This window comes from Aythya ferina, assembly GCF_964211825.1.
Source record: "Aythya ferina genome assembly, chromosome: 1".
Lineage (NCBI taxonomy): Eukaryota > Metazoa > Chordata > Aves > Anseriformes > Anatidae > Aythya > Aythya ferina.
Genome location: NC_140296.1, coordinates 30901096 through 30972913, shown reverse-complemented (window position 1 = coordinate 30972913; position 71818 = coordinate 30901096). Strand labels below are relative to the sequence as shown.

Below are 71818 nucleotides of genomic sequence, written 5' to 3'. Positions count from 1 at the left end.
TGTATTTTCCACTGGATATTTCATTTCATTTTCTTAATCTTTTGATGCCAGGAAACTATCATTGACTGGAAACACTTACCAGCTTTTAGCAGACAGTTTTCATAACTTAAAATAAAGATGGAAAAATATATCCTGTTAAATGTTTCAGCATTGCACTTCTTTCCTTTTCTACTGCACACAGTATTAAAATTACATTGGCTGTGCAGCAGGAGATTAGAAAGAGCAACTGCTTTTAACCTTTAATAGTAAATGATGCTGAAGCCACTAAATCTGTCTTTGGAGCACACACTCTGCACATACTACCAATTGGAAACTTGTGGCTAACTGACAAGCAAGCAGACTGATTCCCTATCAAAAATGTTGCAGAGGTTAACTCCGGTAAAGCAAAACTACTTTCTATTTTTTTTCTTTGTCTTCCAAAAAAAAAAAAAAAAAAAAAAAAAAAAAAAAAAAAAAAGCTTGAAATGGCATAAAATATATTACCCTGTTTAATCCTGGTTCTGCAGTCTTTACTCACCTGAGTATCTATTTCTCTGACAAGTCAAACCACACAAACACCCATTGAGGTCAGTGTGACTCCTGGGGAATTAATATTCCCTATCTGACAGAGGTGTTGTGAGGCATGCTTCATTAGTGTTCGGAAGCACTCTGAGAGCCCTAGATAACAGCTGCTATATGTTGTAAGAAAACAGTACTATTCATATTCAACAGAAGAGCTACACCATGTTCGTAATTGACCATTGCCTGAATCTTTTCCGAAGTCATTGGGTTTGGAGACACGCCTCAAAGCAAATCTGTTATTTAACAGAATAGAGAAAGTAAAGAAACATCGTGGTATTTTTAAGAGCAAAGCAGAAGAAAGCTCCCTTGGGCTGTATCCTATTGACCTCTGGTTCCGTTATTGTTTCTAAAATGTTTTTCCATTTAAGGCATTGCCACTGCATCCTTCCCAGGAAGGCCTGGGAAAGGATATAAAGTGAGGTCTCTACTAAGCTTCTAAGTAACATCTCTAAAAATGGGGGGTTGCTTTATCTTTTACTGTCAACCAGGTTTAAGGGGGAAAAACCCTCCAGGCTTTGGTTATGAATCTTCTATAATATAATAAATGGTGCCATCTACTGGTTCTCTTTTGCTTTTGATCAGTGTCAGGGTTTGATTGTACGGTACAGCTACTGCAAGTAACATTAAAACACCAAAGAAATCAAGCCAACATCACTGTAGCTAGCATACTTCCCGACAATGGATCTTGGAATGATTTACAGGGGTTTCCGTAAAGCAAACAAGTCCAAAATGAAATAAGAGCAGTAGGAGAAAGAAAAATGACAAGATGCAAGCAAGGGAGAGAAGGCAGCATTCCAGCAGACGTGAAACTGGATGAAGGGTCGATATTGAAGACAGATTTAGCTGAGAGTGAGCTAAACTGAACCAGACACAGGCATCCCATTGGACAAATCAGTAAGGAGACTCCTCAGAGACAGGAGGAGAGCTTCTCCAATCCCTCCCAATTAATTTTCTTTCAGAAAAAGAACAGCCGATCACGCTGTTTTTTTCCTTCCACCCACTCCAGTTTCTACTATTAAGTGAAGAAGAAAATGTAACCAGCCCTGACAGAAGAAATATACACATAGTCATAGAAGTTATAGGTCAATTTCTTTCTCGGAGCTCAATATTTTTCCCTATTTACACCAGGAATGAGAATTGACTCTCTGACTTACGCCTCAGAGAGATACATGAACACTGTCATACGTTGTCATCTTTTTAACTAAAAAAGGGTAGGTTTAGATTGGATGTAAGGAAGAAATTCTTCACTCAGAGGGTGGTGAGGCCCTGGCCCAGGCTGCCCAGAGAAGCTGTGGATGCCCCATCCCTGGAGGCGTTCAAGGCCAGGCTGGATGGGGCTTTGGGCAACATGGTGGGAGGTGTCCCTGCCCATGGCAGGAGGGTTAGAGTTAGATGATCTTTAAGGTCCCTTCCAACCCAAACCATTCTGTGATTCCATGATTCTACTCTTACTTAAACTAAGTAATTTTGGCACCTCTTACAGGGCTAAACAGGTATCACTGAGTAAGGGAACTGGTACAGAATACTCTTTATTTGTTGTTACTTTTAATTTATCTAGGTAATTTGCTTGAAAAAGCACAATCAGCTGTAGAGCTATTTTAGTCCTATTTCCTAAGAAAAAAGAGACTAGTGCAATCACAGCATCTGGCAAAGGGGAAGCAGTATCAAAAATGCACAATTTTGTCAAGTGCTTCATGAAAAGCATAGTGGCTTTTAGTACTTTAGGGAAAAGCACAAGGGGAAGCTCTTTTCAGGCATCAGACAACCCTGCCAGATGCAAATCCATAGAAAGTATTCTCCTTCAGTTCAGCTCCTCATAAAATACTTGCATGTCATGATAGTCTTCACCTGCTAAGAAACAGATAAGCAGGACTGGAAGGAAGCGTAGATTATCAGGGCTTTCATTGCTGCAAATGTAACCCACATCAGAACAAGTTGCAGCTTTTGGGGCTTCGGTTTTATCTCCTATCAATGGAGACCCTACTTATCTGTGTCTTGTGGAGTGCTTTTAGTCTTTAAAAGTACAAAAGATCATGGACAGTATGTCCTGTAGATTTCTCCATTCCTGAATGAGAAGTGCAAAGAGAGTCAGCAGCTCTCTTAGCCCATCTCCACCCCTAGAACCTAAGTGTTGGAATTGTGCTGGAAAAGACTGGGAGCTCTAGAGTTGCTGTGGAAGGCCCTTTAAATGAGCTGGAAAGTAAAATCATTATGCTTTGAAGGGGGAATAAGTTCCATTTTTATTCTGCCACATGTTTTTCACAAAGATTCTTTCAGAATAGGTCCCATGGGTCCCTGTATTCCCCAGACCTCTGCGATATTTTTCGTTTAGCTGTACAGAACTTCTCTCCAGTGAAATGGCCGTCAGCCCTTTCAAACCTGAGGATCCTTTAGGCTAACAGAGCAGATATTTCCTTTTCTCAGCAACCTTCATAGATCCTTTAGAAGTGATCCATGGGCCCCCAAGAACCTGTGAAAGACAAGATGAAAACTCTGTTGCCACACAAGTAGTCAGAGCTTTCAAAAGAATGTAACAGGGCCACAAATAAGGTTATGTCAATAATAAATGGCATTTACTTTGTGCATGCAGACCCAATCTAACAGGCTGTTTTCATATTGATAGGAGAAGCGTATGTGCACATTTTCTTCTCGTTTCGTTTAGTTTACCCAGTAGTTAGTGGGCTGATAGCGCAAAGATGAAGTTCTATAGATTTAGTAACCCACTGGATAAAGGGTCAGTTTTGTAGCAGACTTTCACCGTTATCCCTTGAGATTCTTCATCAGTCTCAGTTCAAATCTTAATGATTTTAACCTAATGAAGATGATATCATCATCTGGTCCCTCCAACCATGCAGGGCTGTTTCTGACACAGCGTGGGTGTGAAAGAGTAAGAGCTCTCTTTTTGGCACCACCTCTAAAAGATCTTAAATAGACCTCAACTAGTCTGTGGTGGTCTCTTGAACAGTATTAAGTTTTAAGAGAAAAGGACCAGCCTCAATAAGAAAGGCACTGACAAGACTTCCATTCTTCAGCTCTTATAACAAGTTCTCAGGACAATGTGTGACATTGGAGAAATTGACTGCAGCTGCCGTGCATGAAATCCAAGGCTTCCAGTTCAATTCTTGGCTCCAGGAACAGGCAGGAAGCAAGCACGAGTCTAGGCAGCAGATGGGGACATTGCTAATTGGTCTCTTTTGATGCTGGGCCATCCGCTAACAGACACCTCACACTTCTCTCTTAGCCGTGATTTGCCATGTCAAAGAGCTACAGATACGGAAATGATAACAAAGAAAATGAGAACAGCAATCACTTCAGAGCAGACAATCATTTATCCTCCACCGTGCCAAACAAATTAATTGCAGAACTTTGCAAGGCAGCTTGAACTCACAGATGCATGCAAGTGATTCATCCTTCAGTGTCAGGTGGTAAAGTTGTTGTTACACAAGTGTCGTCACTTCTGATGCATTTTTGCTGCTTTCTTTAAAAGCCTGGTGAGCATTACAAAACAAAACTAGAATGGCTTACAGCACATGGGAGAAATACACTGGGGGGAAACTAATACGAGAGCAGCGGTTCTTAAACAAGGGATCAGTATTTGTGCATGTGACAAAAGTTTTATTGAAAAAGTAGGATTCACAACCAGAAGCAGGAACAAAAGTCTGTAGTTGCAACTAGAAGGGAATTCAGGAACACATTGGAACCAGTGAAGAAGTTTGGGAACTATTCCATTAAACTGTTCCAGTTTAAATAGTGGCATCAGATTACAACCTTTGTTATGTAGAAGTGCTACTCTAACACTTCTCCAGAGATTACTGGCTATAAATCTTAGTATTTTTGTGGTAACAGTTGTGGCTTTGTCTTCTGCAATGTCCTTGCCATATTTTACATGCTCTAGGACAGTAAATGACAGCTATTATATTGCTCTGGGGGAGGAAATGTATAACAGATTCTGTGTCCCTCTCACTTTTGAGCATAGTTGCTAAGTTTTCTGTCTTTTAATGATTTTTTTTTTTTTTTTTAATTAAAATGAAAGGAAATTAAACTGCAACACTTTCTACAGACCATCCATTTACAATACAGTAAAATAACCAAAATGATTTTGAATGGAAGGGACATAAAATGTCCTCTTAAGTGACCAGTGTCTAAAAAGCTCTCTATTTGGATCTGTTTAATTACCTCAGATGGAAAAATGTCACCCTCTAGAGGACCAAGTTTCAGTCTGTCATTGTTGGTTGATCCATATATTTCTATGTACAGGAGGTCATGAGGCCAATTCAGTAGAGTACCTCAACACAAAAGGTAATTTAAAATTTAAGAGCAAGTGTTTTGCCCTAGCTTTTCTGAATGTCACCACCTTTATTCCTGACAAACACATTGAAGAACGTCTGCTCTCTGTGGTATTTTTGATAGCAAGTGACCAGACAGATCGGAGTAACCAGACACCTATCTGGTGATTGAAGTGACCAGACGATTCAATACAACAAATAAATAAATAAACATAATAATAAATAAATGCATAATAAAAAAATATATCATATATAATCCATAATAAATAAATAAACATCAAGGACCAGTCTATGGTGTTATTACTAATGTGGTGCTATTGCACATATTCCTTCACTGCCACTGTAATCCTCAAGGATGGCACCATTGTAAGATAATATTTAGAGGGGCAGGTTCACATCTGCCACCTAATATAAATACAGTGACCTTAGATTTGTTCTCAGTATTTTGTACAAGATACAAGCAACAACACAAGGAGATGCAGGTGTAGCTTTTAGAAACTTTCTCATGTGCCACCTGCTCCATGGATTGCTTTCCTGTATGCATTTTCCACCTACTTAAGAAGAATTCTTTGCGGATACACATAGAAAAAGTAAATACTAAAAGCCTAAAAGCAAAAGACCCATCCCCACCCTCTAACATCAGGCTAAGCTTTGAGTAAATACAAGCACCCTGAGGAGACCAAAACAAGAACCTTGTAGCGTCCATAGAACTTTCTTGTTTTACCTTCTCCAGATCACTGGCTAAAGTAGTCTTTCCATGGCCCTCCCTAATAGCTTCACATCTTCCTCAACAGCTCATCCAATTTGCACCATCAATGCAATTTCTAAGCCCTGAACATATTAACATGCTCAACAGAGCTTACCTATTTAATGTTTAGGCCTCCATTACAGAGGGAAAGGGACAACCACCTCCATGCGGCTTTTAGTTACCAAAAACAAGTGGCTAAGATATACTGAGTGAAAATAGTGGTCTTATTTACACCAGACACACAGATATTCCATGGCTAGAAATTAGGAATTTGCATACATGCCCTATGGTAGTTGAAAGAGTCTCATTAGGTTTCATTAGTCCAACTGAAGGTAGATTACTTGGTTCCCTCTACAGTGCATGGAAAAAGAATGAGTCACATCCCCAGAGTGATTCACGCTACCTGGGACCATCATCAGTATCAGTATGCACACGACTAGTATTTTTTCCTCAGTCCAAGAAGCCTAGATGATTAGCTTACATCATCTAATATTTAGATGTTAATTATTAGACAAGACAAATTCCAACAGAGTCAACTGGAGCATCTCTATGGAGACACATCGCTGTGGGACAATTCTGTTTTCCTAGAGCATTTCATCAGAATCTTATTTGAGGAGAGGATATATCATCTTTTTAAGGTACTTTTCCTTTGCACAGAAAATCTGTGCTACTTGTTTAGATGTTTGGTGTGGTTAAGGTTAGGCAAGAAGAGTCACACAGATATTTAGCAAGCTTCTCTGCAAGTGGTCCCCTGCCTTGCTGTGCATTCCTCTACTAAAAGTCTCTTTTCCATTCTGGTGAGGGGAACTGATCAGCTAACACAACATCCAAATGCAGGCTGTGGAGAGAGGTGGTTTGCAGATAAATTACTTGGAACTCCACCACTGAAGAACTGTGTGAGTGTATCTACTAAGGAACATCATTCCCAGTTGGTGTTTATTAGGCACATCTGCAAAAGGAAGAGAATTAACAGCCATGAAACAGACCATTCACTTTCATGACCACTAAAACCCCACTGAAAAAGTGCTCCCACTTGGCTCTTGATTCAGCCTAATTGTTAGGTTAAACAAACATGTCCTGAACTCCATCCTAGAGATGACTGTCATACATGAGGGAGGAAGAGATAAAGGGAGTACGCATTTCATACTAACCATTTGGACTCAATAGCCAAAATTTCACTTTCGTTACCTCTAGCAAGTATGCTTCATTTTCTATTCAGGAGAGAAAAAGAAAAAAATCTCAACAAATGTATTTCCAATCAAACATATCATCAGAATTCTCTGCTTTTGTATTGCACATTTCTAAACTCTAATTTTAGTATACTAGCACATGTTTTCTGTTAACAGATCTTCTCTTTCTCATTTATACTTAACCTTTTATACATCATTAATTAAAGTTGTTAGCATCACAATATGTCTGCTCTTCATGCATTCCATTGCTTCTAAAAACAATGTTGCAATGCTGTTTTTCTTATCTGCTGCTCTTTTATGCTTTTCTGACAGCTTTTGTGTTGTCCATTTCCCAATGTACATTATTTTCCATACTTACGTATTAAAAGCAAATATTATTATACTAAATGGTATCAGAAAATTAAAGCATCTGGGAAATACACTAATGAAAGTTCAAAACTGCCTTTGTACAAGAAAATTAGCACTCTTGATGGTCTAATAAGCATGGTTAAGAATGTCTCTGATGGCAATAACCTGAAAAGTAGTCAAAGTCCCCTGTGCCATCAGCTACTAATATAATATAACACCAAGAAAAAAAAAGAAAAAAAAAAAGTAAGCATTGAGGGGAAAAAAAAGCAAACATTACAAAGCCACTCAAATGGAAAGCAAGCCATTTACAGATGTCTGGGCAAGAGGAAGGCAAAGTGAGTTTGATTCTGTTTTAAAAGTGATGACTAAACTAGCCACAGGTGTAACTGGGAGTGTATGGTTCCTATTTCAACTTCATGCTTATTAAAGTGAGTGGAGTTAGACTAAATAAAATCTGCAGCAAATAAGCAACTGAACTATTAGGTCCTACTTTTCAACATTCTTCCCCTCCCCCTCAAATAAATAAATAAAAGAAGAAAAAAAAGCTTTGAAATAATTAATATGCTTTTGAAAATGCAATAAGTATGTTCTGTAGCTGCTTTTTAGGTATAATTCTTAAGAACAGAAGGAGTCAAACCCACCAAAACATTGTGATTGCTACTATAAAAACTGAGGTGTGTTATGGTGATTGTAATGAGTTACTTTTGATGTCATACTTTGATTCCTCTGTGAATTGTGAGGTGTTCCTTTGTTGTTTTATGAGTGCTAATTGCTGCAGAGCTGTGTTAAATCATTGCTATGCTGTATGGTGGTTTTTTTTAGCAGCAGGATGGATACTTGAATAATTACAAAGGAGTAGTTCATTAAAATGGGTTTGGCTATAGCAATGAGATTTTCCAGCAATTCATTGAGAGTGTGTGTACAGCCATGCAAACAATCTGTTGAAAAAAATTCTCTTCCTACCTAGACCAAATCTTTTGTGCATTCAGCTTCTCTCAGAGGTAGGACAGGAAATGACAACAATTGCACAGGGCTGACTTTCTTCTCCACATACTACTGTAAGAATCCTGATATTATTCAAAAGTCCTGCTACACAATTCCTCTACTATTACAGATAACTCACCAGAACTCAAATTCTGTTCCCTGTCTGTAAAAAAGAGATCTCAAGTGTGTTAGGGGTGTAGGAACTGAAGAACAGCAGGGTCTGAACACCACTGAAGAGCAGAATAAACTTGTAATGTAAATGAGAAACTCTCTTCCATTTTGGACTTTCAAGCAATTTCTTTTTTTGCAGAAGATGGCAAAATGTTGAGTCCCATGATGGCTGAATACACTTATGCCATTAGGTCACACAACGAAGGAGTACCTGCAGCATTGAGCTGCAACAGGATCTAGGTGCTACCTCCATAACTACCATACTCATTACATTAAAAAGTTTAGCAGCTACTGCACGCTGTGAAGAAGCATTACAGGTGCCATGAGGACAAGACAGAAGTTCCATGGGAAACTGAACATGTAAACCAAACAAATCTCACAGCTTGGTTTAAAAAAAAAATAAAATAAAACAATTAAAAAGAAAAAAAAAGAAAAAGAAAAAGAAAAAAAAATAATTAAACAAAAAACTTATCTAGTGAGATTCTACTAATATCCATAGGGTCGGCAACAGGATTGATACTTGAGTTCTTTTGCACAGATCTCTTATCTCTTATCTCATTGCTTCAAGTAATAAGACACTGACAGTGACAGTTGTCTGTAATTCCCCAGTGCCTGGAGCAAGATGAGATTATCTGCAGAAAGCAGAGGTTTATTCAGACAGGAACCTCACGTTCCACTACAAGTTCTGTAGGATGAAATGAACACAGGCCGATGTACTAACTGTTCTCCCTTCCCCAATTTCTTTCACTTCCACTCATTGCAACCTGTGTTTTTTACTTATGTTTCCAATTTCATTCTCATTTTGAGGAACCACTCACCTTATTTCTGATCATTAGGTAGTAATTTTAAAAGTCTAGTTAAAAAAGAACTAGATTTGAAATTCTCTCTGATGCAAGTATTATTGGCAGCTGAGATGGCTCACGTGACTGGGATGCTAAAGAAATTTAGTTAAAATTTCTTTTGGGAAGAGGTGACAGTACTGAATGATGCGGCGATAGCACTACGAAGACACTCCTACCTGGTGTGTATATCCTAATAATTCAGAAACTAATTAATAATGTGCTAAAAAACAAAAGACAAGAAGAGAGTACAGCAGAAGTGAAAAAGGAAGAGTCTTTATAAACCATATCAGAATTACTTCTTATGGCTTGTCTGTGGTAGGAGGCAGAATGCAGGAAGAAATTGTCTTGCCATGGGAGAATTCAATCTCAGAAATGTAGCGTGGAGGTCACACAACTTATTAAAGTTTCTAAAATTATGCCTTGTGATCCTTTAACACAGAAAGTATTACTGCTCTCAATACAGGGTAACTCAATTATGGGTCTCACTGCGATGGATAGAGCTGTATTAATTCCTGGCCTTGAGTCGGTGAGGGATAACTGGAGATGATAGATGGGATTTATGTCATGTAATTTTAATTATCTACCAGGGGTTTAGATCTAGTTGCCCTGGACTCCTTCTGCAGGCAACAGAGGGAAATAGGCAGTGCTAGAAGGCAAGTCATGACACCTATCTTAGAGCCTGAGGCTGTTTCATCTCATCTCATGTTAGTTATCCAGAAGTTAGATCTCTTCCCATCCAAATTCCCTTCACAGTCAATGCAAGGGGCAAGGCACCACCAGAATGTGAGTTATTACACTTCAACAGATGTATAAAAGAGGCAAGGTGAATCCCCTCTACGGTAATTGATGCTGCAAAATGGCTAAATTCCCCTGGCTGATGAAAATTGTGAGAGAAGTTGACTGGGGAAAAGCAGATAGAAAAAGGCAAATGAAAAATGAGAGGTCTATAACACAAACTAAAAAGGCGCTGAAAAAGCAAAGAGCACTCCACCAAGAAGGAGGAAATCTTGAGCTAAAAGCCTACTCTGGTTCACTGGCAAATGGAAATAGATGTTAGAACCAGCCACCCACTGCTCCCCAGCGTAACATATGGAAGAGGTCCATCAAACGCAATAAATAAATGAGAAGCTTAAAGCCTGGGAAATCAATAGAGAAAGCTAGAGTAATACAAAATAAAATATATGGCTAGCAGCAAGACAACAAAGGGCAAAAAGAAGAAAAATTGAGCACTTACTAATAATGCTGTTATTGGCTTAAGGAGCTTGGATACATCTTACCTAACTTTAGACATCAAAAGAATATAGTTATTTATTTACATCTGAACTAGTGACCCTTCATTCCCTTTACACTCAGCTGGAAGAAATAAGAATTTTGGTAGCATGATTCTTGTCATACTAATCCAATCATGTAAAACACTTCAGATGAAACCCCCTCTTAGAAGTGCTTATTTTTTTTTTTTTTTCCCCTCTGTGACTATAAAGGAAGAACCAACAGATACAATTGAGAAAAAACTTGAGATATCCAAGCTCTTCTCCGCTGAAATGATTGCCTGGCTTTCCATGTATATTAATTAACCTAACACAGATGCATTAACAATTAAAGAAGTCTAAACAATGGTATGAACTCATGATTTAATAGAGATTTGATGATACTTTTTGTAGAGATGCACAAAAGGTAGGTAGTGTATTTGCACTTCACCAGAGCATGATGCTCTGATCCTTTACTAGTTGTGACAGATATGACAAAACCTGAGGGTAAAATGTTAATTGTAGATAACTTTTATCCAAGTTGACTGAGGTGGCTACTGGCCTATTGATGTAAATTTTATATTAATGCTACAATGTTAGGATTCAATAGATTAGAATTCTGTGTTAATATTAAAAAAGAGAAAAGTGATTAAAATGGATAACTAGATGCTGGTTAGCCTGAAAGAAACTATCCACCAAAAAGCCTCTGCCAAAGTTCAATCCTTTGCCCCAAAGTGCATAGCCATAAAATAAAAACATTTTAATAGGGGTAAGCAACAGAATGTCTGTGCTGGTTCTGGGCTTATCTCACAAAAGATAGGCATTTAATTGAATCTTTTAAATTAAGGGTAGTTGCACTCCATCCTTTTGTAGTGAATGAAGCCAGACCCTGCCACAGGGCACACAAGAACTGAATCAGCTGTGGGATGCCTTTCTCTTGTCAAGTATATGGGGAGCCTCAAGCGATGACATTCATACCTCATGTTTAAGCTTTCCAGAACACTGACCTTGAGACAGAAATGCAGTTTCAGGCCAAAAGATTCAGCCCAAAAGATTAGGCAGGGTTATTTAAGAAGCCTGGAAACATGGGTTTATAATATGTTGTAAATCCGTAACTACCAGCCATAGGCAGTTTTAGTCAGCTGTAAAATTTTTTTAGGGCACCTAATCTTTTTGAAATGCATTTTTCAAGAAACAGCAGGGAGCCAATGGCCTCAAACAGAACAGTTTTATGAAGAAAGTGACCTAGGGAAAAGTTTTTAGAGGATTGCTTTTAGCATACAAAAAACATATTAATGTTTTTTAAGGAAAAAAAAAAAAAATGAAGTGCATATTTTTCTATTGGATTTTGCATTTTAACTCAGATTAGAATAGAAGGTCATGGGGAAATTTGCCCAATTCTTCTTTTACAACCAGACCAATAATTAAGTATAAATCCAATCCTTTGTCTGTTGTTTTCAGTAGTACAAGTTACAATACTCAGCGTCTCCCTTTCATCCTATATTTTGAGAAATAAAATAGCATTTAGGAGTATTTACAATGCTCTGTAGAAATATTAACTACTTCCACGTTAAATATTTATCTTCAAATCACAAGCACGAAAGGTGCCTTTACTGTGTAAAAATATATTTCTCCACTAGAGGGAACTATTAGACCTGATTGCTGGGGGGAAAGGCTACATTTCAAATTGATGGTGCTGGTTCCACCACAGAAAAGTGTTGCCAACTTCACAGAAAACGCTGTGATTTATTACGTTGCTACACTGTAATGTGCAGATGATTGCAAATCAACAAAGCTTTTGAGTGGCATTTAGTCAATAAGCACTGAATATGTGGTGTATGATACATAAATAAAAAGAGAGATTAAGAAGCTTGCTTCTCTTGGAAAGATTTAGAGATTTTACTGAAATACTTAAAGCCAGACCATGTTAAATGAGAAGATACTACAGAATGTAGAAGCACTCAGGTCATTTCCTAACATGGGTAACCCCTCTGTTCAGCACAGAACAGTCCTCTGCTCATTATTTTGGAAAGCCATTTTCAACTGAAGTGTATTTAGTGACACAATAAAACTGTCTCCTCTGTTATTTCCTTCTTTCCTCCAGATTGTGGAATATGCAGTGGGAGTATCCTTCTTTGGAGGGCTAGAGAGAGTAGAGATTTTGCTTGTTGATCTTGCTTTGTCCTTTGTAGATTGTGGTTTGTGGGTTTTGTTTGTTTGCTTGCTTGTTTTCATTTTGATAGGTTGCTACACGTTGCTTCCTCTAAATGCTAGAAAAAGCAAAGCGAAAGAATTGAGCTTAGTACTTTTAAGTGGGCCGTGAACTGGTTTTGCTACATCCACATTTCCGGGGAAGTGTGTTGCACTGTCTCTGAAAACCTTTCTGCCTCCTGCAAAGTAGACAATTAAAAGACAACTATTTCAGCATTGCTTGGAATTCCTCAAGTCACTGCCTCGACATGACCCAAAGCTACATGCTGCAGCTGCAAATATGATCCTTTTAATGAATGATCAAATAATTACTTTGATAAAGATATATCCGTGAATTTTAGAAAACTGGTTAATTCTGAAAGATTTTTTTCAGCCTTACACTGATGCATGGTGCAGCCACAATTCTTCCCCCGAAGCTTCACGTATGAACCACAGCAGAAGAGCAGGCACTGCATACTGTCACAGCCTCATGCACATGGCTCTCTGAAAATGTGTCCTCTGTTTTGATGACCAAAGTAAATTCTGCACCAGAGGCAAAGCAACATAACATCAGTGACTGTCTCCAGCCCACCTTCCCTTTTCTGTTGTTTACTGAATGTAGCCTTGATGGGAACTTGATGATCTTAGCAGGTACTTTTCATATTTTCTAATACACTTCCTCTGCTTCAGCACCAGAGGTTGTTGCTGGGTCACGTGAAAGGGTTTCATGTGGGGTGTCAGTTTACAACATGGGGAAATCCTTCCCTTTAGCACCCGTCCATACACATTCCTGCATCATGTGACATGATCAAAAAAAAAAAAAAAAGAAGGCTGTATTATTTCCCTGTTGTGTGGAGTTTCGGTGGTATTTTCCTACTCGTTTACATTATATCATTGGAATCGATCACCAGTTTCCTCAAACTTTTGCTAAGTGGCAGGTAGGACTCACCGGTTGGTAAGTTTTCTCACACTCTAATTAACATGCTTGTTGCTGCTTGCTGTTTGTTTTGCTCTTCAGAGTGGGCAGTCACTCCTCTTCCTTCTGCCTGCAGAGTGCCAAAGCCCAAAGTTCCCGTCTTAGCCCCACACCCATCCTCGGAAATGATTGATATGGGTTTGGCGGCGTGCTTCTGCACTGGGAGCTGGGAGAGCCTTATGTAAAGAGCACAAAGTGCATTCACTGAGCTATTCCCCGAAAATCATAAATCATTCTCCTACTGTCTGTGTTTGCTCGTTAAGGGGAAAAAATGCCCTGAGATCAAGCTACTACTGTTCAACGTCACTGTACCAAGAAAAATCCGCCTCAACAGGCTTCCAGGATTTGCTGGAACTAGACACTTTTATAGAAAGCTGCATATATTTCCTTTTTCATATCTTGGATAGAATGCTAATAGTTTAGAGAAGACAGTAACTTTTATTTCCCTGTTTCTGTTGATTTTTTCCCTGATGAGTTTTCTCCTGGTGAAGTAGAATTCACTAGTAAAATGTTTGTGCCTTTCTTATTTTTATTATCTATCTGTTAAATATTACAATTCTAAATTTGGAATGCTGCACATGGGAAAATTTGTAAATGCTGTGCGATACAAAGTTCTGTTTAATCAGAAGTGTGCCAAATGCATTTCATCCTGTAAAAACTTAGCACACTAAACAACCAAATGTACATTCCAGCTGTACTCAGTGACTAAACTTCTACAAATTCGGTGAAGATAGACAACAAAGCCTCAAAGTTGGGAAATGAAATTTGCTTAGGTGTCCAGGTAGTTGAATTAATGCACAAATAGTATGTTTATGTGGGATAAGAGCCCTCAGCTGGCATTTAACTGGGATGGTGATGCAGGATGACATTAGCAGTTGGAGCTTATATCCTCTAACAAGTTATTTCAGAGATGGAGCAGACTTCTTGGAAGACAGTGGCCTTCATTTACAACATTTACAAATACAACATTTGTATTTAAGAGTTCATACTCCATGTGGTTGGAAAAGCATAAGTAAAACGGATTAAGGACTGACTAACACATTCCCACAAACAATTGTCAAAGAAGCTGCAACATATAAGGGGGTATTCACACTAGGACTCTGCAGACATATTTATTAGGGCCAATACTAATATTTTTATTTGATACGGAATATAAGATAAACTTAGTTCCAGTATAATTGCTAATGAGAGAACGGTTGTAAATAGCATAGACATACACAGCAAAATAAAATGGTTGAATTTTTTCTATATTTTGTGGCAAGAAAACTGAGAAACACATTTGATAGCTGAGATACCTTAAAAATATTAAGGACTCCAGTAAACAAGATCATGAGCTTTCTTGGGAAGAACAGAGACAAAAGGAGTATTAGAAAGTTTAGGCTTTGGATGATAGGAAAGTCTATGTAGGAGAAGGAAACCTTTCCTCTGCATAGAGCTAACTGGAGTATTACATACACTTCACGTGTTCACCTTTGTTAAACGATTCTAAACCAGTTAAAAAGATGTGCAAATAAGCATGGAAATTTCAATGAGATACTGAAATTTACTGAGAACAGGTTATAAAAATAATACAACAACAACAAACAGGTAAAATGTAGGCCTAAGTTATTTACTAAGTTATTTATTTTGATATTAATGAAATGTCTTGGAAGTGTGTTGATACAGAGAAATTGCCTATTACCCAGAGAAATAATAATGAAAATTTTTCTTGGACAAAAAGAAAAATAAGGTGTGAAATTTTCATTAAGTTAGAAGGTTTGGATTGTTGTCTAGAGTAGTTTTAAACTGGTAGTAAAGCACAATGTCAAACTGTGACATTATAACCATGTTAATACAATAGTAAGCATCAAAGTAATTTCTGTTAATTTACTTTGTGTAGCTGCTAAGAAATGTATCTTCATGCACTGGTTGTTCTGGTACAGAAATAATTAGAAACTGACTGTGAAAGCAGGACAATGTAATGTCACCTTAATACCAGCAGGACAATGTCACCTTAATACCCTGGGTGAGAATTTTGGATATTGTACCTTTCTGGGGGATATACATTAAGATTAAGCTCTCATTCAGATTTGACAGTCAATAACTTTGACAGGCTTGAACAATTTAATTCAGTAAGCAGACAGTGATTTATTTATTTTTTAATCATTTAGTGGAGAGAAACTACCTGCTATAAAGTACACTTACTTGACTGCATGGCTGAATAAATTCAAATTTGAAATGATACTAAACAAATAAACAAAAAGAACAGTTAATCACTGAAACTAACAAAAACGCAGTAAATTCTCAAATTCTCTAGAGCCCTTTCTGGAAGATATGCATGAATCAAATATTAGCTGTTTAGCTGTGCGTAGGGAAGACAGTTGTTATTGTTTCAGTTATGTGCAGCATAAATGACCAAAGTTCTGTTGGTGCTTTCTGGATGGACTTAGAAGCAATGAATGAATGAGTCACATCAGAACAGAAAGGTAACTAAGATTGGGGTAAATTTTCTGATGTCTCTCTTTGTCTTCGTTTAAAATAAATCAGATTTAAAAGTTCTAACCAATCAAATTATTCCTATCACATTACAGTTACTATAGCATAGGATATTGAGGGTTTTATTTCTACATTATTGTGTTAAGGAAAGTAGCCTGTTCCATAAAATCATAGAATGGCTTGGGTTGGAAGGGACCTTAAACATTACCTAGTTCCTTCCAGCCCCCCAGCCATGGGCAGGGACGACACCCACTAAATCAGGTTGCCCACGGCCTCATCCAGCCTGGTCTTGAACACCTCATCACTGGTCTCCACCTGGACATGTAGCCATTGGCCACCACTCTCTGGGTGCAGACTTCAAGCCAATTCCTTACCCACTGAATGGTCCACCCTTCAAATCCTTCTCTCTCCACTCTGGAGATCAGGATGTCATGTGGGACTGTGTCAAAGGCCTTACAAAAGTCCAAGTAGATGATATTGTTTGGTATTCCCTTGTCAACTGATGCAGTCACTCCACCATAGAAGGCCACCAGATAAGTCAGACATGACTTGTCCTTGGTGAAGCCATGCTGGCTGTCTCATATCCCCTCCTTGTCCTGCATGTGCCTTAACATTGCTTCCGGGAGGAAATGTTCCATGATCTTCCCAGGCACTGAGGTGGGGCTCACAGCTCTGCAGTTCCCTGGGACTTCCTTTTGACCCTGATTTAAAATGGGAGTGATGTTTCCTTTTTTCCAGTCACCAGGAACTTCACCTGACTGCCAGGACTTATCAAATAGGATGCAAAAAGGCCAACTCCATCAGCCCATTCCTTCAAGACCCTGGGATGTATGGCATCAGGCCCCACAAACTTGTGCCTGTTCAGATCCACCAGGTGGTCTCAAAGCAGCTCTTTGTTGCAGTGGGAGGGACTTCGATGCCCCAACCAAAGCTTGCCCAGACGTTCTGTGATTCAAGATGTTGGAAGCCTGAAAGGCAGTGCAGACTGATGCCAAGAGGTTGCTGAGTACCTCAGCTTTCTCCATGTCTGTTGTTACCTGTTGTCCCCTCTCACCCATCAGGGGGGACACGCTCTCCTTGTCCCTTCTTTTCTGGCCAACGTACCAAGAGAATCCTTTCCTGTCATTCTTTGCATCCCTTGCCAAGCTCAGTTCCATCCATTCTTAACCTCTTTAGTCTTAACCTCCAGTCTTAACCCCTTTAATGAGCTCATCTGCACTGGTGAGCACCAGGCCCAGTGACACTTCTCCTCCAGTTGGGTTGTCTCATACCTGGGCCAGGAAGTTATCCTCAACACACTCTGGGAGTCTCCTGGATTGCTCACAGCCTGCTGTGGGGCTTCCCCAGCTCACAGACAGGTGGTTGCAGTCCCCCGTCAGGGTGAGAGCATGCGAGCATGATGCCTCTTGTAGTTGAAGCTAGAAGGCCTCATCAACAGACCACGCAGCCTGCGGTAGACCCCAGCCACAAGGTGTCCTTTATTGTTCCAGTCCTTAACTTTTACCCACAAGTTCTCAACCTATCTGTGGCTGCTTCTCAGAGGCATCTCTCTGCAATCAATCCATTCCCTAACATAGAAGGCTACACCCCTGCCCCTCCTTCCCTGCCAATCTCTTCTGAAAAGCTTATAGCCCTCTATTCCACTGTTCCAGTTGTGTGATTCATCCCACCGTATTTCCGTGATAGCTTTCTAATTGTGTCATCCTGACAATGCCGTGGTTTCCAACTCCTCCTGTTTGTGTCCGATTCTGCGTGCGTTGGTGTGGAGGCACTTCAGCTGGGCTATCAGCTGCATCACCTTTTCAGAGGAACCCTTCCTAATTGCTTTGGGACAGTTCCCAGGTGTTTCCCTGTTGTTTCCTAAAGTGACAATGCTCTCAGGTTCACTTCCGTCACTCAGAAGTACATCCTCTTCCCCCACCACATCTAGTTTGAAGCCCTGCTAATACACTCTGCCACCTTGCTGCCCAGAACACTCTTATCCTACCTGGTTAAGTGTGCCCCATCCAGTGTCAGCAAGCCTGGTCTGTCTGAAGAGTGTCTGAGATCACAGAACCCAAGACTCTGAGCATGGCACCAGCCACGCAGCCAATAGTTCACTTGATCCATTTGTCTCCTTCCTCTTGGGTCCCAGTTTCCAACTGGGAAGACAGAGGTGAACATGAACTTGCACTCACGATCCCTTCAACATCTTTCTGAGGGACATAAAGTCCCTTTTTGGTATTTTGGAGCCTCTTTATTCCAAGACTCATTTGACCCTACATGTAAGAATAGGAATGGGTGCTAGACTTCTGGCCTCACCAAGCCTGGTAGCCTCTTTGTAATATCACAAATGCGGGCCCCAGGTAGGCAGAAAACCTCTCCAGAGAGATTATCAGGATGGAAATAGTAATTTGGCTGATAAAGTCATGAGGGAAAACAACCATGCCAAACTAACCCGAGTCTAACAACTAAAGTTGAGAGAGAGCCTTCATGAGTCAGTATGTTGCTTCAAATCACTTTATATTAAATAAAATACACAGGTAAATATAAGTATCCATGAATATATGAGTATCCAAAGGAAATTAATATTAGCATTTCTTTTTAATGTTTGCTTTCCTACACTGACAACATATAGGCAGTTTAACAGTTTTAATAGTAAACAGTTCGCTAAAATCTCCATTTTCTATTCAGGTGTAAAGATACATTTAAATTATGTAATACAATACCTCAAATAAAAAGCTAACTACATTCACAGAACAGATAAATGTTACAGGTTACAACCAGACAGGACTATTACCGTAAGTGTAAGAACAGACAAAGTACTGTAAATTCCTCAAACGCCAAGCACATAATAAAAACAAGGCAAAGAAAAATATCCACTACTCACTATTTTAACAAGAGCTTTTAATATGTGGTCATTTATGTTGAGAATAATCTCACCTAATATTCAGCACTTGGGTGTTAGATGACTAGTATTAGTTCAGATCCTCTGCTCTGTCAGTTCCTCTAAAATCAATGATCTGCAATGCATTACCGTCTCTAGATGGCAAATTCCATTTTAAAAGCTGTCTGGAGCTTTTAAAAGCTCCTCATGTATTCATTCCTCTTTACTAACTACTTGGGAGACATATGTTTGTCAGTTGAAATCAGCCTGTTTGTACCCCACATCTGAATACACTTGTTGCCAAGCCTTTTATAGCAGGAAAGCCTATGTCCACCTTGTCCCCCACACAAGGACATTCTGGCAGACACAGGGCAAACGGGCTGTGATATCATCTATATGAATTTCCTGCTCAGCAAAATATAGGCCATCAGAGCTTTGATAGCCCAAGAAGGCAAATATATGCTGATACTGTTTTTTCTGTAGGAAAATAAAAGTAGATCTCAATCTTCAGAGATCTAATCAAATAAAAAGGAACTCTTCAAATGTTATTTGTTTGACTTTAAATGAGTTTTAAAATAAAATTTGCACATATTTTGTAAACACCTGACAATATTGATAACATATAATTATTGATAAGATAATATTGATAATATTTATATTCTTCTTCTGGCCTCTGGCCACAGTTACAAAAAAAAAAAAAATGTTATTCCAAATATTCCAAAGCATTACAGATTGAGCTCTGCTTAGTCTGGGCCACACAGTTAAAATGAGAAAAGCTTAAATAAAAAAAAAAAAATAGATAGATAGCTATTGGACTACTTCACTGTTGTAGCATTCCCAAAAGAAAAGAAAACAAACAAAAACCAGCCTAATCTGTCTGGAAAGTATTACCCACATTATTGTACCCCCTTGTAGCTTCATTAGGTTATGGTTATGGTTACTCTATAACTCCACTACTCCAAGACACTTTCTTAGTTCTGCTGCTTTTTTCTCCATCTGCTGAATGTTCCAGTGCCATTGTCTTTTATTTGAATGGAGTTTGTTCAGCTGGCAATGCAAACGTTTTAGAATAGCATCATATCTCTTATTCTGTACCTGATAAAATAGAATAAAATACACATCAAATGTTTTTTCAAGTAAAATTGTATTTACAGAGGTGGGTTCACCTCACCTAACTGTGTAAGTGTGGATTCTGACATTTGACTGTGTCATTTCATGATGACTTTATAGATACCGAAGAAACACAGAAACATCTAAGAAGCCACTCACCTGATTTATTGCAGTTATCTGCTTTAGGATAGTATCAGTCATCTGCTTTAGAGCAATATCAGTCATGTCTCTTTCTCCCAGAAATAAATAAATAAATAGATAGATAGATAGATAGATAGATAGATAGATAGATAGATAAAAAGAAAAGAAAAAAAGGCTGTTTCCCACTAAGAGCTTAGGTGACGAGTTCAGTGTAGAGACCTGGTTTGTAGATGTTTAACAAAATAAATCCCACCCAAAGATTCATAAGCGAGCATCTTAGAGCTGTGGCAAGACTTTGTACGTGGACCACTTCAGGTTCCAGAGTAAGAGGTGAGAAAGGATGAAATTTTCATTCTTTGACAGCTGTGCTTGTGTATAAGTTGGAATACAAATGAGGTAACCTAAACGTAGTAGCACCTTCACTGTTGCAATGCACTCAGAAAGGTATTTTTTGCTTAGTAAGGCAAAACTCTAACAATTCAGTACCATATCAATTTTGCCCTCAATGCTGCATTATTTTGAGAAGTATTGCTCCCACAGGCAACCCTGTAGAGATTTGCATTCTGAAGTGTAAAAATGTGAGATATTTATTGTAATAAAAATGTAAATATTGCCTATTCACTTAAGGAAAATTGGCTTCAATCTAATTTGAATGATATTTGAGTGGTAGTATTTAACTCTTCTTACGTCTGCTTGTTGAAACATTATGGTTTATTAATTCCACACATGACAGCATAGAGCTGCAACGGAATTACATTGCCAGTGACTTCTGTAAGTCTCATTGCTTACATTTCACATATAACTAAGTAACTTCTTCACTTTTGTTTCATTAATTACACTGCCCTGTTTTACTGGTGATGGGCTGCCTGGCTCTCCGCTATAATCCTTCACAACTTTTCTAGGGATGCAGTCAGATTCGGTCATCCAAAGGAGTGCTTGCCAGATCTGAACATTACCAAGGACTACGTCACACAGCTTTGAAACATTTATGACCAATATTATCCACACTTCTTAGAAATGTGTCTCTAGCTTCTTTGCTGGGAATTGTCTGGAACATCCACTAAGACGAGGAGCACTCATATGCTTACTGAAAACCAGAGAAGAGGACTTTGCTCTTTTATTAGGCATCGTGTACGTGTAAGTTAATCATTAGAAAATACATTGTCTGGGCACTTGTGGAATCTCCACCACTGGAGTCCTTTAAGCATAGGATGGACAAACGCCTGTCAAGAATAATAAAGCTGCACGATGATGTGGGGAAAAGAGAGCAGTAGGAAAACAGACATTCGTTAGAGCTTTTCTTTTCTAATTAATTAATATTACAACCTATTTTCTATTATTTGTGGTTGTCTTGTAGTAGTTACTATGACTGAATCGTCATCTCTACAGAAGTAATCACCCTCATCTATTGACCTTTCCCTATCCAAACCTGGGAATTGGCTAGGCTTATTAAGAGAGAGGTATTGGGGCTGTGATTTAGGAAAGAGAATGAGACATGGCCTACAGAATACTTAGACATTCACTGCTACCCCTGTTATAACAGGGATGCTTCCCCTGTTTAGAAACTAAGTGTACAGCATACGAATTAGCCATGTCAGAGCACAGACTTTCCTTGGAAGAAAGGAACCTTAAGGGACAAATTTCCTTGCAGAAAGATGTTTCTTCCATATTTTCTTTTTAATTTCCAAAGTTCACCTTTTAATGATTCAGAACATCTGCTTTAGAAAGGCATTCCAAATCACATTCCTGGACAATATGTTTACCTGGGGAAATTTTTGTGGGAAACCTGAGATAACACTTAGGCAAAGTGGGAATTCAGTCCATGCAGCTTGAGTACTACCTCTCACCATTGCTTCAACAGGAATTCTGTAGGCATTGAAGTATAGGGCTGTATAGGGGCAAACTTTGACGAGTGCTTAAAATCATTGCTGAATCAAGGCTCCAAGAAACTCTACAGCAACAACAAACTTCTTAACCAGACATAATGATTTCCTTTATCTGAAGGCTCAGAAACCTGGAAGCTCACATCTTCTCTGCAAATTTATGAGGGGAGGCCAGTTACTCCTGGCCCAAGCACTGCAAGAAGCTGAAAATCCATGCAAGATGTAAAAGTACTATGACAAACTCTGAAGCCTTGAGGTGGGGTCAGTTTGTAGATTGACACCTGGCTTTTGAGGTGTGACCTACCCTACATGTCTACAATCATGTTTTGATCATTAGAGACCTATAGTATTATACATACTATAGAAGTCCAGAAAGACTAGGTTACGTGGCTCACCTGTAGGTGCCATGAGCACCTACATTTGGCCAACTGATCTCTTGACTTTATTAATTGGACTGACTACACCTCCATTGATTATAATGGGAACTGACTTGTGCAGCCACTTACACTGAGCCAACCACTTTTAGGTGTCCTGAGCCAAATCCCAACCTTGCAGCTCAGTGGATCTTCATCCACATCTCCAATACCTCCCTTTATTCACATGCTTGCACTAAGTATTCTTTCCTGGCTTGTGCTGAGGGCTGCTGGGTATTAATGTTTCTGCTTGTTCATTGTTAGTTTGTACATTAAAAGTTGGACTATTTTCTAGAGAACTCTTAATAGAAAATAATACCCTGAAACATTTGATTTTTAATCCTGCGTCCTTCTGAGGCAGAAAGATCTTATAATCCAAACAACTGAAAAAATACATTAACCTTCACTACTTAATTGGTTCTGATAACAGAACAGAACATTATTTTTAGGCTGCCTAATTTCAGCATGGATTTAGAGAACTTTATTAGGAAGCTGTTGCCTTGGTAATAAATTATTTTTTCAGACGCTGAATAGCAGAGACTAAAGTGGCTGTGCTTTGCTCTTCAGTTTAAAAATTCTCTGCCATTTCCCATAACACAAGTGATAATTCTTTTTTTCTCCGGCATTTTACAATGGCAATAGAGCTAACCCCAGTTCTGTTAATCTTTATATTATCAAGCTTTTATCATTACATTTTGTGGAATTTATTTGAATTAACAAGATAAATGATGTGAAACTTCCAAACTAAAACCCATGCAGACATGCAAAGTATTTTAGTATAGAACAAAACATAAAATAGAGTTCAATTACCTAAAGAGAGAAGCATTTAACTATTTATCAGAATTTTATCTTGTCAGCTACATATTAGCTACTCTGTTATCTTTAATTTAATGTCAACTCAAATTAGAGAGATTCATTGGAAAACCATTTTCTTGGTGCAATTGATTCTCCCATTAATGTGGTATCAGGAACCATGAGACAAGTCATGAACAATCAAGTCAGTAGTGAGATTTAAAATATTTCAAAAGTATTACAGAAATAACAAAACAGACATCTTACTTTACTACCATTCAGTGACACCTTTCATTTCAGAACTTCATTCCAGAAGTTAAAAGCTGAACTCCTTCTTGGGAGACTTTACAAAAAATGTCCGTAGCTTTATTTTATCTCACAATAACAATTAAAATCTGAACGTTAGAAAGACTAGCAATACCAAGAACTTAAGAAAGCACAGTTACTATGTGTACTTGAATAATGTATGGCCAGCAACCCTGTATAAAGTACTCCAAATTTGATCTGCACTATCCACCTTTTATCAGAGAACTGCAATTATATTTTATTGAAATGACTCACCTCGATTTCTTTTCTAAGCTTAGCATGCATTTTTTTTTCTTCTTCCAGCAAATCTGTTTTTTTATTGATGAACTCTTTCACCGATGTGATCTCCTTTTTTAAAAGTGTAATTTCTTCCTGCAGGTTTAAAACAGAGAAATCCCCTTGTTTAAAAGGTTGCGAAATACATCTTATTACAACTGCCACCTTTTAACAGACTCACTTCATTAATAAAGGTGAGATAAATATCTTTATTACACAATTGCACATTAAAATAATCGTTAGGAATTAAATTAATAATTTAAGAATCATAATTAAAATTGATTATTAAAATACTTAATAATATGGTTTTATGTACTTTAAAAGATACTCTCTTGCTCTAAAATATACAAACAACTGTAACAACACAGAAATCTGAATTCATTTGTGTGCTTATATTTTTGTTTTAAATTTAATTTACTGCAAAATCAGTGAATATTTCCTGTAATATTTGAGATAGTTTTCTTTCTCACAGGCAAATACAATGTTTATAGTCTTCATGTATTGAGATTTTAAAAGTTGCCTGTTTTCATCATTATACTTGAATAAAGTAACACCACGTTTTCAATAACACAAGTTGCATCGTGGTGGCAATTTGTGACTTCATTTCAAATTCATATGTGCTTGCTCACAGATTGGCAAAATTTTGTGGTGGGGACTTCCAACATTTTAGCATGTAATAAGTCTTGCAATTAGGCTCTAATAAGAACAGCCATGTTAGACTGAAACACCAAAACAAATGAATGCTTTCTGCCTCCTCCTTCTTATAATCTTCTTATCAAATCTACCTCCTGTAGGCAAACAGCTCAAATGTAGTTCATTATCTGACAACAAAGTTAAACGAGAACTATGCTCTTAGATAAAAAGTATAAAAACATGGCTATATTCCATTGCCGAAAAGTGAACACTGAAAAGTGTACATGTAACTTTATCCAACAACCCACATAATCCCACAAATCACTTGGCAATGATAAACTTTAATTTATAACCCTGTAATTATTTTCTTAGCTGAGTTCATTCAATCTCATAGAATGAAGACTTTAAAATAATATGCAAGTAACTGGGGCTGATGATTTTTTTACTGCAGACTGATGTCTTAATTTCTTCAATTAATTTATCCTTTTAAATGATTCTCTATTCCCCTAGTCAATCCATCGTGGATGTAAACTTATTAGACAAAATAATCATACTAAACTATGCCAAAATTAAATCAATCAAAATGAAATCAGTCAAAGAGGAAATATAGTACCTGCACTTGTTTTATAAGAGAGCCTTCTGGATTCTGGAGATCATGCATTAACTCCTCTTTCTTTGTCTTCAGCTCTGTGACGATGGCTTTCTTATTAGCAAGCTCAATCATAACTGGCATTTTACTTTCCATCTCCCAAAAGAGATTTTTATGAGCCTTTATTTTTTCCCGATATTCAGTATTTCTTGCAAATATCATCTCATACTCTTCCTGTATTGTTTCTGCATCAAACCTCAGCTTCATATTTTCAAAATATAGGGCTCTGACTTGGGCCTCCAGGTTTTCGCAGTGATATTTTGTCACTTCTATGGCATCGTCTTGCAGATGTATTTCCCTTTCTGTTGTTTTTGTTTCTAACAGGATAGAATTCATTTCTTTTTCTAGTTCCTGAAACTTAGCCTGTAAAATATTTCAGCATTCACTTAAGAGCATTTTTATTTGAGAGGATACCAGGTATCAAGTTAAGCATTGTAATTTATATTTCTTTAACAGAAACTTATCCTCACTTTCTTAATGGGGTTTGAATTAAAGATATTATTTCCTAAAATCATCACCTTAGAGGCATAATGGACAAATATCTTGGACTTCTCGCCTTAGACTGAGCCTAAAATATGAAATGAAGTATTCAAATTACTTTGATTTCCCCATATTTACAAGATACATAGTACTTGATGGACCAAACCCAATCTTAAAGTTTGTTTAACAGAATCTCTTTTTAAAAATCAGACTAAAACAACATGGTACCAAACCCACAGTTCCAGGAAGCAGTACTTCATGCCGTCATAAGACGGGAGGGTTGAATTGCTGCCTCAGAAATGTTTGTCTCTGTTGACTACAGAGGTAGCCTAGATGACTAATATGGGTTTAACATCTGATTTGTAGGTGATGCAAGTTTGCTGTGGTGAATCCCACCCTAAGTAACATCCAACTATTGTGTATTAAGTGAGAGAATGTGCACTGTGACTTATGCTGCCTATTATATTTTCTCTAATGGAAGCATTATGTGTGCCATGAAGTATCCTATTCAATGCTTTGAACAGAATAAGGCATTATCAACTGTTAAGAACAAAATGTTTCTGCATAACTTTTAATTTGGAAATCCTGGGTTACAGTTTTAGCAGGATCAGTATCACTGCCACAATTTACTGGAGAAAAGACTTTCAATTTTAGAAATTACGTTTTACATATCTACTGTGACACATACACATGGGAATAGACTGGAAGATGAGCAAGCAGTTCCACATTCAGTTCCCAACTATTTTATTTAGTTGTTCTTCTAACAATAATGTTTGTATAGAATTTCCTAATGTTTGTGTAAGAAAAAGAAAGATGTTGGAGAGGAAGATATGAATACATGAATTATCTAGGACTCTAAAGTTCTGTGGGTTTTTGAAAACTGAAACTCTTGTTTTAGTTGCTTGATCACAAGTTAATTGTTACAACACCATCATATTATGTCACAGTAATATTATTAGGTATATATATTACAGTATATTATTAGAAGAAATCTTCTTGCAAGGTGTGGCCAGTTATTAGACCTTCCTAACCAATAAAAGTCTCCACTGCTCCTTCAGAGAAGTTATCTTTGTGCAAAATTTCAAATACCAGTTATTTCAGTTATCGGTTGTTTCAGTTGTAGAGCTATTTGCAGATGTTATAATAAGATTTCCTTTTGCATTCTCTCATGCTCAAAATCATCTTAACACTATTGTGGTTTTCCTCATACTTAAATATATGTCTCTTGACAGACATTTGGTCTCAGAGTTTAAATGACAATTGAAGGCTTAACAAATTCTGTGAGAGATTGTAACAGAAGTGATTATTTAGTCTTCAGTAATACTACACAAATCTAATGTTTAACAAAATAATTAAAAAATAAAAATAATTAAAATAAAAATGGTATTTAACGACTCTTTAGGACATTCACTAAACATGCAGAGAAAAAATACTCTGCACAAAGAAAAAAAAAAGTAGTCTTTACACTAAGAAAAAATGATAGTTTTGGAAAACCTGACAAAAAGGATGCTTTCTTTTTTTTTTTTTTTTCCATTAATTTCTTAGCTAATCAGCATGAAAAATACAAAAAGCTCTAACTTTATATTGATTATTTAATGTTTTGGCTGTTTCAGATTTTTTTCTCAAAATAATAATAAATAAAAACTTCTGCTAAAACACTCTAATGAAGTCTTAGCTAAGGAGTAACCTTCCAAATAATGATGCACATGCAGTTTCAGCAAGGCTTAAATAACACACAGAGGAATAGAATAGCTGCCTTACGCTTACTTAAATGCAAACAGTCAGAAAAAAAATGTACAATCACCTTATCTTGTTCCCAGGAATACTTCCTGAAATAATTAATAAATTAAATTAATTAAACTCTTCTAAAGAAAGCTTATTACCTGTAATTGGAAAAGAACTGCTTTGTTTTTTTCTATCTCTGATGACTGTAAATGCTGCTGCTCTGCAACGTGTTTTACCACTTCAGTTAGTGACTGATAATTCTGCTTGGCCATTTTACACAAGAGCTGACCTACAAAGACATGAAAGAGAAGCGAATTGTGTTATCAACATTTTATTTAATTGCTAACTGTTAATGTAAGAGTACAATAGTACGAGTACAAATAGTAAGGACATCCTGATACTAAATTTTGTTTAGCTACATATACATAATCCTATACGCTCAGTTTGCTTTTGTTCATTTTTTATTACCAAGAGGTAAAGAGGTTGCCAATGGGTACATGCTCAGAGACAATGACTGAGAATTAGAACTCTCACTTCAGAGTTTTATACCATAAAATACTACAGTGTTCTTCTGGCTTCTGCAACGAACAGATCCTTACTTTTTTAATCACATAAACACGGAATCACAGAATGGGTGAGGTTGGAAGGGACCTCCAGAGATCATCTAGTCCAACCCCCTGCTTGAGTAGGGTCACATAGTGCATGTTAATGTAGTCATCTTAAATGCAATTTAGAGCACTTCTTCATACTTAGCCTGAATATTTATATTATTGCAGTTACCATACTGCAGCTGCGTATTAAATATACCATATTTCAGCTGTGTATTAACTATTAAACTATCCTTAATTTATGACAGAAAGCAAACGGAGAAAGCTGTCGCACTGGAAGCCACAAACCAGTTTCACAAAGAAATCCCCAATGACTAGGTAACATTTAGTACTATCCTGGTATCACTTCAGATAGCATAAATTAATGAAGATAATCTGTATTGTAATAGAAAGTGAAACTAAACTGTGTTGAAACCATGCAAATGTGACTTGACACAAAGTGCACCTTCGGTATGTTAGGTGGCACACAGATGAACTGCAAGTTGGAAGGCTTGGCCAGGAAACCGCCTTTATCATTTCGAATTTAGGGCTGTCGATACTGTCGTGCGGCCATTCCTCATTTATCTCCTCTACCGTGCTCCCCCAGCACCTTCAGCACGGAGAAACCCTTCCTCTTGCAGCACAGAACCCCAAACACCCAAAAATCGCAGAGAGGTGAGCAGAGCCAGGCGGCCACCCCACACGCTCCCGCCCCCTCAGGGCGGCTGTAATGGCCGCCCCCACGCCTTCCCGCCCAAACCGCCGGGCATAGGGCGGTGGGGAAGGAGGCGGTGTGAAGGGGGGCAGCCATTGCCGGGGAGCAAAGAGCGCTGAGGGGACGGGGGGAGGGCGGCTGTGCCTGGCAGGAGACGGAGCTGAAGCTGAGGGAACGACGCAGCCCTGTCAGAAATGGAGTTGAGGCTGCACCGTGGGGCTCAGAGGGGAAGGGTGGGCTGGCTTGCCCTGCGGTTGGGGCACGTTTATGTAGCTCTTCGGCGCTTTTATGTACCCAGAGTTAGCGAGCGGCGTTGTATTAAACTGTGTTTTCTGTCATAATTTGTTAGTATTCAGTGTGCACTGCAGAGGACCTGAGCTTTTCTGAGTGCCGTTGAGTTCCAAGAAAAAAAAAAACTAAAATGTTGGAAAAGACCTCCACGATCATCTGGTCCAACCATCCCCCTACCACCAGTGTCACCCATTAAACCATGTCCCTAAGCACCACGTCCAACCTTTCCCTGAACACCCCCAGGGACGGTGACTCCACCACCTCCCTGGGCAACCCGTCCCAGTGCCTGACTGCTCTTCCTGAGCAGAAATGTCTCCTCATTTCCAACCTGAACCTCTCCTGGCACAACTTGAGGCCATTCCCTCTAGTCCTGATGCGCAGTTGTGGACCCATCTTGCCTACACAGATATTCCTCACAATTCCAGGCTAAATAATTTTAGCATTAAATTACACTATCTTTATAATTTAACAGCTCAACTCTGCATATGGTGCATTTACTTCATCCCTTTTATGAGATGGCAGAAGCTCAGTATAATACACCAGCTGGAGAAGTAATCCCAATTTGTCATTTTCAGTATTGTTTTGTATCCTGACAATTTTCAGACCTTTTCTTTATCCTTCTATAGCACTCTGTACTGAAAATAATCCCTGTAAGTCTTTTTTTTTTTTTTTTTTTTTTTTTTTTTTTCTCTCTTTAGTCTGATTAAAGGAAAGAAAAATGCTTTGTTGGTCTCTCTTTGCCGAGCTCCTGCTGTTAATTTTTAATGCCATGCCCTAGTTCAGCCACATTTGACAGTGGGCTGAAAGCCTCAAAGATAACTGCTTTCTGCAAATCTCATGAAAATTAGAAATGTACTTCATGTAAACTTCCTCTGCTGGGCAGAGGAAGGACAAGATAGCCACATCAGTTCCCTTTGGGACTGAATGAGAGAAGAGTTCAGTTCTCATCCCTTTGCCCAGTGTATGCTGGAAGAAAAAACAAGAAGGGAAATGGCAGGGGACTCCAGAGGTATGTCCTGGGCCTGGCAGAAATGTAGGTGTATTTCAGTTTGAAGGGAAAAGAGGGATTGGAGTCACAGAAAAGCAATTTGTAGGAAATCCAACTTTACAAATTCCTCAGTTCGTAGAAAAATTATTATACTTATCATTTCTATGACAATGATTTTAACACAGCTGAGAAAATGTATTTACTATTATATGATTCTTGGACAAACCCTGATACAAATGCCTTGTTCCCCTACTTGCCTTCTGACTGTTGAATTGCCCTGTCAAAACACTGGCTTTTTTCACCAAGCGCTGCAAAATTTCTCGCTGCTCCAAAGAGAAGTTTCCTTCCCCATTTCAGGCAATGGCAGTGAAGACTGGCATCTCTTAACCCCTATCGGAGCCCTTCTGAATGTGCTTTTTCGTGCCTGACTGCTAAATCCTTCACTGGAACATGCCAGCACGCGTGTCTTGCCTTACAGATCTCTCAGAAAAGGAAACTTCTGGTCTGCACAGGTGTTCCCTTAACTTCTCTGTCTTCTTGTTCTGCTTTGGCGTGCCATACGTCTCTGAATCTGCGATTGTGCAAAATGAATGCACTGGCGCGCGTGATGACAGCAGTAAGCTACATGGCAGGGTTAATGCTGCTTCCGGGTTTAGTCCTTAATCACGGTGATGCCTTCAGTACAGTTTGTTATTTCCTGGGGGTAGTGACAGCAACAAAGCAGGGTCTCATCATGAAGAAGAAATACAGGTTCCCACTCCAATCTTACCTAGAATCGGAATTTCCATCTTGTACAAGTCAGCTGCAAGACTGACTGTGCGAAGTGAGATAGATATATAAAGCTGGCAATGTGTGTTTGTAACAGATGATATCTTGCAAGAAGTTAAAAGGGTTGACTGCCTGTTGTAAGTAATTTCTGTGTTTGAAACTCTTGACTTCTAAAAGCTGTGTGTACTTCAATTTTTTAATTTTAAGTGCTGATTTCTCTTTCTTCCACCTTTCCTAAGTACCCTTAAGTTAAGAGAGGCGGAATGTTTTGTTTTAATCCAAGTTAAGAGGTTTTTAAATTGTTTGTTTGTTTGTTTTGCTTTGTTGTTGAAATTTTATTGCAAGTGTGCTCGTATGCCTGTTGATTTGGACTGCTTTAATGTTTTCTCTGGGCATCTCTCTCTGGCATGATGTTAAATATTTCTTTCCTTTTCTGTTTCCCAGAACAATGTCAGTTCTCTGAGTTTCTGTAAGATAAGAAGATCTATAGGACTCACAGATGCAGGAAATTGCCAGCAATCTCGTCTAGACCAACAGAGAATTTTCAGAACTGGACATCTGGGTTTTCTGAAAGATACTTTTTAGATGTCTTTCTGGGCTGTCTTTTCTCTACCACCTGGTTTGACGTCCTTCATAGTTTCTTTTCTATGTTCACTTTGCATTTCCCCTTTTCACTCTTGATCCCCTCCTTACCTTTCCTTGCTTCTCATCATCTGTCATTTTCTTTGATTTTATTTTCTTGAAGCCTGTGCTAGAGAATCTTAGTACTCTCCAAATTTTTGTGCAGTTTCAGGGAGTGAGTGGAATGGCTGACAGGTGGCCTTGGCTTCAAGTTTGTGCAAGTATTTGTCTTACACTGTGTACTGGAACGCACAACTCCTTTATAAGAGCACTTAATGCTCTCTGATGCAGTTATGTGCAGCATGAATTTCCATTTAACACGGAACCTAGAGCGTGTTGCTTAAAACCTGAATAACCATGCATGCATTTCTAATAAGTCAAAGCATTGCTTTGCTTGGCAAGCCCATATTTTGAGACGGGTTTTGTTTGGGGGACTTAGAAAGCAGTCATGAATTTCTATTACGAGTCTAAGCAAATTTACTTCTGACACCAGTGACCTCAGTTGAACACTGTGATGCAAAACTGGAAGGATACGAGGGTGACTCAGCCCCATTGTTCCCTGTGTGTACATCTCAATAATTGCTTCTGTGGATTTTTTGCAATGCATAGACAGCTTATTAGCAATGCAGGCAGCTACCTCTCCCTCAGCAAACACTTTCCTTCCACCCTTTATTTGGTGGTATTTTCATGGGGAAGTGTGAGGACAACAATGAACTCCACTTACTTTCTTCTGGTGACGTATCTGAAGTGGAGCAATAATCTGTTTTTCCACTACACCCCTCTGTTGTACTACCTTTGCTGAGGCTTTTAGCTATAGTTAGGTTGGGACTTGTCATATTCTTACTGACCTCCCACAGAGTCAGGGTAAGGAAAGAAATCTCTGGATTTCCCAAGTCATGATGTTTGATATGAGTCTGTTTCAACACTGTTTCCCTTGCAAGATGTCTTCTCTAAAATCTGTTATCAGTTGTGTGCAAATAACACCCTGAGCAAAATCGAGAGTCATAAATTCCTTGGCAGATGCTTTTATCTGCTGTCCCATTTTGATGCTTTCTGTTCACCTGTTTTGATAGTGGCTAATTAATCTTTGTAAGTGTTCAAGTCGCAGAAAGGAAAACATCATTTTCAGTCAGGATTGTTTTTCTTCCAGTCTGGAGGAAAGAACAATGAAGAAAATAAAGAATGCATTCTGTAAAACCTCCTCTGAATAAACAGCCCAATAAAACAAGGGTCTATGATCAGATATTAATTTGTGTTCATGCACAATTCATTCCTGTGCAGAGAAATGGCAACATTAAGGAATAATCTAAATAATTATGGAGTCTTCCCACTGATGATAAAGCTGAGTCACATTCGTCCCAGATAAGGCACAGTGCTGAGTCTTGAAATAGCCATCTGCTCAGGTTCCCAAAGAAAAGGGATCCAGTCTTATGAGCCAGACCTCTAGAAGTTTTCACTGGGAACAGTGAAAAATCATCAAACACAGAGAAAATAAAATAAGATGCTTTTAAGGCAATACATAAAATATGCTCTCATAGCAGAAAAAGGAAGAAAGAGATAGGCAGGTTTCCAAAGCAGACAGGAAGGAAGTCCAGAAGAGAAGGGGGGAAAATAACAACACAGAAAAATGAAAGTACACCATGAGGCACAAGATAAGCCATGAAGACAGGATGGTTTTGAATAATCTCAGTGCATCTTGATTTCAGAGCAAAGACTGCAGCTAGCATAGTGAGGAAACTGAAACCAGAGGCTGCGCATGGTGTTTTATTGTTTTCATTTGGTTGTGTGTATTTCTTGCATTACTAGGTAAAGTTTCGTTATCCTGTGCTAAGCTCCTGTGTGTCCTGAGAAGAAGAACTGTGCCTAACACATACCCCTCGATGTAGAAGCCAGAAATGAGCAAATTGATACTTTTGGTTATGCAAAAGGGAGAAGTGTAAAAAATCTTGCAGAGGTCAGCAGGAAAGTTGTGGCTGTGCTTTGAGCCCCACAGCCATACTGCCAGGAAGGGTATCAGAAATGAGCTCCACCTCAGCAGTACGTGTGTGAAACGCCCCCAAAAAAATGTTCTAGAAAATCTTCCAGTCCCAGCAAGGTGATAGCATGAAAACCTCCGTCTGATTAGCCTTACAGGAGGTCCGAGCGCTCAGAGGTCAAGAAGATCATTATGTTAATGTGGGGTAATTGAATCAATAAATCTAGTATTTGGGACGAGCCTTTTCTCATTTCTGATCTGGGATAAAACTGAGGTAAGTGTGCTGGTAGGGAAATTTAAATAAATGTAAAATATTTTGCATTTTCTGTAATTTTCTTTTGCTGCAGTACTTTTTCTGCGTTTTCTTTTAAGGCAGTGGAGGATATCCTAAGACAATAATTATAGCTATGTCACCTTATCTACACAACATCACTAAATACTTTATTAAATGCTTTAATAACATAACTCTATGTGTTTGGAGTAATGGCGTCATCTTGGATTTTTTTTTTTGGCTATTTGTAGGAATCTTTAAATTGCCTGGACTATGGTGGAAGCAATACTGATTGATCTGTTCAGCCTCCCAGCCGTCTTGCAGAACAACATCCAAGGACTGCTATGTAGGACGCTGGAAACTATTGAGAAGTGCTCTTCCATCCCTGCTCCATTTATTTATGTCATGTGCTGCCAGGTGCAGGGCAGTGAAGGGAAGGGTGAGCAAGATTCCTTGCTTCCAGCTCTGAGAGACTTCCAGAGTCTGCAGAAAAGACTTGAGGTGGTACGTGCTCTGACTACAGCCGCTGCGTTGTACACCATCAAACAAAGACTTGATGAAAAGGACATAAGCAGCATTAAAATTATTCTCCCTACCTTAAGGAAAGAATTAATGAAAGTATACATAGACCATCTCTTTACTCCAGTCTACCAGTTTGAATTTGAGGATTTACAGGTGGCATCAGATTGTAATAACCTACAGATAACTGAACCTCAGAGTGAAGAGCAAACACTTTCCACACAGGACGTGGCGCTCATCCAAAGTGAGATTCAGACGTACTTGGAAAGCCTGCCGAGTCTGAAGGGGGAGCTCACCATCCTCAAATCTTCCCTGATCCCAGGTAAAGTGGACAGCAGCTAATAGATTTTATGTAGACTGTTCGCAAGCATATTTCTTCAAGGGAATTTCAAAATGGGAAAGATTTGGAAATGTCTTTAGGCAGCAAATATCTCTATCTGGTCCTGTAATAATGTCTGTAAGAGGGAAGGTGTCAAAGGAGATAGAGCAAAAGTCTGTTCCAGACCTGGGGCATGATCAGTGGAAAGAGAAGCCTAGGTTTAGCATTATTACAGGCAGTAAAATCAGTTCCACTCTGTCTGGGGATTACACACTTTGGGAGTTACCATCATATTCTGGAAAGACAGGATGAGAGCTTGGCCCAGTCTTCAGCCTTATGTGCTCCTAATTAATCAGACTCATGTCTCAGTGTCCCTGCCGTGGCATGACCCAGTTTACTGCAGTATGTCTCTCAATTAGTGTAATTATGGGGTCTTCTGATTCAGAGGGAAGCTGAGGGGTTTCCTACTGCAAAAATTTGGAACTGTTTTTCCCTAAAAACAGGTCTGAAATGACCAGAACCTGAAAGGCACGCTAGTTACTTAAAGCCGGCTGCCTTCATTGTCCTTCAAGTTTTTATCTGTGACTTTTGATCACACTCCATAAAAGACATTCTGAATCTCAACTCTGATTATGTCACGGAGCATGTCAGCTACTAAGATAGCAAAAAGCAGTTCTAAGAGTCTCTTTGTTCAGCTTTGCCATGCAGAACCCTCCTCCTACCAAAAAACAAACAAACAAACAAACCCACAGAGATTCTATTTGGTGCACGGGACCACAATAAAGTCTCTACACTGTAAACACAGAAGATTTTTCAAAAACACTAGTTCTTGATCCTCTCAGTGTACTTCAAACAGATGTTTGAGATTGTGTGAAGTCTTGAGAACTAATATTTAATTTGCCACAAAAGCTTGGGAGATGCCACCTTGGAATGTTGCTTTAGAAATAGATTCTCCTTGTCCTCTGTGAGTTGCCTCTTCTCCAGGATTTGCACTACAACTCTATGAAAAGCCAGGCAATAACTGCCAGAACTCCATCTCACTCATACCCCTCTATCTAGACTGTAGAGGATTGTGATTATGAGCAAGAAGGAAACTTAAAATCCTTCAATTTAAATGTCAGAGTTAAATAGGAGGTAAAGCAGCACTCAACTGGTTTGACCAATTCCAATTATCTTCAGTATAAAGCCACATAATATTTGGACTTTTATTTTGTTAAAAGCAATTGTTTGTTGTCTTTTTGCCTTGTCAGATGATATCTTCCTCCATGGATTCACCACAAGGACAGGTGGGATCTCCTACATACCAGCTCTAAGCTCTTGCAATCTCTTCAGCAGTTCTAAGAGGAGGGACCCACAAGTTGTTGTTAAAGAAAATCTCCGCAGGCTGGCTAATGCTGCAGGATTTAACCCAGAAACTTTTCACAGAGTCAAGGTACCATATCAAACACTAGATTTACATAAACTGATCAAATCTTCCTTCATGCATCACTGGCTAAAACTGTAGGCGTTATTCTTATCTTTCTCAGCAAGAACTTGTGAAAGGCAGGCCAATTAGAACATTTACTCTGGCAGTTTATCTGTGGGAACAGCCATCCCAGCTATCAGCCATTTGGTGCAATATGGAGAAGCAGCACTGTTTCTTCCAAGTATATTCTAACATTTGACTTACCACAGGGTAGAACAGTCAGATAAATGATCAGCGCAGATTCTCTTAAAAGGAAATAAACAACACTTCTTTGGTGTCTTTCTACAGATATATCTGCATGTCATTTAAAAAAGGGAATGCCTGATTTCCGTGCAGAGCAGTTGGTGCAGAATAGAGTGTTTTATGGAAAAAAAATTACATTAGTCAGAATGTTTTTTACTGTCTCATCACTGTGCACATTCTGTTTTTGTTTTGACAGACTGATCACGCTAATGCTGTGTGTGTTATGGGAAAGACAGAGCCTGACAGCTATGATGGAATAGTTACGGATCAGAAAGGTGTTACAATAGCAGCTCCAGGAGCCGATTGCATACCTGTACTGTTTGCTGATCCTGTCAGAAAAGTCTGCGGTGCTGCTCATTCTGGTAGGAATTTTAAGTCACAGAAATAAAAATAACTAGAAGACCCCTGTTAAGGGACAAAGAATTAAAAATTAGCAACTGAAGGTGCAACTAGCCTTGGGAATAATTTGTTTCCCAAGCTATGAAATTGTTTGATTTTATAGCTATAATAATAATAATTTATGTCTTTATACATTTATTTTTCTGAGCTGGTAGCCAAAACCAAATAAATCCTTTCTTTGCCCCATCAAACTTCATATGTAAAAAATGTCCTTAAAACCAGAGCCCTCCCCCCAAATCATTTTGAATCAGAAGAAATATTTGGTTGACCCAAACAATGAAAAAACAACTGAATTAGGGATGGTTAGGTTAGGACAACCTGGGGAAATACTTGACCTCAGATTATGCCCAAGCTGTTAGGCTAGAATGTGTATACCATAGTGAAATTTTAGTTTTGGGGCTGTTTTATTAAAAGAAAAAAGATATATTTATGAGGTCAGAGGGAATGTATGGCTTTGATGCTAGTATACACCTTCATATACACACTTTTATATTTGTGAATTTTCATAAGGGGATAAAAACTTTTAATTTTTCTTCAGTAAAGTTGTTTTCTCTCTAGGTTTCTCTAACCTAGTATACTTAGGTTAGAGAAATTAAACGGAACAAGAATTCTACTATGGCTGTCCGGGAGGGAGGGGAATGTTGTGGTTTTTAATGGGGAGAAGGGATGGAAATAATTCTATCCACTCTTGAAAGTTTTAAGGGTTTGAAGTTTTACACTGTTTTGCATTAAACCTCATAGCTGTCAAATATTTCATTCTGTAGTTGCTCCTTTCCTTGCTGCCTCTTCATTTATCTCATCCTGCCTTCCCTGACTCACCACGCTGTTCCTCCAGCCCACACTGCTGCCTTCTCTAAGCATACCTCCAATCTCCAGTCTGAACTCCCACATTCCATCTCCCAAGTTATGGCCCTCATTCCCACATCACATTCCTTCCAAGGTTCTCAGTTATCTTATAGTTTTTCTTGCCTAAATCCTTTTCTTCCTGGCCAGCCCTGCTTAAATCATGTTTAACTTGAACACGTGTTGCTCTGCATACAAATCCAGACAATTAGGTATAAGGTCAAGTCAGTCTTTGGATGTTGAAAAACATAATAAAAGTTATTAGGATATCCTATCCATCAGAATGAGACACTCCCTGTGCAATGCAAAGACCTCCTAGGACTCAAAATGAGACATAAGAACTCAAAGCTCAACTTTCTTCTACTTGTTCTGAACGGTGACAAAGTGTGAAGTCTAAAGCTAGAGACTTAAGCCTCCTTTTTTTTTGTATAATAACAGTAAAAATATTTTTACGATGTTATAAAAATGTGTTTTTCACTGTAACATATTTCTATTATGATGTATTCTCACTGAAGTGTTCCAGGATCAGATGAGCTGTAATATATGTTCTAGCTGCCAAAAATGGGACACATGAAAGAAGGAATTCAGGAATCCTAATCCAAACTCTCCTCTCTACAACTACAAAATGATGACAGCATAATCATATCACATTATCCTATCATGTCACCATATAAAATCATGACAGTTGTTGATGTGTTATTTTTTAATATAGAGAATTGCTGTATCTATTCATTTATACTCTGAATAATAACATGCTTTTAGTTATTATAAAATTCAAGAGAAAACTTACACATTTTTTTCAACCTCTTACTTCTCACAGGATGGAAAGGCACGTTGTTAGGAGTTTCTATGGCCACAGTAAATGCAATGGTATCTGAATATGGCTGTAACGTGAAAGACATCCTTGTGGTCCTGGGCCCTTCTGTAGGGCCTTGCTGCTATAAACTACCTCACGAATCAGCTAAAGAGTTTCACAGAATTGATCCAAAGTGTGTGAGACACTTTGACTCTGCAACTCCCTACATTGATATTAGAAGAGCCACAAGGTAAGTCTACTGAGCACGTTTCCATGACATACACTGTTTTTGTGTTGCACTAGAGATGACAGCAAAAGAACTTGTAGTGTTAATTCCACATTAATTATCAAAATAGAGTATTACCCAGCAGTACTATGGTGAGGGTCCTCACCATCTTAAAGTGCTCTCTAAGTAATGTGCAGAACTGGGTTTCAGATATTATTTTTATTATTATACTGGCTTCTGAAATATAAAAAAATGCTCAAATTATGTATTTTAATGGTTGCAGAAAAGCAATTTTTAAATCTAATATTGGGGAAAAAAAAAAAGTCCCAACTACAATATTGGCACTTGACCAACCTTCAATTGGTACTTGAGGTGCTGTCTGAACGATAGGAATGTAAAGATGTACAACAATTCCTGTTTTCTGTTTGTCTTTCTTAAAGGATTCTTCTTGAGAGTGGTGGGATTCTTCCTGAGAACATCCAAGATGATTCTGTCACAGACCAGAACCAAAATATCACATTCTGTACTGCATGCCACCCTGATAAATTTTATTCTCACTTTCGTGATGGTACTAACTTTGGCACACAGATTGGCTTCATATCAATCAAAGACTGAGATAGTATCTCTTACCCTGGAGTAGTATTTAGACAACAAGTCTGGTGTGTTGACTGTTATCCTGCTCTCCTGGTAGATTTTTTTCCTTGTTTCTTTCATGGACTTGTGATGGAAAGAGTAAACAGGCCTTAAGATTCTTCTGCTTCTTCCATTCCCTGTCATTTTGAAGCAAGAAGAGATGTCTAAGATATGGATCCAATAATTCTTGTGTGAGCCACGTTCCAAAGGAAAAAAGGACAGCTCCCAACAGTAACAGTAAAACACACACACACACAAAAAGCAAGCAAACAAACAAAAACCAACAACAACAAAACCAAAGCCTTCATTATCTTCTGGATGAGTCTTCTGAATGAAGTTAAGGCTGACACTACTGATAAAGGAAAGGAAACCTGTCTTTTTAAGAGGTTGGGTACGCCCATCAGTGTATGTTTCAGCTGAAGGTTAGCCTTAAAAAATGATGTGCCTCAGATTGTTTTTGTTTAGATTAGCTTGAAAAAGAGCTTCAAAGCACTTACAAAAATAACTTGAAATGAGAAGCAAGCAAGGTCCTTTGGGGCAGACATTGTAAACATTTGAATGTTAACTTAAGCATTTTTTGATTGTAAAAAAAAAAATAAAACTAAGACTCAATATAATTTGGTTTGTATGGTCATGTTTCCCTAGGATTTTTTCTTTGTCATTTGTGCTGTACTAATGTCCATTGAGACAGTTTCCACAGTGCTCAGTTATTTAATAAGTACTTGAAAAGGAGAGTGAATTTATCCTCAGTTAATATTACTGACCAATTGCTGACATGTTTCTATCACTAGTAAATTCAAAGTGTGCACTGTTTTCTTATTGCCACAGATATTTGCCTCTAGATGTTGTGCTAGGTGTTGCAAGGCCAGGGTGGATGGGTCTCTGACTGACCCGATGCAGCGGAAGGTGTCCCTGCCCATGGCAGGGGACTAGATGGTCTTTAACCATGGTCTTTAACCCTTCCAACCCAAACAATTCTGTGATTCTCTGGTTCTGTCATTCTGTATGATAGTTGTTGACACACAGACAGTCAGACCTTCCTAATTGATAAGTCCTTTGTTTTCAAGCCTGATAGCGTGCTGGCTGTAGCTTGCACAGTTCCCAAGCACGAGTCCTGGAAGAACTGACTGCAGACGTTATTTTCTATTTTGATTTAAACGGGCTTTACCGATTCTAGGCTGTTTTTGTCCACTAGAGGTCAGTGCTGGCTCACGGTGCTCATCCACCTCTGGCTGCACTGTGTATCTGGGTTTTCAAACAACGCTGCAAAGCACTGTGCAGCACAGCACTTCTGCCAAGTTAGTCTGCTACCTGTGCTTGAAAAGTAATCGATGTTTCATTCTGTTGGGTTGTTATTCAGAGGCGACCAAACTAAAACTTTCCAAGTCCTCCAGGAGAACAGACTTTTTAAAAACCTTCCTTTTACCTGTGAATGGTATTTGTCAGAGAAGACCCTGGTTCGACTGTTACCCCAGACTGTAACCACCTACCAAAACTATTTCTTCTAACTTTCCTACTTCTTCTTTAGAAATGTTATTCCTCTTCTGCTGTAGTCCCACAGTCCTTCAGAAAAACAATTCTTACACTTTCAGTTACCTTTTTAAAACCTCACCGTTGCTTTCATCACTCTTGGGGTCAGCACTGCGGTGATGTGGTGATTAAACCCATGGCTGGGCTCAGACTGAAGGTTCAATGTCCAACAGGGGAAATGCACTGCAACTTACTGCTGCCAAGCATGTCCCTTCACGGTAGCTTAGGGTGTGTATGTGTAATGTGTCTATATGCATGTGGATTAACAACTTATTCCAAATAGAGGATAATGTAATTATATGGGCACTGAAAGGCTTGCCTTGCTGGCTCAGAGAATAACAACTGACTTTCTCCTCTCAGTTCTGTCCCTTTGCCTGGTTTCTTCATGTGTTCCGCCTTATGGTCACAGATTGACGTAGCTGTGGAGTGACTAAGGCATCTTCCCTTCCTCTGCTGCTGGCGTGGGGGCAGTAGCACCACGCAGCCTTCAGTCCCTGCACCAAAAGCTTTGACACAGCTTGTCGGTGCCCTTCGCTTAACCCTCTTCCCTGGTGGATTAAGAGCATGCCATCAAAAGCAGCTGAGTCGCTTGGCTTTGCAAGGTACTGCTTGACAGCTGAAGCATCACAGGTGCCCACGTGTCTGCTGACAGCCCAGCTCACCTCCGAGGTGGTTTTAGAATAATGCATTTTGCGTTGCAGCGAGTGAAAAGACCTTGCAGCCATGTTGTTTACCACAGTACAAATGCTCAAACTGTATAATAGTAAGTCACAGTAACCTGATACTGATAGTGAGACCTGGCTTGTTCCTACCTGCTCAGGAACGACAGCAGACTTTTTCTGTTTAGAAAAAGACTATTTACAGGTCATGGTAGGAGGAGGCAAGCTGGAGAGTGTGTGGGAATGAGCAGAAACACCACAGGCACTACCTTTTAGAAGACAAATTGCTACCTCAATCATTGTTCATTAGTTCTTTTACACTGAATTACCTAGACTGTAAACCTGTCAAGACAAGAAGCAGGCTTTTGTATATGGGCTACTGAGGTGGAGAACTCCACGACCAATAAGAAAATAATAATATTGAGTTCCCATTTGGTTAGGCTCTATATCACACACAGAATCACAGAATTTCTAGGTTGGAAGAGACCTCAAGATCATCGAGTCCAACCTCTGACCTAACGCTAGCAGTCCCCACTAAACCATATCCCTAAGCTAGAGTTTCACAAGTCATTGCCAGAAAAACATTTTAGTTCTGGTATAAAAAAAATAAAGCTTAGAGGAAGGTCATGATAAAAAGGAGAAAAGGCTGTTTTGCATCTGTTTTGTGGAGATTTTATTTACTCATTTGTTATTGCTGCTGCTCACTAAAGGACCCGAGCAGATCAGCCCTGATTCACCACCTCTGGTGAAGCTCTTAAAATGCTTCATAAATTGTTCAGCTCTGCCTACCTAATGACCAGATCCCATTCATTAACCTCACCGGAGAATTTATTAGCTGCCTCTGTGCCATTATTAAGTTATTTAATAACATTATTAATTATGATTGTGGTTTGCCCTGAGGAGAGCACAAGTACGCGATCACACTGAATATTGGTTTTGATAGATATTATTGTGCAATTAACATTTGTTGCCATTGTCGATTCGGAATATGGGTCTCTTCAGTTGCATTTATATATCAAAATGAGGTGTATAAACTATGTTTGAGACAGGCTTTTAACTCTGTTCCATTACAACAGTGCTGCTCCACCGCAGCTCTGGTTCCAGTGCCTGGGGAAGCAGCGTGCAACTTCAGAGGCTCAGATCTGTGCCTGAGATAATTCGCAAAATGCTTCCCCAAATGGCAGAATTTACTGCCACAGGTGTGGCAAAGGCAAAAAATATCAAGGGAGTTAGATTAAAAATGGATGTAATAAATTTATAGAGGTTAGGTCCATCGGTGACAGCTTGTCTCTTCCTACTGATGCTCCATGGAGATGGGCTAGGAGGAAGGACAGCTGCTTGCTCTGGGTTCTGCATTTGATGGCTTTGCTTGTGAGCAGCAGCCAACTCCAAAGCCACGGGACTGGGCCTTCAGCAGAATATTTGGGCACATCTCAACTCAGAAAAAAATGAATCAAAAAAAGAAGAATATATGCAAAGTGCAAGCATTTAATTACAGGAAGGTTTATCCTTTCCCCAGCAATAACATAGTTTGCAAAGTCATCTTTTTTACCTTCCTCCTTGTTTTCCTCATGCTTACTTCTTGTCTATTGCTTTACACCCAGCACCACTCACAATTGCCCTGTGAGAGCTCTGGGTCTAGCCACAGCGTGCTGGAGGAAGCAGAATCCATGTTGTACAGAGCAGTACAATTGTTGCTTTCTTTCAGATGCATGTGCCTTTTTTTTTTCTTTTAACAGCAGTGTAAAACTTTTTTCCTCTGCACAGCATCTTTCTAACTCATTCCCATTTTCCATCTTTCCTCAAGATCTCCCAATTTCCAGCCTATGTGGTGAGGAAGTCAATATTCCTAGATTCTCTCTTTGCTGTCCTCGTTTCCACTGCATGCTCAATTTGCTGCCGGGCGATGCAAAGAGGGAGATGAGCTGCACTCATTTGTCCCGAGGCTCAGCGTGTGTGTATGCGTGTGTGCAAGCTGATGTCATGCATGCCAGGCTTTTGTTCTCAGAGTACCAAAGTCCTCTCTGAACTCCAACCTCCTGTGTGATAATTTAACAGGACAGTGCAGTGACGGGAGCAGTAAATCCTATATGTGACGGAGGAAATAATGTATTGACCCGCTGAGGGATTTACATAGCTCCGCAGATGGACTGCAAGCTCAGCCTGTGAGCCTGACTTGTTCTACTCTCCGTTTCCAGCAGATACTAGCCAGTGTTTCCAGATGAATGGTTGTTAGAAATGTATGTGAATTTGAGAACTGTCTTATTTGGGTATGCACTTGTGCCCAGGATGCTAGTAATCACCACCTAGTATCTCACCTTTTCATAAAACCAAGGGATTTTGCTGATCTGCTTGCTTTAAATACCCAGTCCTTGTGGCCATGCTGCTAAAAAGCATTATTATGTGTTTCCCAAAGGCACATGGAGAAAGAGGAAGTTAAATTATTTTTTTTTGTCATCCCTCTGATCTTTCATTAGTAAGTGTTTAATTTACAGTAGCATCTCATGTTGCAAATACTTTCCTGCGTCTCTTTGTCTGCGAGCTCTCGGGGGTCAAAGGAGGCCCGTGGAAGAATTTCAGCAGCGCCGTCCCTGGAGGACAGCGGGGCCGAGGTCCCTCTTCTCCCCTTCTGCAAATGTGACATCATGTCTCCAGGGCAACCTGGATTCTGACAGTCATGGGAGCAAGGACACAGCATGGATTTCCATTTGATTCCTGCAACAGCAAAGAGATCTGAGACAAAATCAATGTGCCACTAAACTATGAGAGTTCATTTTCCCAATTAATTTTATCTAAGGGATCATTTCCTCTGTTCTTGCGTAAATGTGTTTCACTACTACTAACTGTATTTGTTTTTCTGGTGTCACCTTTTCACCTAAACATCTGAGATTGGCTGTAACAGAAAAATTTGGGGGGTGCCTACCGTAGAACTGAACAAACATTTTATAAAGGCCGCAAAGAGCAATGTTTGCATTTCAACATGTGTAACTTCACTTTTTCTCATGTGATGTAATGTTTTGGACAGTGATTCATAGTTTTGGTCAGATGTTTCAGTTTAAAGTGATTTTATCAATGGCAGCTAAGGAAAGCCATACCTATCTGATGTAAGTATCTTGGCCTTTCTCTTTGAAGCACTGAGCTCTGTCCTAACGGAATATCCAAGTGCATGTCACTGCTAAAGCAAAACGTATCTGTACTATTTTGGTTTCCTTTGTTTGAAAGCTGTGAGCTTGATTTTCCTGCACAAGAATGAATCACAGAAAAATCAGTTATAAAAATAAAATTGTGACAGATGGCTCAGACCTCTTTAGTATGTCTTAATCAGCCCTTTTAATATGTGCTTCATAAAATTGGTATTTAAATAAGACAGGGTTATGCAGAGAATTTTATTCTGGATCTCTGCTTTCTGTTTTATATCATTGCCTTAAGAAAGCTTTCAGAACATGAAAGGTGAGCAGAGCGCAGAGTGAGTTAGAGAGGCTCCTCTAGGTATGTGGACATTTCCTGCCATATTTGATGCTTAGAGCTTCCTCAGTTCTCTTAATTAGACTTGATTAAGTTCTCCCATCACTGAAACATCCTGGCTCACGTACCCTTGTGCTAGCAACAGCTGGAACACAGACATAGGCTTGATAATGACATTTATGTTGCAGAATTTCTTCAGATTTTCATGATGACACCATAAACAACGTTGTGATTAAAATGTTATGCCACAACTGTGAGATATTCCTGAAAAATCTCCTGAAAAGCCTGACATTTAGTTGAGATTTTAGGGACTATAATCAGTAGCAACTTTTGGTTCTTTGTGAGACTGTGAAAGCTAAGACAGCTTTGCACTCTCCTTATCTAGTACTTGTCTTCATCAGAGCAACATCCTTTGGGTTTTAGTGTCTTGTCCAGTGAACAATTATATTCTAAAAATAGGATTTGGATTTCTATAATTTCCCTTATGAATGGCTTCCTAAGAGAAGACTGACTGCATATACATGTACATAGGCCAGTAACTGCAAAATTTAGCTGAAGTCCTTTCATTAGTTAATATTAGTATTTAACATGAAAGCCTTCTAGGAAAAAATGCAGGCCCTACAAAATGGGAAGATCACACTGCTCTGGCTAAAATATTCTTGTAGGACAAAGGGTAAAGGTTGAAACAGAGCCGATGGCTAGTTTCATCATCTTCAGAATGACACATTTCCATCCGTCTTTCAGAACCGTTCTTCGTTTCCTGTTTTGAATATTAAGAACAGGCTGAAATAAAACATTTAAAGCTGAAGATGTGCCATTGCAAATTAAAACAAATGTTGAGATCTCAGTTCATGCTGAACAGAGAGAGGCTGCTTTCAACAGAGCTTGCCTTACTATTTATGTGGATCTATGTGCATGAGCCAATCCTCTTATTTCTTCAGTAAACATTTCCTTCGTAGATTGCAGACTGTTATGTTCCCTTTGGTAAATGTTTAGCTATGATATTTAACTCCATTAGTCTTTCATAAGATGATCCTTCCAGCTCTTAATTCTCTAAATTCTGCCCTATTAATGTCAGCTCACTGATAATCAGTTTTCACTTGCATTTTCTTTTAGAAGGAGAATGACATTTGAACTTTGCCGAGGGACTAGGGTTTTTTTTGTTTTGTTTTGTTTTTTCTTTTCCTTTTTTTCTTTTCTCTTTTTCTTTTTGTTTTAGGCTTGCAAAGTTGTGCTTCTCAGTACAATAAAAGCCTGATGTAGCATTAATTAAGTAACCTTAGCCTCCCTTTATTCCTTTTTATTCAAAAAAGTCATAGCCTCTTGCACTTTAATTAGAATTTATTTTAGGCTTCCTTGCTATAACTCATAATCCGTCACATTGTTCCAGAAGTGATCTTCATGAAGGAGGCTCAACTCAGCAAGTGAAAAATAGTTAGTGTTTTTGAGGCTGACATAGGATTTATAGTAGGAGAACATTTTTAACTTTAGGAAAAACTTTTTTAAAACCTTATGTTGGAAAGCTGACACAAAGAAACTAAGAAATAATTTCCCAGTTTCTACAGTGGAAAAAAAAAATCTGAACAGAGTGTGAGTTAATACTCATCCCTTGAATTATATTTGTATCAGGACTGGATGCCTTTGTTTATCCTCAGCTAGCTGGATAAGGCTGGAAGAAAAGGGTGACATTCTGTGCCTGCTATTACAATTGATAGCAGAGAACAGGGACAGCATTCCTTTTAGCGAGTTAAAGAGTGCTCGAGCTAATGATGAACCCATTTCTTCCAAGCCAATATTTGAGATTGAGAAAACAGCCAGTCATTCCTTGGCTCTGCAGCAGTCTTGGAGGCTGTTATAAACAAACAGAAGCAGGGAACAAAAATCTGCCCTGGGACACAGCTAGCCTGAAACTGAGGTCCATGGTGCAACACTGTTGGACAGAAGAGGCAGAAAAAGACAGCATCATGACCACGAAGACATTTCTATGCCTGCACATTAGAGACATAGGGCAAGAAGAGTTCATCCATGTGGAAGCGTGCCCCCATCACCACCAGAGAGTAACGCTGCCAAGCTTCTTCCTATGCATAACTATTTGCCACAGTACTAAAGCTATCAAGGCATCTTTCTGTAGCCAGGATTTTTCCCCAAAACATGGCAAGGTTGGACTGTTCAGTGCCTATGGGCAGTCCCCGTTCTCTTCTCTCTTCCCCCTAATTTAAACCTTACACAGGCATACCACGCACTCACAAGCTTCCAATGTATACAAGCAGAGGGAAGACCACAGCTAATTGTGAGAAGCAGAGAATAACCGCTGCATGTACTATCTGTGTGCAGGGCTCTGGGACCTTGCTAGATCCAGAATGATTGCAATGGTGGGCAGATCTGTCCTCACCCACTGCAGCTGTCTTTCTGGACTGAAGATATGAAAGAGAAGCTGCTTTTTGAAATTTCATTCAGCTTGGCTAACAGCCCAATTCTGCAGACTTGGAAGATTTTCTATCATAATATTTCTCTGAAGCTAGCTGTGAGAATAAATGGCGTGAGGTATGTTTGGCTCAAGAGCTGAGAGTTTAAGATTTTTGAAGAATCTTTTCTTGTTTGTCATGGAGCAAATCCCAAATTTCTTGCTTAGAAGTCCAGGCTCCCTGCTGCTATGGGGCCCCATCTGAACATCTTGACTAAAAGGGAGAAGTGCTCTCCTCTGTGAATACTTACTGTTAACATTTCTACTCTCAACTGAACTAATGTGTCTACGGCAGAAATCGGTTTACAGTGGACAGGGTAGAGCTAGGACCTGGTCAAAGGGGAGAAAGGTGCTAAATATAGTGCATTTATTCCTTAATTGCACGGTAGCCACCTAAGACTGTGGGCAAGGCTGCAGTGCTGAGAGGATGCAGAACATAAAGAGGAATGTATCAGTTCTCTCAGGTTCTGCTAGAAACCAGTAGGTCAAAGTAGATTGTTTTCATAATTCTTGCTGTATATTTTGTTCTAGTTTGATTAATGGAAAGTTACACAGCACCTTGACCTCTACTTCTTTTGGAGCAACAGAAATTGTGTCTTGTGTCTTCTGGGAACCTCTTGTCTGAACCTCTTTTGGGGAGAGGTTCAAATATTTTGATACTGCTGAATCTTCAAGATTCAGGGTGGTCAGTTGAATATATTCTTATCCCACTTTTCTCAAGAAAGCATGATAGAGAAACTTCTGACTTCTGTACATTTGCTGTGCTTTTATTCTTCTGTGTGGGCAGTGCTGATAATAGAGGCAGTAATGCCATTAGCATAACTCAGAAGATAGGAAACTCTTCGGATACAGCAAAAAGATGTGAGGGATTCCTCTCGTATTCACTTCTAGATATGTAAGACTTACAGACCAAGACACCTGTAGGGTTGTGCCAAACTTCCAGGCCCATCCCAACATTTCAGAGCTCTAAGACACATTCCAGATGCTTTCAAAGCTCAAAGCTGAAAAAAGAGAGGGGGAAATTTCTAAGAGACACCCAAAATATGGAAATCCCATGTCTTTGCATAAGATGTGTTTGGCTGGCATTGCTGGTGAGTTTACAGTTGCATCTGCCATAGGGCACCCCAACAGTGCAACACCTGCAGTCAAAATAAAAACAAAACAAAAAAAAAACCACTAAAACCAACCGAACTAACAAAATAAAACCACCAACCTTTTGCAATGAGTTCTGGGACACAAAATTGGTTTGGGATCTGCAGTGCAAAAGCTTGTGAACCTCATATCTCTCAAAAGCCATACCTGTCTACCCCTGGACACTACAATGGTCTTTCGTGCTTTTAGACTGGCTCTGGCTGCTGTTAAAAGGCTCACTGTGTGAAGTACATGCTTTTTTTTAAGGGATAGGAATGTCAGGACACATTTTTGTTCTAGCAAAAAGCATGCTATAAAAATTTACTATCCAAGTAGTCAAAATTTCCAGCCACAGGTGAGGTCCTTTGTTTCAGTGAAAATCAGTGTTGTTGCAGTAATGCAGTAATTACATTCTGCGTTACTGTTTTCACAAATCATCTGGTTTAACGAACAAAGCAAAAACAACTTTGACCGTTTCGTTCTCAAATTCTGTCTGAGTATGCAGTTTCTACAGACCATCTCAGGAAATTTTGGACTCTTTCCTACTTCCTGCCTTATCCACTGTGGGAAGCAACATCTTTTATTCTTATTTATTTATCAAGTGAATAGGGAGAACAATTATAAATTGCTGTAGTGTTTTTTTCTTCTGTTTGCATATTGCAATTTTCACAGAAGTGTTGGGCACTGTTTAAACTTTTCAGCCTTAAGGATGGTTCACAAGCAAATGTTTCATGAAGGTCATTGTTTATGTTTTGAATTTACTGAACAGCTGTGGTTGATCACATTAGTTCTTTGTCTGGAGGAGTATGAACTACCTTTCTCCATGTATAGCTGCTTGGGAACCGAAAGTGTGGTTATGGACACGAGTTCAAAATTCTCTTAAGAGAAAAAATGCCAAGAAAAAAATGAATAAAGCTTGTGAAAACATGAATATAAAGAGCAGAAGCATTACCAAAGTGCGTGTGTTTAAAAAATCAAAGTGAAAAAATAATCCCAGATAATTTGGAGAGGAAACTTCACTTTGTTTCTAGAAAGTGCAACACCTCCCATAAAAAGAGGAGAAGAATGGAGTACTGTTGGCCAAAACCCTTATGGTGGTATAAGGGCCTCACAGAGGCAATGCTGTGCCTTGTTCCTCCATAAGTTTGCAAAGACCACAAAGGCCATGGGATGCAAAAGGCCATTTCCTTTCTCCCTCCCTGTGGGTCTTCATCTTAATGCAAGAAGTATAAGAGACCACTGGTACCACAAATGATCCAAAAAGAGTAGTGGGCAAAAAGTATCCTGTTCAAACTTAGAGGGCAGCACACACTCTGTTAAGGCAGCCAATCTCACTCAAACCCACCTCTTTCCACAAGAAAGAGAGATTCAGTGAGATCTTTTCCATAGGTGCCTGTGGTAGATGGTACAAATATGGCATTAGTTCTACTAAACTAGGAAAATTGAATTATACTGGATCAAAAGCTGGCAGTTCGTCTTGACTGCAAAGCCTTATAATTAAATCAACCAGGTTCTGGTCCTTCAGCTATCATACAGGACATATACTTTGAAGTTTTGTGGTGCATTGGTTGAAGATTGGAGTTCATTACTGCCCTTGGGAAATCTAATTAGATTGATGGCCATTAGAGACCCGTAAAAGGAGGAGAGGAGGGCAAGCTGCAAAATGAAGTGTGGATTAAAAGACAAAAGCCAGCTTCTGGATATTATCCTCGTGAGTTAGTGACCAGTGGGAGAAGGAGAGGACTTAGAAACCTGCAAAATAAGATCACTTTTAAATGCTACTTTTTGCCTTCAGATGTAATCCAGGTGGATTCACAGACTGAGACTGATGAATGTCTGATGAACGCTTACCCCGATTTATCAGTTATATTGTAGGGTGTCTAGAACTGCTGTACTGGAAATACCTGGGAAATGGTTTCATACTGTTAATTTAATGAAAGGAGATTCATATTTTTTTTCCTATCACCTGCACATCTAGATCAATATTCAGCTTCTACTTCAGTGTATTTCTTTGCTTGAAACTAAAGTACACTTCATGGTTCTTCCATTTCAGTTTTACAATGCCCTTGGTGGTCATGTCTGTTAAGACAAATTAGACCAATGAATCCTTCAAAGTCGCTGTAAATGCCTGTTTTCACATTTCAGCCTGCAGAATTGCCAGTAACAATTGCTATATTTAAATTACAATTGAGTATTGCCAGTGATCCTGACCTTTTCTTACCAGAAACTGTAGCACATCGCCCCACTCCATTTCCTTAACATTCTCAAAGTTCTAATTTTTTTCCAGGAAGTGATCATAAAGAATTCTCCCATAGACTCTCATTATTTCTTTTTTTAATGATGTGCATTGCAGTCTTCATTCTCCATTACCTAGTATTATTTTCTCATTTTTTTTCAGCATACCTGGTATAAACAGAGATGGTAGAGGTACATGGTGCAATTCAAGCCATGACACTGGGAACGAGACCCAGATTTTGAAGGTGTTGTGAGCAAGACCTGGAAAACCTGGAATTCTATCAGTTTGCTAGGGGACATCTTCAAGAGGCCCAACTCTACCACATACTGAATAACATAGTTTATTGATACAATAAATGAATCCTGAATGAAAACAGGCATTAATACTGTTGGGAAAGAACATGTTGGTAAGATCAGTATATGAGAGTCTCACATGGGAAATATTTTGAGAGGGAGAATAAAATTATTGGCAGAAAATGTGAAACATAGCAACGAAGTTGAAAATTTGTTTTGTGCTTAAGAATATGCAGACAAGTCCAAGAAGAAAGTTTCTTCCAATTTAAATAAAAATCACAGAAAACACAGATTTCTCTGCTCTTTGAATAGATGTGCCAACTAATTTGAATGCATATGCTTCCATCTATATTTTTATCACTTATTTACATGCATAGGCACACACTTGCAGCTATGCATCTGTGTGTAAAAATGCATGAGCCATGTACAACTTCAAGCTTGTTTTTATTAATATACATACATATATATATATATATGTGTATATATATATATATATATATATCAGGCCAGCCAGAGGAATAGCAATAATATTTCTCTTGCGTGCTTGTTGTTGTGTCTCATTTACATATTTATGCAGCTCCTATTTTCTTTCTAAAATAAAGTCTTATGGAATTATCTGCCTAGGCTTTCACAAGGACACAAATCACCAAGCTTTTGAATTTTTGATTAATTCTACCCACTTCATTTTTGCAATTCTGGACTTTCCTGAGTGTGTTACTATGCCATCATTCATTTGCCATCAGCAAAAACACCATGGCTCCAGAATGAACTCTTAATTATGCTTAGCATTCATGTCAACACTGTCCATAACAAAATGAATTGATTGAACATCTGCTTTTTCATATTTATCTTGTAGTGCTGACTTATTACACTTTCATTCTACGTTATCTACGAGAAACAGGAATGAAGCAGGATGAGTTTTGCATTGTTTTTATTTGTTTTTAATTTTCTTTAAAGCAGCAAGCAGATCACAAATATGCTAAAAGAAGAATAGAAATGGAACTAAACAAAACAATTGGTAACTTAAAACCAATGAGTACATTCACAGGGTCCATTGTATTGCCACTTAGCCTTGCAGTTGTGACCTATGTGCTCTTTCTATCTGTTTTGCACTCAGTTGTGCTGGGCTTTATATAGACTGAAAGATCTACAAGGAATGTGCTATGTCCTGGATTGTGGGACAAGCTTTTTGTTATGCTTCCAATAGCAAAACACATGCTTGTACCAGCATCAGATTATACCAAGAGGTGTAAATCCAGCTCAGCTACCAAAGGAAGGAGGAACCCAAAATAGAAAATAAATTAGTAACCTAGGCTAAATTTCCCCCTTCAACCTTAGTGCTGGATATAAAATTTCTGATGGAAAAGAAAGCTTCCCTGGAAGATCTCAGCATCTGATTATAGAATACTTAATCTGAAACATCTTGGGGTCTGCTGAGGTTCCAAACAATACAAAGATGTGACCAAGGAACCAAGAATGGGATTTGCTCCTGCCTTTACAGCCTTTCCTAAAGGAGGACTATAGAGAAAGACATCCAGGGTAACCCAGAGTGAAAGGATCTCATACTATGCCAGAAAGAGAAAAGAGTCAGAAGGGAGCAGTTCTATTATGTGAAAATCTGATTGCATGCAAGTACATGTAGTTTTTTTTTCCCCAGTGAATGTGCTGCCTAGAAGAGGTAGTGAAATGTCCAACAGTGGATATTTCAACACTCAACTGGATAAGTGTCTGAACAACCCAATCCATCTTTGGGACGTTGGACCAGATAAGCTCCAGAATTACCTTCTGGCTTAAATTATTCCACAATTCCTTGACTTCAGGCAGATAAAATACTGATATTTTCTTTGATTAGTCAAACACAACCTCCTTTTTAATCAGTGGAGAGAAGGCAGGTGTCACTCATTTCAGCCTAAACTGTTGAGGTCTGATGAATTGCACAGAGGAGGGTTTATGTCTTCCCACAAAAGGAAGGCTACAAAAGGAGTCTAAGCCAGAGTTTAAGTCTGGCTCAGGTGTGAATATCTAACCACCAGACAAATGCATTTAGAGAAGAAGAAGAATAGCTGGTCTGCCTCCTGAAAAGATGTCTTGGCAATGAGGATCTAACGGGCAGTGTGGCCTCAGAGGAACTTGGTGGGACATGGGAACCATGGGAGCCTTCAGCAGATGCTCAGAGAAACTCATATGCTCTCTTAAATAAACTTTTGTATATCACACAGAATCACAGAATTTCTAGGTTGGAAGAGACCTCAAGATCATCGAGTCCAACCTCTGACCTAACGCTAGCAGTCTCCACTAAACCATATCCCTAAGCTCTACATCTAAACGTCTTTTGAAGACTTCCAGAGATGGTGACTCCACCACTTCCCTGGGCAGCCTGTTCCAATGCCTCACAACCCTTTCAGTGAAGAAGTTCTTCCTAACATCTAACCTAAAACTCCCCTGGCTCAACTTAAGCCCATTCCCCCTCGTCCTGTCACCAGGCACGTGGGAGAACAGACCAACCCCCACCTCGCTACAGCCTCCCTTGAGGTACCTATAGAGAGCGATAAGGTCGCCCCTGAGCCTCCTCTTCTCCAGGCTGAACAAGCCCAGCTCCCTCAGGCGCTCCTCGTAGGACTTGTTCTCCAGGCCCCTCACCAGCTTCGTCGCCCTTCTCTGGACTCGCTCAAGCACCTCGATATCCTTCTTGTAGCGAGGGGCCCAAAACTGAACACAGTACTTGAGGTGCGGCCTCACCAGAGCCGAGTACAAGGGGACGATCACCTCCCTAGCCCTGCTGGTCACACTGTATATGTGTCATGATAGAACCTAAGGGACTCTACAAAAGTCCTTTTCCTGAATTAATTCAACTAAATCTGATGTTTTAACAGTTTAGGTAAGCTGCTGCATCCTCTGAGGAATTTCCCATTTGGTTTCATCCTCAATCAAATGAAAAAAGTTTTAAAACAGAGTTCTCATGGTACTACACTTTGGGGAAAATTCAACAGCACCCAAATCGAGGGTTGAATGATGAAAGCAGTTTCTTGAACCTATTGTATTCATATTCAAGTGAGATAGTCACTATGTTAGTTCTCCTGCAAGATCTGAAAGAAAGGGAAACAGGAGAAACATTTGTGAGCCTGACTGAGATGACAGTAGTTAATGTACGATTGCTCTGATTTGTGCATGGCTGGAAAAAGTCATTATATTTAAAGAGAAGTTTCCACTGCAGTGAAAAGAAGAGTAAAATGCACGTCCCTTCACACAACAAAAACCATTCTGAAGGTGCAACCCACACCTCTTACCTCTGAAGTGATGTCCAGGGAGGCTTTACCGAGCTGTTGGTGGAAGGCATTGCTATTTTCTGCAGCAAAAGGACACTCTGCCAAGAGGGGGCAGTGTCTTTTTACTGCATGTCCTCTCAGCTCTGTTTTGCCCGTGACGGGCTCAGCGTTCACCAAGACAAGGAGAGAGTAAGGGGCATTTTGTGCCAGCCCCGGGGAGCAGAGCCACTGAGATCTTTCTCTAGGTATCTCTCCCACGACTGCATACACAGCTTTAATTAAGATGTGATGTTTACTGCCATCTTTCTGAGCCAGAACAGATGTTGTGCTACAGTGAAAGACTCTTCCAAGATGACTTGAGAACTCAGTGACATGTGGAAATTAATGGGATTTTTGTGGTCAAATTTATCTTAGCATCACTTGCCACGAAGAGCAGTCTTTGGGGCTCTTCCACCACATCAGTCCAATAATGTTACTAAAAGTAAAGACAAAACCACTTCTCTCAAAGTGCTTAGAAACATCAGTGACTGTAAACAACACCTCCGAATGGTGAAAAAACATCTTGATGCCAATACATGAAGCCTCTTAGGCAAAGAGAAGTTGCCCACAGTGATGGAATAAGTTGGGAGGAGCAGTGACAATACTCTTGCCATGTATTTGGGTGTGGGCAGATGCCAAACCTTGCTTTTCCCACCAGCAAATGGGCTGAGACCCCTGTGAGAGGCCAAGGCACCACACTGGGCTCTGCACCCTTTGCTCCCTCCACACTTAGGCTACACCGAAAAAACATGAGCTGCAGCTCAGCCTGCCAGCCTCTGCCTCAGTGGGACGGGTGCCAGCTGTGATATAAAAGCTGGAGACTGTGGCAATATGATGCTGAGCCTGGGCTGGTGGGTGCTGCCCATCAGCAGGGCTCCTTGGGGCGCATCTGCCCCAGATGTGTTTTTTGGGGGCTCCAGGATCACTGGTGCACAAGTGCAACGTGCTGTGCATACGTATTTTGGGAAACATGCCAAAATCAATGTGTCAGGGAGGATTTGGCCTCTTTGCTGCGGTGAACTCCACACTGAGGGAGAAAACACTTTATGGTATTGATGAGGACAGAGCTGGATCTGGTGATTCTGAAGCAGACAAATGTCAAATGGCTAAAACCGAAGGAGCACTGGTGACTGATCAGCTGTGAAAGAATGAATTAGCTTTGCTTTCCACATCCTCCTACGAGTCCCCAGAATAGTTGGTGTGGCTGCACCACACTATTTCTGAACATGTTGTGCTCTCTTTTGTGCTGGCAAAAAGGAGAAAGAAAGAAAGAAAGAAAGAAAGAAAGAAAGAAAGAAAGAAAGAAAGAAAGAAAGAAAGAAAGAAAGAAAGAAAGAAAGAAAGAAAGAAAGAAAGAAAGAAAGAAAGAAAGAAAGAAAGAAAGAAAGAAAGAAAGAAAGAAAGAAAGAAAGAAAGAAAAAAAAAAGGGTTTCTGCAACAACAGAAACACGAGACTCCCCGCGTTCGGATAAAACCAAGAGGAGAACTCTCCAGGAGGAGAAGCAGGTACGGCTGTTTTCATGGACCCTGAGCAGGATGAAGACAGGTTTTGTAAATAGCCTGGTGTTCCCATATTGACATTTCCTCTGCGGGCAGTGCTTCTGCTTTGTGCGGGCGCCTGGCGCTCGCACACAGCCCAGCTCTGTTGTACAAAGCCAGGCATGCGTGAGCTGATCGCTGGAGACAGGCGAGGAAAAGGGGGGACCTGGGTGAGGACGAGTCAGCTGGGGACAGGGAACACTGCGGCTTTTGTGGAGCGGTGGGAGAGGGAGAGGCAGGAGAGGGAGGCATCCCCAGGCTCCCCTCGCTTCCCAGACCAGCTCCCAGGGAGAGCAAAATAGGCAGAGCTGCTCAAGCACAGCAAAATTCTGCATGGGGAAAATGAAAGGAAGCCTTGGGGCACAGGGGATAGCACTGCACTATGCAGTTGTGGAATATGGGCTCTGGGGAGGGGGAAAAAAATCGTGCCATGGCTGCTGCAGAAACCAAACCCATCCCCAGGCGCACCACAGCCCCGCTTCCCACCTCTGCTCCACCCAAGGCCTGCATGATTTTGAGGCCTTACGTACAGAAATGAAGACTGACAGGGCTGCAGTAGCATTCAAACAACCTCCCTGGCAAAATATGTTCAGGTCTTTCCCTGAGAAATACCAGAGACATTCAGTTATTGTTTACTGTTACAGGAATGTGCATATTTCCCCCCCTCCCCTCCCTCCTGAATCAGATGAGGGGGAAAAAAAATCAGGTTTAGAGGGATCACCTGGCTTTACTTTCTCCCCACGGGGCTTTTCCCACAGCTGAGGTTTGAGGAGAGATGATGGCTAAGAGAATTCATTTTGGAGCAGCGTGAGCAACCCAGTGGAGGAAAACATGCTTCCTATCAGTGTTGTTTCTGCTGTGTCTGTGATGGAGGAAATGAGAGCAGGGGCTGAGGGGGAGTGAGCAGGACTGAGGAAGAGAAAGAAGAAACAAGGGTGATAAGGGCCAAGCAGGCGTCTTATGAACTTCTCTTGGGCTGTGCATGTTCCAGGCAGTGGAATATGAAAGGAAATTGCTCTCTGAGCCCTGGGTAGGTAAACATTATGTATTATTTTATTTTATTTTATTTTATTTTATTTTATTTTATTTTATTTTATTTTATTTTATTTTATTTTGTTTTACTATTTATTTATTTTTTCTTTTTACAGCGTCTGTTCTCTTTACAATGTGTGTCTTCATGTCAGCTTTGTATTCATCCATTTTCTTACACCAGAGCCAGTGGGTTACTGCAGACAGGAGAAGCCAGTAGCCATGTATTTACTGCACCACCCATACACAAACCCTTTGTTTCAGAGAAACCTCTTAGCTAGGCTGATCTGCAAGTTTGGGTAAGGTAGAGGATGAGGCATAAAATGATCACAGCAAAGCTTGAGTCCCTGATTGGAGAGGGCCTTGGTACCTGCTGGGACGAGGACAGGAGCATCCACTGAATTCCTCTGGAGGTAAAAGGACCTTCCCTATACCAGGAGCCAAAAAACAAGGCACTATACTATGATGTTACTGGAAACCGGGAAAATGTATCGGGGGGCATATCTGCCCTATTCTTTTATTATTCCCTTAGCATCCATAATTAGCTGCTGCTGGAAAGCCTGGGTGCAACAGGCCTGCCCTAGCAGAGTGCAGCTACTCTGGCAGCCTGACACTGTTCCTCCACGAGGAGTAGTCACACTAAACTGAACAGCACCGTTCTTGGATGCGTTATATCATGACTGCATCCAAGTGCTTACAGGATTTTGACTTACCAAAGTTTGCAGGGCTTCTGCTTTGGTCTAGCTTTTCGGGCATCAGTGGAGATGCCCGGTGCATTGTTGTGAGAGCTAGGGTCTGCCCTGCTTGCTGCTACCAGAGCTTTTGGGGACACATTCCCAGGCCTGTGGCACACATTGTAAGGCTGCAGAGGATTTTAACTATGGCTAAAAGAAATAAAAAAAAAAGCCATCTGAAGACAGAAAGAGAGACCTGGCTGAGTCCCGGGAGAGGGGCTAGAGCTGGGAGGAATTTCACTGCAGCAATGATCAGCATCTTCTGCAGAGAAGAGAGCAGCAAGAATGCGAAGCATCTGTCCTATCTGCAATGTACTGTGACGAGAGAGTCGCCCTCTGCTACGAGCCCGTTTTGGTGGCAGCGAAGCTCCTATGTGCCTTGCTGCAGTCATTTCCCAGGAGAGGTCAGCAGGAGGTGGGCACCAGGGCAGCTGATTCAGCAATTGCTCTGAATTCAGTTTTTTTCTTCATTCCGTATCAAAAATAAGGAGCTGTTGTTTACGCCGGGCTCACTGAACGGCCCCCTGTTCCCATGATACCTAGAGGAGGCTGACAATTATCCTCCCTGGCTTCTCCCCGGAGCTATTTTCTTTGCTGGCGGGGAGGAAATTGTTCATGTTTCATTGGCGCTACCGTTGTTCCAGCTGCCAGAGTAGGAATGTTTGTCCGCCAGCCTGCATCGGTGGCAGCGGCTCCCCTTTGGACCTGCCGTCTGTTAGCTTATCGCTGCTCTTATCTGTGCCATGGCAGGGGCTGGGGGCATGGCCCCTGTGCCCAGCACTGCTCCAGCGTGCCAGCAGCAGCAGGGACAGGTAAGGGACACCTGGGGCAGGATGGGGGGGCTGCTCTGCCCAGATCCTCTAGGAAAGCTTGAACTGTGTCTCCACGTCTCTCCCTGGCCGTGACTGATCCCTTACTGAAATGCCTCCTTAAATATCCGCTGTAAATAGCAGCTGCAGTGTAACACAGGGGGCTGCTAGTCCCTGATTTACAAAACAAGGGTTCGTATAAACATCCTCTTTCGGAAGCCTTGCGTCATCTGGGAAAAAAAAAAAAAATAAATAATAATAATAATAAAAAAATTTACATTTCACCTGGTACTTAGCCCACTGGGATTCTCTGTACCATGGGGTCCTCCCTGATTGGGAGGTTATTTTTTTAGGGTTGATTCCTGGGGATGCCTGGATTTTCAGATGTTGTAGTCTCAGGCCTGACTGTGCTGTGATTGCTGTTCTAAGAACTAAGACCCGAGAAATGAGACCTAAAAAACAAGATCCGCAGCATCCCTGGACACCCCCCCCAGGGCTGCACTTTGAGCTTGGCAATGCTAAACCCTCTTGTCTGGAGCCGTGTCGGTCATTTCATCTTCCAACCCTTGTTCCAAGTTCTCGTTTCCCTTTGTCTGGAGCCGGCGAGGGGCTGGTTTCTCCCCCCGGAGCGTGCAGTGCCGGAGCCGCGCCGCTGAGCGGCACCGTCCATCCAGGCACCTCGTCCTGCGGGGCACCCGCGCTGCTCCCCAAGCAGGTGGCCCCCGGGACACCTCACCCCTGGGGGGACCTCAGCAGCACCCCCAAAAGCCGAAGGGTGAACCTATAAAACACCAGGGGATGGGGAAAGCTAGGCTGATAACCCCAACCACCCGTACGACACCCATGTTGCATCCCAAAGCAAAGCACCTTTTATGATCTCCAGCATTTGGACTTGGTAGGAAGCATTCATATTTATTTATATATGTTCCCCCCTCTCTACTTTCTCGTCTTTGTTTTTGAATTTGCATTCATTGCCTCCAGCTGTTCAAATGATCTGAGATTAAAATGTTCTCAACAGCACTGTCTTTTCAGAGATTTTATTTTCTTTCTTTTTTTGAGATGAAACTTAGAAGCAAAAGTTTTCAACTTTAAAATAATTCAGTCTTTGGTGTTTGCTGTGCTAAGAATGTTATTTCCAGTAAATGGCCTCACGTAAGTCAATATCTAATTTGTGTCTACTTTCACTTTCTGACAATTATGACTGTTTTTTGACCTGGAAATCTGGAAGCTTGTTTATTAACCTGGTTTGATAAGCTTAGTGAAGACACAAAAGTAAACTTTTACTTTAAAAGTAAAAAGGGGAACGTTTCAAGTCCTGTCAAACAGAAACAGGATCTGCACTTTCCATTAGCCCAGTTCCTTCAGTTTCTGACAGCACACTGTCCCTGCTGTCCTCAAAGCCCTGGTCTGAGGACTCATGGCCATGGCTGGTGCAGGACCACGTGGGGCTGTGGAGGAACACACATTGGTGTCCTCATCCCTACACCATGCAGACCAGAAGGACAGCACAACTCCTGTCTGGTAAAAACCTTTCCAGAGGAAACCACAGGGAAGGGAATGACTGCTGGGGTACACCTCCATCCCGCCCTGGTCCTGATGTGTGTGTTTGGCTTCAGAAGCTGGAAGTCTCGACGCTCGCCACTTTCCCTGTGGCCCCTGTGTCTGCTTTGCCTGGCGGAGCCACTTCCCCCCTCCACCTTTCCCGGCCCAGAACTGCAATTTCTGTCCTAATTCCCGTGTGTGTTTTGGAGAAGCCAGCCAGGCGTGACGTTTGGCCATGCTGGAGAGCAGACTTGCTCCTGTAGTCCAACACACCACCGGTGCGTTTTTAAACAAAGGACTGCAAGTTCTTCGAGCAACACGGGGGACAGTTCACCAGTTCCTCGTGTAATAGAATGGGGTTAGTTTATGTATTTTTAAAGAGGACAGTTCGGGGGTTGACAGCCAGAGCTGAAGGCCTGAGGAATGTGTATTTGTTGTTGCCAGATGACTTGACAGATGACACCACTCACACCAGTAATCAGCAGCCTTAAGTCAGTGCTTGGAGGAGACACCCAGAGCTGCAGCATCTGTGGCGACCCACAAGCCCAGCTTCCCAAAGCTATTCAGGGTACCTAAACCTCACTGGAGTCAGTACGCCAACATAATCAGTGGGGACCTTGCATGAAGATCAGCTGCAATATCTTAATTGTTGGTGCTTTTTCTTTCAGCAAGCTAAAGCTGGACCAGGCAAGGCTATCCCAAGAGGTCAGCAATCAGTTGGAAAACCCACACCCACAGTCCATGGCTGCATATTGCGGCTGCGTAACAATGTGTGTTGTTTTCTCTGTCTTACATGTTTTAAGAAAAAGAAAAAAAAAGAGAAAAGGAAAGAGAAAAAGAAGAAAAAGAAAAAGAAAAAGAAAAAGAAAAAAAAAAGAAAAAGAAAAAGAAAAAGAAAAAGAAAAAGAAAAAGAAAAAGAAAAAGAAAAAAAAATTAAAAAAAAAAAAAAAAGAAAAAAAGGAAAAAAAAAAAAAAAAAAAGAAGAAGAGGAAGAAGAAGAAAAAGAAAAATACCGTGGCCTGTTTTTCCTTTACTCCTCAGACCAGAGTGAAATTCTCATAGCACTACCCTTCCTCCCACAAAAGCCCTTACTCAAAGACTGGTGGCACAACAAACAATTTATTATTTTTTTTTTCTGAAAGAAATACAGGCAACAGAAAGTCCTTTTGCCAGTCCCATCCTTTCACTGGCATTGAATTCAGAAAAGCTGCTCCTTGACAGTAGTCCTGCCAAGCCTAAATGAGCTGTGTCAGCTCGGGTTTGGATGATTTCCCTGTCGGTCCCAGGCATTTTCTTCTGCAGTCATTGTAGGGCACAGGCAAATTAGGCAGCTGCTGAGTAGATAGAGCTGCGAAATGGCCCATCACCACTTTGCCAAGGCTGCAGAGCCCATTGTGGGTCTCTGCATCCTGCCCCCCACCCTCCCCTTTCTGTGGCAGAGGAAGACCCAGCAGCTCCTCTCCTTCTCCTTCACTGTCAGAAAAGCAAACCAAAACATCTTCCAAAGTGTTGACCAGCCTCGAGGTGACTACCCAACTAGGACACTTTCCTAGTGCCACACCACACCATCTCCGAAATGCACTGTGCCTATGGGCACCCCTGCACTCTCACGGCTTGCAGGGAGGGGAAGAAAGGTCACAAAGCCTCGATGAACAGCATAGCTGCAGCCCCACAGTGCTTTGTTTAGGAAAACAGCTGCCTTCTTTTTTTCCTGTGTGGTCTGAGCAACATGTAAGCAAGGACCAAAGTGCTTCCATGCCACGGTGGTGGTATGAAAGCAGTAATTGCTTGCAAAAGCCTCACTTGCATGGAGATCCCAGTGCAAGCACTGGGAAGTGACAGCCAGCTGTGTCCCCTGCCCTCCTCACACTCCTGCTCACCATGGGGAACGTGTGGAGTCACCTCCCACACCCGAGCAGTTTGCTGGCAATGTCCATGACACATTTGCCCCTTCTGCCCTCATGTCCTGCATCTCAGGGACTTCCTCCTAGCTGAAAATAGAGGCTTAGGGAATGACCTATCTGTCTGCCCAAAATTACAGGGGGAGGAAAAGCTCTTTGTGTGTGTTTTTCTTTGGATTTTTTTTTTTTGTGTGTGTGTGTGTGTATTTGTGTTGCTAGCATGACTGAAGATCCCAGCTGAAGCTGTGTTAGGAGTTGTACCAGCACTTCATAAAAAGGTGGACATGTCCGGAGGACCCTCCCAAAAGCAATGACAAGCGGTGGAAGTTGTTGAGAGAATAGGGAGAGTGTCTAATAAAACACACTAAAATGAACATCTGCTTTTTGGCTGGGGGTTACTGTAAATAAAATTAAATTGGTTATCTCTGATTTCTGCACAGTCATTGTTTTTTTCACATATCACAGCTGATAAGGCAATTTGAGAGGGGAGGAAGAATTCACTTCTAATACTGCTGGCTCAAACCACATAGTAGCAGTAGAAATAGATTTTCTGTCTTCTTAAATTTTCAGATTAGGACTAGCTATCTTCTCGAGAGACCTTCCTTGGTCCAATGCAAGTCATTCAGCTCATTTGGAATTGCACAATCATGGGATAATTTAGGTTGAAAGTGACCTCACCAGGTCATCTAGTCCAATTTGCTGTTCCAAGCAGCACCAGCTACGTCAGGCTGCTCAGAGCTGTGTCCACTAAGCACTGAGTGTCTCCAAAGATGAAGATACCACAGCTTTTCTATGTTTGTGCAGCTCTGAAAGGATGTCTTCTCTGTACCTTCCCCTTAGGTAGCTGGGGTCAACAGAACAGTCACTTCCCCTCAACAAACCCCAGTGTCTTCTCACATGCCATGTGCTTCAGGACCTTGACCATCGTGATGGTCCTCCTCTGGGCTCACACTTGTGAGAAATTTATCTTTTTTTGATAACTGATGTTACATCTTTTCTTTTTCTTTACTTTTTTTTTTTTTTTTTCCCTACCAATAAAATTGGAGACTGCCTTCTAGTCTCACTAGGCTGTGAACTCTACCCTTGACTTGCCATCTCCTGTATTGCTAATAGAGCCCAGTGTCTGGCTGTCCATCCTGCAGAAAGTGTACATTGCTCATATTCAGCCTACTCTCCAACAAATCACCCTTACATTTTTCCCAAAGTTGCTTTCTATAAAGTAAACCTGCAGCTTATACTTGTGCAGGGAGTAATTCTCCTGTCCCAGGTGCAGGATATCGCTCTTGTCTTTGCTGAACTTTGTGGTCCTTGTGGCTCATTCCTTCAGCCTGCTGTTTTCCTTCTGAACAGCAGTCCTGCCCTCTAGCTTATCAACTGCTCTCTCTGACTTGGTACCATCCATGAACTTGCTGAGAGTGCACTTTGGTGCCTACCACTCAGGTCACTGACATTTAGCAGTGCTTTCCCTGGTGTCTAGCCCAGAGGGACACCATTTGTACTGCTCTTCACAAACCTTTGAACCCAAAGGTCCAGCCAGACTTTAGCCCACCTTACTGTCCACTTCTGCAGTCAATATCTGACCCATTTGGTCGTAAGGACACTGTGTCAAAAGTCTTCCTGAAGTCAACACCTGCTGCTCTGCCCTTGTCCACTGAGACAATCATCGCATCATAGAGGAAAAACAGGTGGGTAGAGCATGATTTGACCTTGGTAAATATCTGCTGTCGGTTCCAAATCACTCTCTTGTCCTTTTTGTGCCTGGAAACGGCTTCCCAGAGGATCTGCTCCATAACCTTTCCAGGGACTGAAAAGTGAGACTGAGAAGCTCGTAGTTCTCTGGATCCTCCTTCTTGCCTTTCTTCAAGAACACTCTGACATTTGCATTTTCCCCATCACCAGAAACCTTTGCTGGTTGCCAGGACTTCCCAACAGTGTCCTCGCAGCTCTCTCAGCACCCTGTGATGAAGCTCATCTTGCCTCATGGACTTGTGCATGTCTGATTGACTTAGGCTGTCCCCCTTGCTGAAGGCTCCACCGTCACACCTTTGTCACCTTTAGTTGTTACCCCACAAGCCTAAAACCAGTAAGTCCTGACTACACAACCCACAGCCAAATTGGCAAGCTGCCCATTAAAATCAATGAGAATCTTTCTTTTGTTTTCACATTTTTTGGACTTTGAACAAAGCCTTGTTCCCTGCTTGTTTGTCTGATGTCTGACCAGGAGCGAAAGTTTCGTTATAAACAACAGTGGGGAGGATTTGAATTTTTGCCTTCCAAATTTTTGCCTTTGTGACCCAGTCTTCCCTTTTCTGCTAACTAATGTCTCAATTTTTCTTTTTTTCTTTTTTTTTTTTTTTTTGAAAACAAACAAGCGTGCAAATAAACCAAAAGAAACAAACAAACAACAACAAAACCAGAAAACAAGATAAGTCCCATAAGCCCATGGGATGCAAAAGACATTGAAACCCTGGCAGAATAAGGAGCCCCATTGTCAGCTCCAGGTTTTCTGTCATGTCAGTTGTTCTTGGAAATGTTTGCAATCTTCATTCTCCTCTCACCCTGAAGATCATGTAATTCTGAGGCCGGGATACTGTTTTTAAATCACAGAAGGGATGAGATTGGGAGAAAATGGCTGCTAAAAGCAGAGATATACTCGGGAAACCAAATCTCTAAGCTGTTAGCAAACCACACATGAGATCACTCTGAATGTTCAAAGAATACACGTTACTTTCCTGAGGGTGGAAGTGAGACTGAACAGTTTTTGAACCCATGCAGGATAGGACTCGGTAACCATATGTGCTTGGTTAAAAATATTTTATACTATAACAAAAGCAAAACCATCCCACTGAAAGATGTTGGATCAGTTATCCGAGTGCTGCTGAGAGAGTGAGAAACCTTACTGATTTCCTGACCAAATACAGTGCAAGTCACTTAGCCGAAATACTTTATCTATGAATTTTAATAGCCTTGAGAATTTGAACCTTCGTTTCTTCATCTGTAAAATGATGATGTTGGCAATATAACCCCTGTGTCATGAGCTACTTGGATACTGTGCTACTGGTGATCCTATCAATACCTTAATATAAATTAAATAGAGATAGAATTGCTTTGCTGAAGACTACTTTATCTTAGTCTAAATTTGATCCTTACAATCAATAGCTATTTTTACTTATTTTTTTAATGTACAAGTTCCTATTCTTTAGTTGTTTTTACCTTCTTACAATAAAGATTGTCAGAAGGGTCACACTTCTTTAAGTTTGAGGAAAACAGGATTTATCCTGCCACTCCCTGACTTTTTCTGCTGTAATGAAGAAGTACTCTGACTATATCCACTCTAATACTACTTTTGATGCATGACAGCAAAATATTGTGATAATTTATATCACTGCTCAATGCCCTGACTGCATGTTACTATCACAAGCATAAGACTTTGTTCTGAAATTGAGTTTCCAAGATGATAGCCAGGGTACAGTTGGCCATGATTAGCTATTAGCTGTGACCATTACTTGGCTTTCAAACAGGGTGGGAGCTATGCCAGGGGCCTAATTGTTCCAACTAAAGAGAACTCAAATGTTTAAAAGAACAATTCCTATTGTAAAATTTCATCTACATTTTCCATGTCCCCATATTTGCATTATGCAAACGCAATGGTGTGGAATAGATAGAATAGGCGACCAGTGGTCTGAACATCTGGTTTCTCTTCCTGGGTGTGGTGTTCCTTTCTTCAGCTCTAACACAGGGGATAACTGCTAGCTTGTCTCCTGGGAGGGATGTTTTTAGATGAGCTGTGGATAATGTGTAGAATCAGTGCTGAGTACTTGATAAAAATTGGCCATTTTTCCTCTTCTTGAGGCCTGTTTCAACCTCTGCAAAAACAAATATGTGTTTTGAAGTGCAGTCTTATGTCAGGTTGTGACTGAACAAAGTTCTAACATTGCTACATTAAAGCTGAAGAGTAAAATCCTGTTATTAGAAGGGGATTCAGAAGCCACTCTCAAACCTAAATCTGCTCCTAATATGGGGCTCTGTGCTTCTGAGTGAAGCACACAAAGATTAATAAGGCATTATAAAGGCTATTTTTTTTTATTCTCAGTCATTACTTCAGTGTAAACAGATTGCAGTACTTTGCATAGGGAGGAGCATGAGCTTCAAGAGCTGGTGAGCCATCAGAGATGGTAATTGGAGTTTCTGGCTGAGTATAGAAACACACACACAAATCCCCACAGCAAACAGAGTATATAGCCTGAGCTGCAAATATGAATGTTGTTTCTCTGTGCTCATTTTTATTTCCACTCAGTAAAATAATTCACTATGTCAATAGTACACGGGAAGCATGGATGCTAATTTACATCCCTTTGTAAAGGGTTTCAGATGATTATACTTCCCTCACAGCCAATCCTATGCTAATGAGAACTCCCTGATTCCAAGACACTGCCTGGATTAATGTTCATGGACTCTGCATCAGGGTAAATGACCTATGGCATCGCTTTAATTAAGGAAGACGGCCACATAATTAGAATAACAACGGCTTACTATCAATTTCTGCAGCAAGTCTCAGCCTCTGGATGATACGTCATTCGCGTGCACCGCCTGCATGTGGGTGGACTACTACATGAAAGGCACAGAAAGGAAAGCTTTGTCATTTCTAAATGGATATTACATAAACTGCACCCTTTATAGAATCCCTCCAGCAGCCGTTGTAGCTTATTGTTGCAAGAAGAGAAACAGAAACCAGCATTGCACAACACAGACCCAAGGAGAGATTTGTAAGAACTGGTTGCTGCTCTTTTGGCCTGACTTTTTGAGCAGATGTAGTAAAAGATTTGGCAACATTTCAGACAAGAAGCTGGCAGTTCTGTGGAAGAGTGGAGCACAGGTTAAAATATCTGGGTGCCTGGTTCTACTTTTCCCCTGCATACTTCATATGACATATTTTGAGCCTAGCCTTGGTATTTTAGGTGGAGATTTTACCTAGCAACTATAAAAATTCCTGCATGAGCAGATAGATGGTTGGAAAAATAAGTCACCACCATTAGCCATTGCACTTTCCAGATAAAGATTTGCATGAGAGTAATTAGCTTTGAACAGTCTGGTACTGAAGAAATATGGACCCATCTCTGGTAGAGACTAGATTCTTTCTGAGTGTTTGCATGGTCCCCTAGTCAGATAAAGACCTAAGTCTCAAACACAGCCTGTGGACTCAAATTCTTTTACAACACAGATTCTTTAAAACTGCATTCTAGAACACCCTTGCCACAAATCCCAAATTGGTTCCTGTAGTAGCCCTTTGCATATTAACCATCACCTAAGCTCTCCTGACATGTCATGGCTAGACTGGCCCTCCTGTTGGATCCTGTCCCAATGACCCTCGATGATTCTAGTGCCTTTCTCAGCCTCACCCATCATATCTACATGTGTCTAAGTCTTCACACATAGACCAAGTCACTTTTTTTTTAATTATTTTTTTAATATTTTTTCTAAAATATGGTCCTGTCTGTTCATCTCTATAACAGTTTTGACTCTTAGGCTTGTCTCATTGTTTCACTGCCTTGATGGCCTGCCTGACTATCCCATACAATCACAAAGCAGAAGGAACCTTCAGGGGCTATGTACTTGTATCCCATGGCAGCATCCACAGTGACAGCAGATGTTTACCTTGCCAAGAAAAAATAAATCTGCAGTCTGCCTGGAAAGTCTATTCTAGTGCTTCACTGTCCGTGCAATTAGAAAGTTTTTTCTCCTCATGTTTCAATGACATCTCCAATGCTGCCGTTTATGTCCAGTCCTATCTGGCACAAATATAGAAAGGAAGATTTATTCCTTTTTATTTTCAGCAATCTTCTGTATGCTTTAAAGCAGTTAGCTTGTCCCTTCTCAGATGCCTGGTCACTCTCCTTGTACTCCTTGTTGTCTCTACAATTGATTTCTTCTACCTTTTCTAAAATGCTCTCTATCTGCTTGTTGCTTTTGACTTCAGCTGCAAGTTTCCCTTAAATTGAAAATATCTTTTTTTGGCCTTGTCTATGTGCACAGGAGCTTATAGATCCTATAGAAATAAAAATAAAATATGATTATAATCATAACATATGACAGCAACAAGAACAAGAAATAATTATAGTAGCATCTTATCTGTATAATGGCCCTTCAGTGAGTAAGGTGGTATAGAGATAAACTAAAGCAAAGTCAGGCTTTTTGCATGATATCCAGATGAGTTGCCTCATTGTCAGGCCTTCAAACCTTAAAAAATAACATTTCAGACATCTGGTTACAGCATAACACAAGACTGACTGATGTTCTAATTAGTCTGGTGGACAACAGACTTGTTCCTACAGAACAGGAAGCTAATTATTTTTGTGTATAATAAACTCTTCAGATTTCACTATTAACATCTGCTCTTTAGCATTGGCACAAGCACAACACACAGACAATGAATAATTATGTTAACACCCAAATGTTACCAGAAGTGGGGTTCTATTTTAAAGTAAGGCCTCATTACTCAACACTGTAATAAAGAACAGAGAGTTAAATGCAGTAAACTCCATTATGTGTTGTGTAACTGCAATTGCTTCACACAGAAATTCAGAGAGCCTGTAGCTGGTTTCCCTGATCCCCTGTGACTGGAGTAATGTTTCTGCATGAGCAGCACAGGTCTTCAGTGCAGGACCAGCCCAGACTTCCAGTCTCTTCTTAGCTCGCCTGTCTGCCTGGCACGTAGAAAAAACAGAACTTTGCTAGGAGCATGGAGATCCTTCAGTGATACAGGCTGACAAATAAGCTTTTCCTAAATGATGTATTATTGCATATGAGCTGGTTAATAGTTACTACCCTGTGCCAGACTCTTACTCCAAGGCAAATTCAGCAATTTCACAATCTCAGAGAGTCTTAGTGCAGGGTAAGAGAAAGGGTCCAGACAAGTACCACAGTGCCCATCCCCTTGCCTGTATGTCTGCAGTGGAAGAGTAACCTACGTGACTAGGCACGGGTTTGAGCCAGAGCTCTGACTTAGTTAAGTGACCTCCTTTTCAGATCACCCAGTTGATGGTTAACCCTGCTTGCTCTTTCCCACAAAGGACACACAATTTCTCCCACAGCTGCCTGGAGAGGACTCCTGGTTTCCAGATATTTGGGCCAGTAGATCACCAGTAGCCTCCACACTTGCCATGGGCCTGTGGTCCATCCACTAGGAAAATTAATAGTACCTACTGCTCAATAATATTAATTCAATAATACTTACTGCTGAACAGCATTCAGCAGATTGTTTATATGCCTTATGGGCAATGATCCACCTGCTCAGTTTGTGAGCCAGCATCCCTAACCTTTCAGGACAAAAATCTGTGGGATGTGCCCTGAACACATATGTGCAGCTACAAAAGCAGAGAGGATAATAGAGGGAAGAAGGCTCCTTTACCACAGCCATGCTCACACCTGCATTAGGCTATATCAGATCCGAGCACTCACTCCCCTGGTTAAGTGGGAGATAAAAACGTGTGCATTGTTGATAGGAGCAAGAAAAGGTGAATACAGAGTTCCCTGGACATTCAGTTGTTTGTGTAATTCTCCTTACGCCAGAACAACCTGCCCTTCCCAAACTGAAGAATGGGGTTTTCTTTATTGGGGTGTGTATACATCTGTGTCTCTTTTCTCTTTGGGATTCCCCATCTTTCATCTATGCTTCTTCCTTGCTTTAGGCCATATGCATGACTAACCTGTCCTTCCAGCTCAGATACGTTAAACACGACTCCTCCCTGAAACCATCAGCTGCAGTCCTCAGACCTGCTGGGTCCTGTGTGTTCGAGCGTGAGGATCCCACCTGGCTCCCTCCCTCTCCACTTCTGCTTAATGCATTTACAATGCAGAGCTGTGGTGCCTTTCACACCCTGTGATGTGCTCTGCAGGTATAGCTGGTTGAAGGATCATCTGATCTCTGACAGCTGGGGTGGGTAAGTCAGGTCATCCGGGTGTTCCTTTGCTGTCCCGACTGCACCCTCACCAGTGGAGCCCTCTTAGGGTGGAAATGATCCACCAGGAGCATCAGGAGGTCCTCACCACCCTGTGACCCGGTGTGCCAGTAGTGTGGCAGATGAGACTGGCTACAAAGCCATCTCAGCTTTCTAAAATTTGGATATGTGGCAAGTCAGACTTCAAGGTGGGAGGGGGTGGTGGGCTGGCAGGCAAGCAGAGTCAGCCAGCCACTTTGGCAGGCAGAATTTTTTGCCCTTGCGGTGCTTCTGTCCACTGACTGCAATGTAGATGTATACAACATCCAAACGTAGATCTCATTTATCGAAACATGACCCCGCCAGCAGGTTCTTCTAGTGCTAAATCATGGTGTGGGATAGGTAACATTCAAGAGATTATCTAAAAAGTGTTGCTTAGTGAAAGAAACTTATAAAGAGAAAACCTCCTGATCTTCACAGGGGTACTTTATAGGAGATTGCGTTTATTGGAAATTCACTCTAGGTTTACCAAATGTTCTACCACATGAAAGCTAAGAACAATCATCCCAGGTGAAAGGCACTAAAAGATTCATTTGTCTCTGTCTGCAGAAATCTTTTAAAATAGGTAAAGTGAATGATGGCTTGGAAGTGCTCATTTAGTTCCATTGGCTTCTTTAAGCTTAGTCTGACCAGCTCACGTGGATATGTCAGAAGTTAAATGAGATGAATCCCACACTGAAAGTACAATAACCAAACTCAAATCTACGATATGCATGTTCCCATGTCTCCCACTGCTGAGTGAAATGATACCCCTTGTGTTGTGGGGTATCTCTACAAATGTAGATTCATTTTCTTGTACAGGTGATTCACTCAGACCCAAGCCAACACAGTGAAGGACCTTTGCTTTGCTCCTTTCCTCAGGAACTTGCTGTGGACACACAAAAGCAAAGGAAAATGCCACCAGGTTACTCCTCACCATGTCAGGGAAGGCATCAAGGAAAGTGAGTTCATGACACCCATTTCCAAGAGACACAAACTAAACAAAAAATCCCAAGTGCCTGACATGTCTTGCTCTTTGTATATGTGAGAGCCAGGACACTGACTGTTAAACCACATTTGCGTTGTGTTCCTTGTTGCTGCTGTTCTCGAGCCCTTGAGGGGTCAGCCCATTCACACCAGGGCATGCTGGGGATCCATGGGGGAGAATTTCACCCCCACTTTTCACCAGCTGCCATGGGGTGGGGGTGGAAGGGGTTCCCATGGGCTTCTGCACTGCTCCCGTGGTGGAGCCTGCTCTGCCAGAGGAACAGAACACCAGGCTGTGCTCATATTGACAAAATGAACCCACTGACCCCCACCATGATAAGACATTTCTGTGTTTCCCAAAGCTTGGCAGGAGGCTGTTTGGTCTGAATCAGGGAAGATTTTGGTGAAAAGAAAAGGGAAAAAAAAAAAAAAAAAGGCAGACGAGAAGTACATGTAACCGAAGGAGGTTAACCAATGCTTGTATAGTCTTTGCCCTGATGTAACTTATTCACAGCAAGATGAGTTACTGAACACAGCAAGAAACTCCCATCAATGAATAGGAGTGAAGGGGAAAGAAAAAAAAAAGAAAAAAAAAAAAAGATTAGACAGTATTTGTCCGACACCTGGAGTTGGTCCTCATACGTATTCCCTAACTTTCTCTAACTGTGACCATACAACTATTGCCCAAACCATCCAATCCAATTCAGAGAAACATGCTGACAGTAGTTACAGGCTTTTTCTCCAAGAAGTAAGTGAAGTGGCCTCATATGTGCAGGTGATGTGCATGGAAAAAGAACAAAACAAAACAAAACAAAACAAACAACAACAACAACAACAAAACACATACAAACTAGGAAATGACAACCCATGTAGATTGTATTGAGGACTGTACTCTTACCCTGACTTCGAGTTGGGCAAAACCCCTTCTTCCTCAGCCATCCCCTTTCTCTCATCTGGACTGGCAGTGATATGTATGGATGATAAGGCAGGACCAAGATGGAGATAAAGTACAGGGGGTTGGTTTTAGTTTCTGTCACTATCAAGAGGCTTGAACATCTTTTGTCTTGCGCTTTGTCATGCCAAACAGTGCAAAGGACTGAAAACAGGTAGGAACTCTATCAAACCAGAATAATTTTTTGGTTGGTTGATTGGTTGGTTTTGTTTTTTACCTCTTTTGCTGAAATAAATAAGTCCACACAGAGAAAGGGCAACAAAGCAGTCCCACTTTCCCCCAAGTACTATTTTATCTCCTTTATCTTGCATTAC

At 40.5% G+C, this 71818-nt stretch overlaps 2 protein-coding genes and 1 long non-coding RNA gene across 14 annotated transcripts; 1 reads left to right on the top strand and 2 right to left on the bottom strand.

Annotated features, from left to right (window-relative positions):
• Positions 1–3322: 3322 nt before the first annotated feature.
• LOC311424770 lies at positions 3323–7443 on the bottom strand. The gene is made up of 4 exons (XR_014686179.1): positions 7299–7443; positions 6747–6806; positions 3950–6544; positions 3323–3825 (listed from the first exon to the last, which is right to left on the bottom strand). It is a non-coding gene; the product is annotated as an uncharacterized lncRNA (long non-coding RNA).
• A 5871-nt stretch (positions 7444–13314) lies between these two features.
• On the top strand, positions 13315–39568 carry LACC1 (laccase domain containing 1). 12 transcript variants are annotated; one of them, XM_084530156.1, is made up of 9 exons: positions 13315–13505; positions 21038–21272; positions 23908–23999; positions 28149–28218; positions 33760–34349; positions 35597–35778; positions 36251–36416; positions 38117–38342; positions 38759–39568. In XM_084530156.1, exons 5-9 carry the CDS (start codon positions 33782–33784, stop codon positions 38931–38933), a joined length of 1317 nt encoding a protein of 438 aa, XP_084386282.1. In that variant the 5' UTR covers positions 13315–13505; positions 21038–21272; positions 23908–23999; positions 28149–28218; positions 33760–33781; the 3' UTR covers positions 38934–39568. The 12 variants fall into 12 exon arrangements, with proteins under 12 accessions (XP_084386282.1, XP_084386278.1, XP_084386280.1 ...); XM_084530152.1 differs by lacking the exon at positions 21038–21272 and having other exon boundaries at positions 13315–13522; XM_084530154.1 differs by lacking the exons at positions 21038–21272; positions 28149–28218.
• Positions 18508–28472, bottom strand: CCDC122 (coiled-coil domain containing 122). Its single transcript, XM_084530239.1, has 5 exons — positions 28346–28472; positions 27451–27581; positions 25052–25450; positions 23785–23901; positions 18508–19979 (listed from the first exon to the last, which is right to left on the bottom strand). Exons 2-5 carry the CDS (start codon positions 27562–27564, stop codon positions 19827–19829), a joined length of 783 nt encoding a protein of 260 aa, XP_084386365.1. The 5' UTR covers positions 27565–27581; positions 28346–28472; the 3' UTR covers positions 18508–19826.
• Positions 39569–71818: the final 32250 nt, after the last annotated feature.

Excerpts from the sequence above, each read along its gene's own strand:
- CCDC122 (XM_084530239.1), bottom strand. The coding sequence starts at position 27,564 with ATGGCCAAGCAGAATTATCAGTCACTAACTGAAGTGGTAAAACACGTT. Across the intron at positions 25,451-27,450 it reads CAGTTCTTTTCCAATTACAG|GCTAAGTTTCAGGAACTAGA; the intron begins GTAATAAGCTTT and ends AATATTTTACAG. Across the intron at positions 19,980-23,784 it reads AGCTTAGAAAAGAAATCGAG|GTACAGAATAAGAGATATGA; the intron begins GTGAGTCATTTC and ends CTATTTTATCAG.
- LACC1 (XM_084530148.1), top strand. The coding sequence starts at position 33,782 with ATGGTGGAAGCAATACTGATTGATCTGTTCAGCCTCCCAGCCGTCTTG. Across the intron at positions 35,779-36,250 it reads AAACTTTTCACAGAGTCAAG|ACTGATCACGCTAATGCTGT; the intron begins GTACCATATCAA and ends TTGTTTTGACAG. Across the intron at positions 36,417-38,116 it reads CTGCGGTGCTGCTCATTCTG|GATGGAAAGGCACGTTGTTA; the intron begins GTAGGAATTTTA and ends TACTTCTCACAG.